The sequence below is a fragment of the Gigantopelta aegis genome, chromosome 6, assembly GCF_016097555.1.
Source record: "Gigantopelta aegis isolate Gae_Host chromosome 6, Gae_host_genome, whole genome shotgun sequence".
NCBI lineage: Eukaryota > Metazoa > Mollusca > Gastropoda > Neomphalida > Peltospiridae > Gigantopelta > Gigantopelta aegis.
This window is the reverse complement of record NC_054704.1, coordinates 14,767,913-14,840,001: the sequence shown is the minus strand read 5'-3', so window position 1 is coordinate 14,840,001 and position 72,089 is coordinate 14,767,913. Positions and strand designations below refer to the sequence as shown.

Below are 72,089 nucleotides of genomic sequence, written 5' to 3'. Positions count from 1 at the left end.
GGGTTCGAATCCCAGTCGAGGCATGGGATTTTTAATCCAGATACCGACTCCAAACCCTGAGTGAGTGCTCCGCAAAGCTCAATGGGTAGGTGTAAACTACTTGCACCGACCAGTGATCCATAACTGGTTCAACAAAGGCCATGGTTTGTGCTATCCTGCCTGTGGGAAGCGCAAATAAAAGATCCCTTGCTGCTAATCGGAAGAGTAGCCCATGTAGTGGCGACAGCGGGTTTCCTCTCAAAATCTGTGTGGTCCTTAACCATATGTCTGACGCCATATAACTGTAAATAAAATGTGTTGAGTGCGTCGTTAAGTAAAACATTTCTTTCTTTCAAAGACCATTTTTTTAAGTGAACACTGTGAAATGCTTAATAAAATGTGTCTCGTACCAATTAAGCAGTGCATAATCTGAAATACACTACAAATTGTTTTATGTCTGTAGTAAATAAACATTTTAAAATTGTGCATAAATATAGGCACCCCCTTGTATCCAAAACGATTTGCATGTCCGGTGATTCGTCGCAGTAGACGTGAATCGTTGACCCCACTATTTATAAAACGCCCCGTGACCTCACTTTGTAGCCCATAAACGCTACACTATTGACCCAGGATTGTTTTAGTACTTTTTTGTTTTGTCTTGTTAAAAATATTACTATGAAAATGAACGATCACACATGATCAGTTTCGGAATCGTTTTCTTGAGTGCAGATGCATACATGTTCATTATCAAGCATGGCTAAGATGCCTACATGAATCTTCTGGGTTTTTCTCGGGTAGACTGTGCTTACACGTGGGTCTTATTTCGCTTTTATTTGTTGTAACAATGTGACAAATGTGAACTGGAATGACTGTCAATTAAGGTGTAAAACGTTCGTTTTGTTTGCATTTGTCTGTGTTTGCCTTTTCAGTTTAATAAAAATAACCAAAAAAAATAATTATACCGTTTACTATAATTTAAAAAATGCGGGAAAGGTGTTTGTAGACTGGTTTTAACATTCTTAATATCAATAAGGCTGACCTACTTTGCGTTTATATAGGTGAATGATTTATTTTGAAATTATGATATAATTATTGACAATTCTAATAGTGTTTTTTTTAATTGCACCCTTAACAATAAATATGTTGATAGTTGATTAACCATTGAAAAAGGACACTGTTGTACATTTTCTGGAAGAATATTACTTGAACACACCCCCCCCCCCACACACACACACACACACCACCCCACCCCACATAAACTTTGATCACTACAGTCTAAACAGCCACTCCCCCATCCCACCTACACAAATTCCTGAAAACGCGCCTGCGTTAAATAAAGACCCATTGTATGTAATATCCGCACTCGGGACAATCCCTATAAATGTGTATGGTCAAAACAGACGTTAATTGGATAAGGTCGCCAGTATTTAGGGGATTTGGGGGGGGGGGGGGGGGGGGGGTCGTCCGAACCCTCCCGCAAAAGCCGAGGTCCATTATTTTTCTTTTCTTTTTTTAGGCTTTCAGAAATTTCAAATTTCCCGGGGAGCATGCCTGACATACTGGCTACGGGTCTTGTCACATTCAGTTCACATTCCATTGTGAAATCGACCAAAAGCCCGGGCTTGACAAAGCGTCGTTGCACGGCACTTGATTTCATTGTGCCACTGCAAAGGTTGTTTACGTGTATACACACATACGAGTCATTTGCTTGTTGGGCCCAATACAGTACTTGGGAGACCAAAAGTTATTAGACAAAAAACCCAGCAGGTAAGCAATATAATTAAGCCGGTTACATTATTATTAGTCGATAAAAGACAGTGACTACATTTTTGTTTTCAGTGTATGTCATCAGTGGAAATTACCGTGAATAAAACAATAAGTTGGCGTATCAGGTAATTATATCAAAGGATAAAAAGAAGGATGGGCGGGGGAGAAAGAGAGGGAGAGAGAATGAATGAGAATGCTGTTGGCTAGAGAGAGCGCATGCTGTTGGTTGAAGTAAAAGAATCAATACTTTTTCAACGATTTTCTCTCTGCTTCTGTTGCCGCTCCACAAACGCATTGCCGAAAATACCAGATTGCCGGCTGAGTTTGAACATTCTGAGTTGGAGATGGTGATATTCATCACGTAGCTGCTAAACGAATCCCATTACTTGGTATTTGGTATTTTGAGGGGCAGGATTCCGCTCGGTTGATAGAACGCTCGCCTGGGGTCCTTGGGGTTGTAGTGTCGAATCTCACCGGTTCTGTTGGGGGTTTGTCGGTCACAACCAGTATCCCAAAGGCCGTGGTATGTGGTGTCCTGTCTGTGGGAAAGTCTTAGCGCATATGAGTGATAGGAACTTGGCCAAAAATGTGCTTACTGCGCTACGTAAACAATTACCATTAAAAAGGGTTGTTATGAGAAGCTAGTAAAAGTATTTGTTGTAATGTGAGAACTGAATTTAGTTGCATATCTGTGTTTGACACATGCTCTCTAATACATAATACTCACTCGTAGGTCTGTATTATGCCACACTTTATTACCCGCATTGATGATTGACAAGTACGACAGGAGCTATCCACATCGGTGAAAATGTGTCTGACTGGGTTTATTGGCCAGTGACGTCGAAGTGCTGTGCGCGGCCATGTTTAGAATCACGTGATCGGTCCGCCATTAAGGGAGAGAAACTTGCACAATAATAACATGTGAAGGCATTGCATCTGGTTGCATTTTCAGTATTTATTACATTCTTGGTACATTTTTAAAAAGCAAAACCAGTATGTCGGATAATTCAACCTCATTTCAAGATTGTATGTTCATATCAAAGCTGGTGGAAGTGTGTTAATAATTAAAAACGTAAATAATAAAGCATGTATATATACACGTAAATACAAAAGCATAACGGATAATTTAAACTTATGCAAGCAAATATAATTTCCCTGGACACCTGTATAGCCTAATGTATTGAACTTTAAAACAGTATTTTAGCCTCAGCGGACGGGAGCATCAGATCACTCACCCCACCCCACCCCACCCCACCCCCAGCCTATGCTCCTGTTTTATTTATACTTGTCTTGGGCATCACCAGTAAGTGTCGGAGGGGTTCATTTTGTAATTAACTAGTATATAGAACATTTAATGACTAATCAGAGAAGCATTTTCAGGGTAATTTGGTGTTGAATATTGTGGATGATTAATTTAATTTAATTTGTTTTCCTGGAAACAAAAAAATTATTATTTAAAAAATGTTTACAATAATAAAATAATAAAAACATTTTTAAATTAATTAATTAATAATAAAAATATAAATATAAATAATAATATTTAAAAAATCAAATTTGACGAAGTGGGTGGGGGTGCGATGTTTGGTGTGGCCTGCATGCATATTACGTCAGTAAATTATTTATTTATCATATATAAAAAATAAATAATAATAATAATAAATTAAAAATAAAAGAGCAATATTTGGACGTGTGAACTGCGTTCCACTTCAACCCCATGTGATCACATCTGGAATATCCCAGAGCTAATAATAGTAACGGTTAAATATTGACGTCTGGATCTGGCCTCAGATTACAGTTATCTTCCCATTTGGTTGTGCCAAAAAGGTTAACATTTGGCTTGTAATACATATGGCAGAATAATCCATAATGCATATTCAGTGGTCATTACTACAAACATCCTTCCAATCAAGAAATACTACACTGAGGTATCCCAGACACTGGCACATGACTACACTTGTTAACAGTTATCACTGGAAACTGAAAAATATGGTGCAAGTACCTCTTGGTAGGATTTATATCAGCATTTTGTAACAAAATCTTCATTTTCAAAGTTGTCAACAACAAAAAATATTATGGTGTATACCTAAGTAATATCTGTAGGGCATATTCATATTAATATGCATTTATATGGACTGTTTTGCCTTTTACAAAGTGGCTACATGTCTAATACAGTAAATGATGTAGATTAAGTAAATACAGCAGGTCAAAATTGAATATGAGGCCTATCATGTCTAATTTTCCCTGAAATTAGTGTGTAAACATTTGTTGCAAATGGCCCCAATTTTGTGACTTTCACCATCCCTCTGACACATTTCTAATAATGTATCATGAATTCAGTCACCATATCTTTACTAAGCCTCCACTTATCATATCTAAAATGCAAAATTTTACAGTTTTAGATTTTTTTGTTTTTCAAAAATTTAAATTTAAGTTTAATATTTAATTAAAAATGAAGTAAAATCTAATGATTCATTTTTTTTCCTTTAAATATTTCAAAATCTTTCCAAGACAACACTGTGCAGATAGAACATATGTAGAAGAAAAAATAGCTGCTCATTGTATGAAGAAATTCCAAAATTTGATAAAGTTATTACATTTTGAAGTTGGTGTCCCTCAAGTTTCCATTGCTAAAATTGGCCATGGCAAGGCACTGTGGTAGGTGTTTTAACACAGCCTCTGTATACTCTCAGTTTAAAGGTGACATACCGATACTTACCGAGCATTGCTTTAATATGTATATCATTGGAATGCATTAGTGTGGGCCAGTTTTTAGGGGAAAAAATGGACTGATAGGCCTCAGATTACAGTTATCTTCCCATTTGGTTGTCCAAAATCCGGAAGTTTCACCGCGCAAGTAGTCTGCTGTTTGACTGTGATTATTTCATGGCAGACAGCTATGAAGTGGCAACTGTTTGACTGAAGTGACAGGGGATAGCATGTAGTTTGTAAACATGTGTAACTTGCTGACATTGAAGACTTGTTTGTGGTAATTCCGGCCCATGCAAAAGTAGTGCTTTTTGTGTAAAATGGGTGTACTCCGGCCTGGTTTAGAGGGTGTGTCTGTTTAAACCAATATGCTGGGAGAAAGAGCTGGACAACAGGGGTTGTCCTTTTCAGGGTATGTGTCCCCCATGCAGGCAAAGGTACATACAAAACTTCACGGGCCTGCTGATATTAATAAAAATGTTATAGCCACTAAGGCTATATAGAAACATATAGCGAAATTAATTGTGGTCTGAGGCCATCTAAGGTCAGTTTTTCTTTTTTAGAATGGTAAACCGTTTTCTACAAACGTACATAACTGAAATATTTTTTCTATATTTTAGGATGTATTCGGTAAAGTTTCACTTAATAACCATCAAACTTATTTACTTGCGCGTGTTTAATTTATTCGCTATACTTTTGTATTGGCGTGTATAGGTGCTTTATTATTTGTTTTTTTAATCATTCACAGATTTCCACCGACATTGATATGAATATACAATCTTTAAATCAGGTTGAATTATCCGAGAGACTAGTTTTGCTTTTACAAAACGTTCCTCAAAAGTCATAAATACTGAAATTGCGCCCAAATGCAATGCTGTCACATGTTATTGTTGCGTGAATTTCACTCCCTTAATGGCGGCCGTACGGTTACGCCATCTATCGACAACGTTATAAACTGCTGGGCGATAATCGGGGGAAAAACGTCTATAAAAAAAAAATATATATATATGACACGTGCTCTCCCTCCCCCCTCCAGATATCGTTTTGAATGCCTTTTGGGTATCAAGTTAGCCCCCTGTTGTTCTCCCCCTCCCCTCCCCCCCAAAAATACAACCTTGTTAGTTTAAAAGAAAGTGTCATTTTTGTCGCTATATCCATAGAAAATGCCTTGGTGCGTAGCCCAGTGGTTAAGTGCTCGCCTGATGCGCGGTCGGTCTAAGATAGATCCCCGTCCATGGGCCCATTGGGCTATTTCTCGTTCCAGCCAGTGCACCACAACTGATATATCAAAGGCCGTGGTATGTGCTATCCTGTCTGTGGGATAGTGCATATAAAAGATCCCTTGAAGTTGCTATATGTGGAAAAATGTAGCGGGTTTCCTCTGACAGTATGTCGAAATTACTAAATGTTTGACATCCAATAGCCGATGATTAATAATCAATGTGCTCTTGTGGTATCATTAAATTAAACAAAAACTTTTTTTTTGTTCCTGCCCTCATACCAGTCAGTTTAAGCACGGCACTGACCGCTAACATCATATGGGAGGTGTGAGCAAGTGTGTATGCTAGCCTGCCATAAGTTCAGCTAGCGAACGTTTCACTAACGTTCGCGAACTATTTGATTGGTTGTCTGTCAAACATTTGGTAATTCTGACAGTCGTCAGAGAAAACTACATATTTTCTAAGGCAGCAAAGGATCTTTTATATGCACTTTCCCACATACAGGAAAGCATACACCACGGTCTTTTACCAGTTGTGCACTGGTTGGAACGAGAAAATCCATTGAGTTGCATGAATCAACCCAGGAGGTTCGATCCTGCGACGCAATCACCTCAACCGACTGAGATAAATCTCTACCCCTTAGAAAGCAAATGCACTCATCGCAATTGTTAGATGCTTTTTCATCTGTAATTACTCTTACCCGATAAGCAGTTTGTTATCGACACCTCAGCACATTTGATAAACTACGACTATTTGATGTCTAATATGGCTATTTCGACACTTCGGGGGACAGAGGGAGAGAGGGAGAGGAAGGGGAAGTAAGAGGGACACGTTAAGGTCGCTTCACACAGTCTACTCCTTGCAAAAGTAAGCAAACAAGCGAGCTTTATATGCACTTTGCCATAGATAACAGTACATACAGCCTTTGACATATCATTGGTGGGGCACTGGTTGGGATGGGACTACGAGTCAGAATTACCAAATGTTTGACATCCAGTAGCCGATGATGAACAAATCAATGTGCTCTAATAGTGTCGTTAAACAAAACAAACTTCTTGTCAGACTACAGAAGACGCCACACGATACGAGTACCTCGTACGAGAATATCTGATTGACAAGACAAACTGTTTCACTGGTTACTAGCAATCGGTTGTTGTTATCGCTATTATCGTACGGGGGCGGGACGTAGCTCAGTGATAAAGCGCTCGCTTGATGCGCGGTCGGATCGATCCCCGTTGGTGGACCCATTTGGCTATTTCTCGTTCCAGCCAGTGCTCCACAACTGGTGTAACAAAGGCCTTGGTATGTACTATCCTGTCTGTGGGATGGTGCATATAAAAGATCCTTTGCTGGTAATCGAAAAGAGTAGCCCATGAAGTGGCGACAGCGTGTTTCCTCTCTATATCTGTGTGGTCCTTAACCATATGTCTGACGCCATATAACCGTAAATAAAATGTGTTGAGAGCGTCGTTAAACAAAACATTTCCTATTATCGTACAAGACACTCGTATCGTGTCGCATCGCCTTAACGGGACAGAATCCAGAGAGCCGATATGATTGTCCACGAAAACGTGCCTGGACTAGAATTCGATATCCGGTACATGCAAAAAATAAAACACTAATCGGATTTGACGTGAACAGTTGAGGGGTGATTAATTGCTGTCCTAACTTAGGTTATAGGGAGACATATTAGATACAATATAAATTCACTTGCTAAGGGGAAAGAGGCGGGACGCAGCCCCACGGTAAAGCGCTCTCTTGGTGTGCAGTCGGTCTAGGATCGATCCCCTACGGTGAACCTATTGGACTGTGTCTCTTTTCAACCAGTGTACTACGACTGGTATATCAAAGGCCGTGGTATGTGGTATCTTGTCTGTGGGATGATGCATATAAAAGATCCCTTGCTGTTAATGGAAAAAAAATGTAGCGGGTAGACTGTCAAAATTACTAAAATATGTTTGATATCCAATAGCCAATGATTAATACATCAATGTGCTCTAGCGGTGTCATTAAACAAAACAAACTTTAACTATAGGAGTAGTCTATGTGTAGCATCAGATCTTTTGTCAGACTACAGAAGACGCCATATGAGTCGAGTGCTTCGTACAAAAATAGCCGATTTACAAAACAAACTACTATTTCATTAGTTGCTGTGCAATCGGTTGTTTTCGTCGCTATTCTCATACGAGGTGTGGTCTGACCCACATACTTATACAACAGATGGCGGCAAACATAACAGATGGTGGTTCGTAAGAAAGAAACGACGCACTCGACACATTTTATTTACGGTTATATGGCGTCAGACACACAGATATTGAGAGAGGAAACCCGTTGTCGCCACTTCATGGGCTACTCTTTTCGATTAGCAGCAAGGGATCTTTTATATTCACCATCCCACAGACATGCGGTTCGAAGTCCCTTTTTCAGCTACTACAGATGTCGAATCCTATAACAGACAGCGGCAGCAACTGCAATGCTAAATGTAGTTACTGCAGATAGCGTTGTTACTGCAGATCGCTGTCGCTCGGGACAGAATCCAAACAGCAGATATTATCATTGTGCAAGAAAACGTGCTTGAACTTGGAATTTGATATACACCAGGAATGAATACTAATCCGATTTGACGTGAAAACAGTAAAGGGGGGGGGGGGGGGGGGGGGGGGGGGGGGGGGGGGGGGGGGGGGGGGGGGGGGGGGGGGGGGGGGGGGGGGGGGGGGGGGGGGGGTGGGGGGGGGGGGGGGGGGGGGGGGTTGCTCTTCTAACTTAGGTTATGGGGAGACATTTACGAAATTACCATATTACTACAGTATAGATTCACATGCTAATCGGCACTAAAATTACTTTCTTTGAATTAGTATCATAGAGTAATGGGGATCGAGAGTGATAGCTCCCCATAAATGGCGCTGTCTAATTTGTTATCATAACCTCCATAACCTACGTTGTATTTATGGATGTCACTGAAGGTACATATATACATATCCATGTTAGGATATTTGGTAGCATTTGCAGGGGAAAATATTTCGCAATCTGAGGTAACCGGAAATCGGTTCACGTGGGTTTTACCTAGGTAACCAATTGTTCGGTTACGTGAATTATATTTGCGTAACCTGTGGATTACCTGATCGGTTACCTCAAAGTTACGTTGAAATTATATTTTAAATACATAATTTTTAGCTCAAACATAAAGTTAAAACAAAATACAAAAGAAAACGTTTTATAAAACAGTTTCTTTAATGCTTGCAAATCGAAAGAAGTGACTTGTGGATGTTTCTTTTGTTTTCGTACGATCGTAGATCGTAGCGTTGTAGGTATATAAAAAAACATTTGTCACTGATAATATGTAAAACTATAGCTATTATTATTATTATATTATAGCTGATTAAAAAACCCCCACCAAAAACCCAAACAACAAATGTCCAGTTCCTTTCAACTGCAAAACAGGCTACTCATTGGTGCATGATTATATTAAATTAATAAAAATTAATCTTATAATAACATACAAAGAAAGACCACAATTTGACACTGATATTTTGCGGTGGCAGGTCAGGTCAGGTCCGAGGGTTTAACTTGCACATTCAGAGCAAGTTGTTGTAGCGCACACCTGCCCTGGGCACAGGTGCCGCCCTTGGCCGGCTCCTCCGTCCAGGACAGGAAAGGTGGGTGTGGTGGAAGGAAGGACCACCTGCACTAGAAGGTGCAAGGGAGCACCAGCAGTCCGGCCGGGGACGGTACCAGGTGGGGTGGGTGTATGGGTGCTATGGGTTTTTGAATTTGGAAGGAGCGGTCGGAATTTAGCCAAAGAGAATGGGTGCGCGTTTTGAATGAAGGAAATTTGGCGCATTTTTGAACGGTCGATCGAAAGATAAAGTCAGGAGCTACGTATAGATTTTGATATTAATCAGTCGAGAGTAGCTCGATACTTAGACCTATTGATGCTGGGGGGTGTATACTACCAAATCAAATCCCATAGACGACAATAGTAACATATGTGGCTAAAACTCCTACCTGCAACGTATCAACCGACATAAACGCCACGGATATATATACTACCACCCCTTACACTTAAAGTGAATCAGAAAAAAATGGGGGTCAAGCTGCTCGTTTGTGAGATAACGGGTAGCGTCTATGACTACCCTAGTTTCGCACAAAATTCGAGTACTTTTTTTTACAGGTACCCCATACATGTTTCAAGCACAAGGCTACTTGACACATTGGTACTAGATGAAATAAAATTGCACATTTTTTTTACCCAGATGAAACTATTATTTTTTACAACCAACACACTCACATTTATAACCAATCACAGGACTTGTGGTGTTCACTTCTCTATCAAAAGTTTGGTGCACCTCGAACTTTGACCCAGCCGGAAGTTATTTGGTTTAGTACTACCTATACTGATAACATACATTTTTCAAAAAGTGTCCAGCTATGTGTCTTTATGACAACCAGGATCTGGTGTATTCTGACATAAACTGACAACCTCACTGAAACTGTTGTTTCTACAGTGCAACCTAATATAATGTACACCTCAAAAAGCATATATATTGCATATAGTTTTGTACAAATGCAATATGTCATATTAAACAACAAAATGTTTTAAAATAAAACTCCTGAAGATATTTACTTTTAGTTGGGTGTGTGTACTCGGGTATATATGTAGAGACAACAAAGATAGTCAGAGTACCTCTACCCCTTTAAAGAATTCCATTAAAACACATGCACTTGATTGACCCCTAGATTATGAAGACCTTAACAGGCACATCAAAGAAATATCAGTATTAAAAAAATACACTGTCTGAGGAAGGAAACACTAACATGACTGTACCTGTATGAAGTAATGACTTAATGTCCTGAACATTAGTGTTGGGAGGAAATCCTGTATGCTGGGTGTGGGTGTCTTCAAGTTACCAGGTGTGAGAATTTCAAATCCATCGGCCATGCTGATTTTCATAATGAACCATCAAAACTATTGGCAGCCACCAATATTCCTGACTATATTTTATTTATAGCCTACTGTAGTTGGAGGTTTTAATAGTTGTGATATCTGGAATAATCATACAGCTTTAACACATTTATTTTTGATTAATTACTGAAAAAAACTATTTTTAAATGAGAAAATTACCCGAACATCTATTTTCTTGCATTATTTTCTAATCCAGATGAATACAATATGTACATTAGATGTATTCCTACAATCTGTAATCCAGCATTTTATTTAGCTAGTAGCATTGGGTAATACAGCTTTAACAATAAAATAAATTATCAACTTAATCCAAGGCAGATAATCAAATCTGAAAAAAATTGGTTCTGAATCTAGTATAAACTCAAAATGCTTTTCATGAGAGCTAACTAAGTGATTATTAAGAAAAAAAATTTATCTGGAGATCTAAGTATATGTTTAACAACCTTATTGCTATGTACAAATAAGAACAGAAGGCACAATAGTGACAACAAATTTAATTATGTTTTTGGTAAAGTTTTTCTTCAAATTTACTTTAAATTTTGCATAAAACTACAAATTTGTCTAAAATATAACTTAGCACCCTATAAATATGTCAAAATGACAATAAAAATCAACTTCTTTACAAATTTGAGTTTTCAGAATTTCATACATAAAAAATTAACAATGTTAATGGAAACTAAAGACATTAACCCACTATTGGCACATGCTATTTTTAATATAAAAATAAATTGCTATTAAAATCTTAGTTCAGGTTGCCTATATATAATACCATATATACCATTCAGAGCCATGTACAGAGATTATTGTCACGGTCAAGGTCATTGTGAACTTGCATGATCGAGTGATGGCTAATTAATCAACCAGTATAGTTTAATTAAATAAAATGACAAAATCATAATATTTTTTATTATGCACTGAATATGTGCTATAGGGTGTATACTACCAAATCAAATCCCATAGACAACAATAGTAACATATGTGGCTAAAACTCCTACCTGCAACGTATCAACCGACATAAACGCCACGGATATATATACTACCACCCCTTACACTTAAAGTGAATCAGAAAAAAATGGGGGTCAAGCTGCTCGTTTGTGAGATAACGGGTAGCGTCTATGACTACCCTAGTTTCGCACAAAATTTGAGTACTTTTTTTTACAGGTACCCCATACATGTTTCAAGCACAAGGCTACTTGACACATTGGTACTAGATGAAATAAAATTGCACATTTTTTTTACCCAGATGAAACTATTATTTTTTTACAACCAACACACTCACATTTATAACTAATCACAGGACTTGTGGTGTTCACTTCACTATCAAAAGTTCGGTGCACCTCCAACTTTGACCCAGCCGGAAGTTATTTGGTTTAGTACTACCTGGGGTGTCTCCCTAGGTTGCCCGTAAGGCCCTTAGAAAGGGCCTGACCGCTTCTGATCGTGGCACGACAACCCAGGGGAGACTTGAGCAATTGTGCATGCCGGCAGGCTGTTGTCCTTGAGTTCCGGGGTTTCCTTTTGCTATCCTGCTATCGGTCCTCTTCGCTCAATCCTCCAGTACCAAGTGTCACACCAGCAGCAAGTATTTGGGATTGGTGGGAGAGAGCCTGTATTCTTTTGTCCAGCTCTCTCTCTCTCTTAGTGCAGTGAATTGTGTACTCGGAGGCGGTTTTCTTTTGTCCGACTTCTTATTACATACGTGCTGGGCCATCAAATGGGTGCGGATGCATTGCTATTATTAGCCAATGCATCCTGTGTACTGTTGCGGTAGTGCGTGCTATTTTGTATGTTAACCCTAGTTTGTTGTTTAGGTTGTTCCTGTTTTTGCGGTGGCTATGCTACTTTCACTTTATGGATAGTACTTCTATACTACAGGACCGGCCTCGGTGGCGTCGTGATTAGGACATCGGTCTACACGCTGGTAGGTACTGGGTTTGGATCCCAGTCGAGGCATGGTATTTTTAATCCAGATACCCTGAGTGAGTGCTCCGCAAGGCTCAATGGGTAGGTGTAAACCACTTGCACCGATCAGTGATTCATAACTGGTTCAACAAATGCCATGGTTTGTGCTGTCCTGCCTGAGGGAAGCGCAAATAAAAGATCCCTTGCTGCTAATCGGAAAGAGTAGCCCATGTAGTGGTGACAGCGGGTTTCCTCTCAAAATCTGTGTGGTCCTTAACCATATGTCTGACGCCATATAACTGTAAATAAAATGTGTTGAGTACGTCGTTAAATAAAACATTTCTTTCTTTCTTTCTATACTACAGTGCCGTTATGCGATGTTAGTATTTTTCAGCTTTTGCGACATTTTTGGATTTTTTCAACCTTTGTAAAATTATAGGCAATCCAATATTATGTCTACATATATTCCTTTATATATAAAATAGCAGCAGATAATTTAGGCGCCTTAGCGGTTGGTGCACATTTCTTTGAAACGTTTGGATCGTCTCTATTCTGAGCCTTCGGTCGCAAGTCACAACCGTGCAATATACCGTTGTGTACTGGTTTGCTGTGCATCAAGTATCTAAAAAATCAGTCTAAAACATTGGCCAGAATACTAGTAGTATGTCTGCATGAAAAACCTTCCTGTAATCGTGAAGTCTGTAAGTTTTAATTTCTGAACGTCTACAGGTCACGACGTAACCGATTTGCGGTTCGCGTAAATTTAATTTTGCGTAACCGACACGCGAACAGAACGGCGGTTCGCGTGAAATATTGTGATCTGATTTGTAAACGGCATCAAAACACGCTAACAGACGTAAAACACTAGTTATTCTGTTAATTGGTAGTGGTAGTTGGACCTATGGCATCATTCTTAAATGTTAACTACTTGAGCAAGCATCTCTAAAGGTTGTCTGACTGGATATGGATTTTTTACGTTCTAAAAATAAATCACTTGGGAATCACACCTTTTTTCCCTTGACACCTTTTTACTGAACCCTCATGACACGACTCGTAGACAGTGTGGGCCATCTACTGCTGATGCCTCCACATAAAATGCCGACTACACCAATGTTGGGAATAGGATTATTTTGCTACTCACCATCTGTCATTTTACCTGAGCCGTGGCATGACAAAATTGCAACAAACAGTTTACTAATGGTGTTTTTCTGACTTCTGGACTTCTGAAGGCTGCACATAGTGGTAATGATTTACGACTGAATGTCTGGCCTTTTATGGTGAACACTGGACAGCATTTCTTCCTAATATTCCACGTTTCTTGCACAAAGCATGCAATCGCTGCAACAACTGCTTGGTTGAATTTCTTTGCACATTTTCTCTGGTTTACATCCATAAATCCATTCACAAATTTATTACTCCAAACAATCCATGTCACAAGAACTTTTGCCTTTGAGTATATGTGTACTTAAAACTATAATAGTATTAAACATGGTTTAGCCATATATTTACGTTTATGTTTTGTGAAACTGGGACCTGGTGCATGTAATGTAAATCGGCTCCCAATACTGGCAAACATTGGCTAAGTTACTCGCGTTAAAACCAGTTTCTCAGCTTACAAAACTGTTTAGCTTGGAGGGGAAAAAACCGGATACAAATACAAAATGGTACCTTCATTTGTTATTTTTATAATATATATTTTGTAGCATAATCATTAAAAACTGGTTTTATTTTTTTCAGATCTATCAAGAAGGGACATGTCAAAGCTGGTCGTGTTGGTCTGTGGCGGGGGTAATGGCGCCCACACGACGGCTGGTCTCGCGGCCTATCGCGAGAATATGGAGTCACGTGTCCTGACTTTATTCAAGGACGAAGCCGAGAGGTGGACAAACTTGATGAAGGAGAATGATTTCACTGTGCAAGTGTCTGACGCAAATACTAATACATCTACCGACCTCAAAGCTAAACCAACTATTGTGTCCAAAGATCCAGCAACAGTGGTGCCAGGAGCGCATTTGATTATTTTCACGATGCCAGCTTTTGCTCACCCAACGTACTTCGAAGCTATTAGGCCTCACCTGGATGACGGTGCCATAATCATTGGAATGCCAGGACAACCTGGGTTCGAGTTTCAGTGCTTTGACATCCTAAAGGACAAGGCTAAATCCTGCACGATCATGTCATTCGAGTCTCTCCCATGGGCAGCACGTATTTTGGAATTTGGCAAGACTGTCCAGATTTTAGGAACAAAGGCATCGCTTATGGGAAGTATAATAAATGCTAAAACTAAGCCACCACATGATCCGCTGCAGAGTATGCAGAAGGTACTTGGATCTAACCCAGTCTTGAAGCAGACCAGCAACTATTTAGAACCCTACTTGTTAACAAAAGCAATAGTCCACCCGCCGATTATGTATGCAAGATGGAAGGATTGGGATGGAAAACCCCTTGACAAAGTGCCACTGTTTTATCAAGGCGTGGATGAGATGGCAGCAAAATACCTGAGTGGCGTGGCAGATGAATTAATGGCAACGGCTAAGGCTTTCCAAAGCCAAAACCCAAAACTGGACATGTCTCACGTGATCCACCTAACAGATTGGTACCGACAGGACTATGCAAAGGACATCACGGATAAAACGAACCTGATGACATGCCTGCAAACAAATGCTGCCTACGATGGACTTGTTCACCCTATGATAGAGAAAGATGGGAAATTTATGCCGAACTTTGGATACCGATATCTGGTGGAAGACGTGCCCAATGGATTAGTCGTCACAAAAGGTCTGGCCCTCATTGCTGGAGTGAAAACTCCCTATACTGACGAGGTTCTGCTGTGGTGCCAGAAGACAATGGAAAAAGAATACATGGTGGATGGAAAGCTGACGGGCAAGGACATCCAAGAGACAAGATGTCCTCAACGTTACGGTTACAGTACAATTGATGACTTGGTCAGTATTCTTTAAGCTGACGTATGACATACGACACCACGTGCAGTACTGGGCTAATACATTGGAAACGGCTTGTAAATATTTCCAAGTAACTATATTCAGTTCCAAGTGGTGTCAAAGACTTTTATTTCAAAGTAACGTTTGTATAGTCTAGTTAATAAGCTATACATGTGTGTCATAGAAAGTTTGAATTTATTGCTTCTCTCGTTATGTTTGAAAATAAAATATGTGACGATATGCAGTTGCTCGTAAAAAAAGATAGAATTGCTTCAAAACATTCTGCCTCGATTAATATTGTTATATAATTGTTTTCAGTAATTTTGTTCAATGTACGTCCAACATTTTACTCTTAAAGGAGGGGACAATTAAAGCATTTGGCCTGGTATGCATATTCAACGATATATAATGCACATTATTGCTTAATACCAACAAGTATAATCGTATAGTTAATTAATAAAACGGTTAAATGTGACGGCTATTATATATAACGGGCGCAGCCATTTTGTACCATCCCAGTGAATATGCCCTCTGGCGAGCTGGTGGTTACTTAATACCTAACGTGTCATGTCAGGAATTAGTCTTCGATAACTGAAGAAACAAAACATACCTGATTTTTGCGGATGCATCGCAGTGTTCTGTAATAATAGCCATCCCAGTAAGCCAACAACAATTATATATTATTTTTTAATAAAAAATAAACCACCATTGTGAAAGTGTTGAAATAACTATTATGTTTTGTACATAAATTAACCCATGTACTGAAATAATAATCGGAGTGTTTTCTTGGTTAATTGGTATTTTCTTTCAGTGGCCTGTACCTGTGGTTCCTGATTGGCAGGTGTATATTTAGACGGTCCCCAGACACTGTGTCTAAACACTAAAACGACGTGCTTCTTTTAATAAGATCACAGGGTATTGTGTGAAAACCGCACGGATACTCTTCAAATCGTCCCGCTTTATTACTGTAAGTAATTCTGTAAAACCCTGGATTATGTAGACTTTCCCATCTAAAATCACAAAGAAAAGAAGAGTCACTTTGGTATCGTGAGTGGTCGTTTTTGCTCGAATGTACCAATATGCCTAATAATTTGCATTTTTTCTTTGGTTTTAAAAAAAAAGAAATATACTGTTAACTCCATTTCGATCTATTGATGCAAATTGAAATATATTTAGTTAAATAGTTTATTATACTATCAAGTCATTTATGTTGTTTTACAAGTCAGGTTGTTGAAAGCAACGCGCCTTGTCGTAAATTAGAGCGTTTGTTTACACTGTGCATAGAGGAGATGGACGGAGCTGACGTCACTTCGCCCCAAGCTATACCACCGGACGTCACAAAAACGAAACAAAATGGCTGCCCCCAGTTAGCAGGAATAATCATGGGGTTTTTTATTAACTCTAAAATTACGCGTTTTTCATTTGTTAAAGTGTCAGTATGTGTTGGTGGTCCGGGTATTCATCTTTCCAACACACAAGCTCTTGTTTGAATTGACCCTACCTTTAATGATAGTAAAGAATGATTTTCATTGTTTGGTTTTATTTATAATTCTTCCTTTTCTTTAATCTAATAATAAAAAGAAAAGTCTGCATGCTTTATTTTTTGCTTGAATTTGTTTTAAAATCTAATTATCTGAATGATACTTGCACTTTGAACCGCATTCTGCATCCATTACAGTAACTACGGCTGTTTAGTAGGTATCTTATGTATGATAATAGTTTGTTTTTGTTTAACGACACCATTAGAGCACATTGATTAATTAATCATTGGCTATTGTATTTCAAACATTTGGTAATTCTGACATAGTCATCAGAGGAAACCCGCTATAGTTTCCCTAATGCAGCAAGGGATCTTTTGTGTGCACTTTCCCACAGACAGAAAAACTCACAAACCACGACCTATGACCAGTTGTAGTGCACTGGTGAACCCAATCTGTTAAACGAATACTTCGACGCAAGCACCTCAGGCGAGCACTCAACCGACTGAGCTAAATCCCGTCCCTGTATAATAATAGCGGCACTAGTTTAAAAGTAAGAGGAGAAACTCGGTGCTGCTACATAGGTTACCGAATGACATTAAACATAGTCCGGCAGCAGAGGGGCATAAATCGAAATTCTGTGTTAATATTTTTATTTCTTGTTTATTTATATTTGGTATGTATGTAGTGATATCGAGGAGTGAGTAGAGTTGTCGTCCTTGATAATGTAAAATATTCAATGCCTTCTTCATGGGTCGTAGCCACAAGTACACCACTATGGATTTTTACAGGTACTGGTACTACCAGTAACTCATTTGAGAAGCCTGTGCATAAGGAATTATTATCCTGCAACCAAAATATGATGAAAAATAAAGCAGTCATATGACGTTTGATGTCACACGCATAGCTGCATTACAAAATTGCTCATTTGACATCTAGGTCTCCGTACATTGTGAGTGAGTGAAAGCTTTTACACGTGCGTATATACCACGAAGGTTTCACGTACGCCTGTCACGGGCTTAATCTCTAACTTTCGCCAGTGACTAAGTCCGGGCCAGGAGGGGGGGGAGGGGTAAGTTTAAGGTGGGCAGAATTTGGAATAAAAAATTTAGTGGTCGGTCAAAAGACCAAAGTCCTAAAATCCTAACGACATTCTACACTTCTACACATGTCTGGACTAAGAATTTAAATCCAAAGATTTTTTGACTGCTCGGCCTAAAAGGTTTTAAGGTGATTTGAGCAATTGACCCCTCCGTACGGCGTGATTGACAACCGCTCTGGACCAATCATGTTTCGCGGTTCAAAAACCGCGGGCCCAAATTTGCTTGGACGCCATTAGGTTAGACAACATACTTTTTTTCGATGTGTAATGTTTTTGTATAGTTAGCATTAAAATTAGTTAAAATAATTGTCTCCTCCAACTGAATTATAATCATAGTAAACATATACTTCTGCTGACAAGTGTTAATAGCGATGACAACTATGCGGAGCCTACGATTGACGTAAAATCAGTGTTTTCCTGCGAAACCGTCACATGGTATTGAAAGTGAAGTTTTGCCGAATCCATCAAAATTCAACTGATATATAAATTCTACGAAGGTAAGAGTTTAAGAATCACCTTCCCTCCAATGTAATGGAATTTACTGACTCATTTAATCAGTCTTCGATATATATATATTGTCGTTAACAATCCGTCGTTAAACAATACACAGTCAGACAATGGCAAAAATAAAAGTTTTGGCAAGACTTCCGATCGTTCCTGCATTCAGTTAATTTAGGCTCAAGTTAGGTTTAGGGTTAGTGATAGTATTAACAAGCATGCTGGAACGTTTGAAAGTCTTAGCATTTTTTCTTTTTCTTTTTGTTTGCATGTGTGTAGGCGTGAGTCTGTGTATGTTCTTTTGTGTGAGGGGGAAGGGGAGTGAGGGAGTAACCTATATGGTTGTGAGCTTTAGGGGGATACGGAAGTATTGTCTGGAAAGTTATAAATTAGGCAAATTTTATGTAGGGACCCTGAAATATTTTGAAGCCAAAAAATAATAATAATAATAAAAAAATCTTGGAAATTAATAGATATATTTTTTAATGTTCAGATAAATGATAGTAAAAGAACTGCTGTTTATAAATGGTCATGTGTTTGAAATATGTTCTAACCCTAATTTCAAAACATTTCAAACCCATAACCACCTAGATGAGGCACTTACATCTCTTTTGTTTTTATTACCTACCCTAAATATGATTTTCTTTTGGAGACAGTAGTTTTGTTTTTCATCATTATTTTATACCCCAAATTTTAGCAAAGCATAGGCATTTTCCTTCTTCCACATGCCATATTATATGTAGCTTTGTGCAACTTTCTAATAGAAATCAAATAACATCATCAACGTTAAATACATTTTTCACTACTTTTCTTAATTTACTGCTATACTTTTTAATTTTATACTTTGTTTAGTCACATTGATTTTGTTTCCTGTTAATAAAATGTTTTCCTAAAATTAAATTAAACTTTAAATTAATACAATGATATGTAATTAAGTTACAGACTAATGTACTTCTTCAAATGGATGTGAAATACTTAACATGTTTGTTTTTATATATTTCAGCAACTGGACCAATGGATGTGGAGTCATTGCTTAGATGTCGAAAATGAGATTCTGAAGACAAAACTATTAAACAAATTACATTGCATCTTGATATTGAGAACAGAATGATAGAAATAATAGAACAGTTTCAACTGATATGTGAAAGAAAAACTGGGGCAGGGGGTGAAATTGCTGCTGAAAATGAAACACTTTCAACAATTTCTTTTAATACAATATTAAAAAAAAAAAATGGTGTTTAACATATTGCTGCTAAGGAGTAATTCAGACTTCCAAGACTTGGGATTCAGTTTGACACCACCCATCAAATGGTAATCCTTAATTGCTCAGTTTCGAGGATAATGATTTGGAGATGGATGCCACAGAAAGATACATTTTTGAATAGATATATTTACCTGTACCAGATTGCATGGGGATTAATACGCAAAGACCTTCTCTTTGAGAAAAAAGAAAATGTTAGGAAGTATTCTTATAATAAATATTAAACAAATTGTGCGAACTGCAATCTGTGGTTTAGTTTTATGTTATATATATATACAGTGTTTGTGCCAGAAATAATTTTTTTGTTATTGAATGCAACAACAGTCAACAGGGGCTATGGGGGGTCTCCTCCACAAATAAAATGGGTTACATTTAGGGTTCTGCTTAAGAAAATCATACAATAATGATAAAGAGTCATTAATTTTGTCAAAATGTTAACTTAAAAAAATAAATAATAATTTAGGTATGGCGCCATACCCATTTTACCCTCTGGCAGAAACCCTGCTCTCGCTCTCTCTCTCTCTCTCTCTCTCTCTCTCTCTCTCTCTCTCAACAATATAATTTTGCCTCTTTTTTTATATATATATATGTAAATGTTTTTAATTAAATTTTTATTTTGTATTATTATTATTGTTCTGTAGGCATGGGTTGTCTTATAATATTTATTACTATTTTTTATCTGCCTATGCCTCTAGAACAGATAAAGCTTTTTGAGTACATTTTGTGTGAAAGTAGGATAACTAATGGGCGGGTTGTGTGAGATGGGGGAGGGGGGGAGGTGCAGAAGCTTCAAGTTTGATTCCCAACAGTTGTTGCCACAACACATGAGTTTATAATTTATTTAAGCACTGTTGTACTGGCTTAATTGACAAATATGATACAGACTGTCCAGCTACTTTTTCTTACTTTTTGGTTTTTGTCCTATTTTTCCTACTTTTTCTTCAGAATACTTAGTTTTTCCTACTTTTTGGTTTGAAAATGTCACGAATTGCTGTTAAAGTGTCCATATTCCTTGTAATATTATAAAAGTCATCAGTTACGGGAATTATTTAAATTTTTCTTGGTAGCATTCCTATGCATGTAAATATGTATATTGATTAATATAGTGTACAGTAATTTGAAATAACTATAACGTGACCGTTACATAAGATACACATTATTTTTGATAGAACACAAAATACATGTACAAACTAAGCACTACATAAAACGGTGTTTCGAGCATGAATAATGTCGCAACGTACTGTTTCAGTGCTACTTTTGTTCTACGTTTTCCTACTTTTGTCCTACATTTTCTATATTTTCATTCCTAATTGTGTCCAACTTTTTCAAAAGGGTATGCTGGACAGCCTGATTTTATAAAGAAGGGATGGGGCACCCAAACGTAAACAGCCCTAATATATCTTGTCAGAACGGAGACGGGCCAATATGTCAGTATACATAACTGGAGGGCCAAAGATGTGGTCCCCACCAACCCACCCCCTGGCTACCCCAGTTGTGAATTTAAATTATTATTATTATTTTTTTTTTTTTTCGTGTATAGCTTTGGTTTCATAAATAGGGTAAGTGCCGTATATCGGTTGATTCAAGCAGTGCAGCTATGTAAGAATACACCCCCATAAATATCGCAATCCCACAATCTAAACCACTGCCTGCATAATTTTGGCACAGGCGACTGAATCCTGCTATAGTTTTGTAACCTTTCGTGCATAAAATTTTGGTACACTGATAGCATTCCCACACGCCTTGTATTTTAATGTTACTGCTCACGTCCCTCCCTTTTGTTTTTTTAAACAAAACATTTAACGCAACCCGACCAAAAATAAAGACGCCACGGTTTTAAACGGGTCGTCGCCGCGCATTCTTTTCTCTTGTTCCTTGGCATATTGGGATTCCATTAATATAAAAGTCGAACAACAACAAAAATTAAGATGAAAAAGAAGAAAAAAGACAAACAAGACATTTTAATTTATCAGTTCTGACAAGAAAAACGAGCATAGGATGTTTTAAATGTTCTTTTGGTTCGACGTTCACTTCCGGGTTCTTGTACTTCGATAAAATTTACTGACGTAAAAATGGTTTCGTCGATTTAAATCACGTTGTCATCGTAAATGTACCCTGTAGTGAAATACTTGAATGTCTCCTCTTGTCGGCTTTTTATTTAAACAACGATATTTGTAAATAAATTAAGGCAAAAACGTAATCGGCAGATCGGTTGATTTTGCTATCGACCTATGCGAATTGGCAGCCATTATTGAATGTTTGTCTAACCTTGCGTCACGGGGGGCGTTGGTTAACTCGTCATACGGTCAATTGATTGGGCACCAAAGTAAAGTGCGTTGGACTATTTATAAAAAAAATACGGTAATACGAAAAATTTTAAAGTCCAACTAAGCCCAAAAAAGGAAGACTCATGGCGAAGTGATGGACTGTTCAGGCCTGAAGTTGGGGGGTCCTTCAGTCAACATGGCGATGTTTCTGTTGATGGCTCCTGGATAGATGTCCCGCAGTACCATCTTCAAGATGCGGTGGATGGTTGCGTTGGGCATCGATGACATCAGGAGTCCCTGCCTGTACAGTCCGTCCTGCTGTGCCGTCACGTAGAGTTGGTCCGAGTGAAGGGCTCCTTGTAGCTGGTACTTCCCTTGTCCAGTTGGAAGTTGGCGCCAATGATCTTCTCTCCAAGGGCCCTTGATTAGAGCGCTATCGGTGAAGTCGCCGTAGACTGCTCCTCGGTATTTAGCTGGCAGCTTGTCGCAGACGAGAGTCCAATCGGGTTGGTCGGATGTCTTTGGTATGGTGGCCGCAGACACCTTCCTCCTCTTGGACTCCCGCTGGACCGCCACTGGAACCGCAACAACTTCCGGAGGCGCTGATGAGCTGGCTGGGGGTCACTAATGACCACATGCCCCGTCTCCATCTGCGTTGGTACGTCTACAGGAGGTACCGCCACTGTCAGTGGAGCTGACAGCTTTGCCCCCCCCCCCCCCCCCGGGCCGCTCCTGGCGAGTGCTTCGGTCGAGTAGCTGGGGGCGACAACGCAGAATGAACCGCTGCACCCTGGATCACCCTGCACCGCCCCTGTCGGTCTCGTCCTCCGTTTCGGAAAAGGAGGGGCCGCCAAGTTAGGTCCCCCCCCCCTGGGTAGTCTTAGGTCGCCTCCTCCGTCTTCTGCTAGGTGAGCGTCGCTTCTTGTCCACGCCGTAGATTAGCGTGACAGTCGCTGAGTCGCCGTCGTGTTCTATGCGATACTTGGACAAAGGCCCAAGCGTACGCAACACAGCCCCTAGGGTGTGTGTGTGTGTGGGGGGGGGGGGGGGATAGAAATCACCACGTTCTCGGAATACAACCGCATCATTCGAGAGTCAGACGAAAAAGCCCGTACATTGTGACTGAAATAATAGAAATAATAGCTTTTCCCCTTAATTTTTATAGTCTGCAGGATAAAAATAATAATTAGTTAATGAAAGTAAAGTAAAGTTTGTTTTATTTAACGACGCCGCTAGAGCACATTGATTTTTTATCTTATCATCGGCTATTGGACGTCAAACATATGGTCATTCTGACACTGTTTTTAGAGGAAACCCGATGTCGCCACATAGGCTACTCTTTTACGACAGGCAGCAAGGGATCTTTTATTTGCGCTTCCCACAGGCAGGATAGCACAAACCATGGCCTTTGTTGAACCAGTTATGGATCACTGGTCGGTGCAAGTGGTTTACACCTACCCATTGAGCCTTGCGGAGCACTCACTCAGGGTTTGGAGTCGGTATCTGGATTAAAAATCCCATGCCTCGACTGGGATCCGAACCCAGTACCTACCAGCCTGTAGACCGATGGCCTGCCACGACGCCACCGATTAATGACGTCGGATATCTGCTTTATCCTGTTCTTGCCTTCACAGGATAAAGCAGATATCCGACGTCGTTAACAAGTTAATTCTCCATATCCTTGTATGTTATAACATCTTCATTGTTGCATCGTCATGCAAACAAACACATACACATGGGCCTATCATAATAGTTAACTTTTTTTTTACGAGCAACTGCATATCGTCACATATTTTATTTTCAAACATAAAGAGGGAAGCAATAAGGACTCAACGAGTCGAGGCAGTTCTAACCAAATGAGGTAGCCAGATTTATATATATATATATATATATATATATATATATATATATATATATATATCTACAGAAACCATAAAAGTGATATCCGCTAAAAAGTCATATTTTCACTGTATTTTAGCTACAGTACTACAGAAATCATATTTACTTTTTGTTGTAAAAGTTCATGATTAAATTATCTCCCTTTGTGTTGTTTCTTCATATTTATGATGATTACCAATGCATCTGATCGTATTTGAAAAATAAAAGAATGTAATTTAAACAACTGTACCAATAAAAACGGGATGTGAAGTGCAATTACGATAAAATATCAAAAAGGAATTGAATACGAAGCAAAATAATGACACAATATCCTGACACTGAGTGTAAGTTAAAATTTAACGGTGTTCGATTCGTTTTGTTTTTATGGGTTTTGGAGGAACAGCAGTATTACTAAATAAATGTTAATTTAAAAATTAAATAAAGATAATTTTTATTGAATTTGTTTTTTTTATGGTCAAGTAAATTTTCTGGAAAAGTTCCATCTGAAGAAATATATCATGGCGTTATGTGTTTTCGATAGGATAAGCTAAAAATATTAACAAAAAAGCAGTTCTAAAATTAGGAAAGATGTATATAATAAATATACCATTTCACTCACTGCTTCGCATTTTGTTAAAATATGGTTTTCACACATCATTAGTTGACATAAAAATCGTATTCGAAAAAAACCCCATGAAATCGCCTCTATTTATACACTATAAAAGAACGGAAAGCCTGATACCACAAAGATTTGAAATGTTCTAGAAAATGATATCACTCAGTAAGCGTAGTATGGTCGACTTGTTTCCATCATGCGTGAAGCACACTTATGGTTGCAGATGATTCGATTATCCTTGTTCGTTTTCATCGTTTGGACATTTGTTATCTTGGTCATATTGCACGCGGTGTCGAGATAGTTTCTACAATCAACGACCGAACAATCACTGATATAAATGCAATTGTAGAAAAAACATTAATCCTTCATTCCTAATTTGCTGGCAGCTCATGGATTTATTGGGTGTTGTATTGTGGCATCATTGGTTGGCATTAGAAAAGGCGTGTAATCAACGTCGTACGGTCTGGTTTGGATACCCGCAATTATTTAGGCGATAATCTTTGTTATATGTTACAAATCAATCCAAGTTGTTTACTTTAGCATGTAATGATCAGCCACACTGTTAGACTGACAGGAGCCCATCATAAATAGTGGTCGTCAAATGTTGGTGGGAGCATAACATCAAAGCTTGCCTATCTTCCTACTGATGACGCCTTCGGAACAACGGTTCCACTTATTGAAGTTGGATGGTGGGGAAAAGTATGCAATACAGAACAGTGAACCTTTTTACACAAAACCAGTGCATTGTGTTGTGTACTGATAGTACAATGGTACAAAAAGAAATTTTGAAACGCTGTCTATCGCCAAGGAACCCTTTTTAAAGAAATGGACAACACCACCATCCACAGGCATCCATTACGTTGGCTTGGCGAAGAACTTGTTTGAGCACAAGTGGAGAAGACTCCTACCACTGTTCCATGCTAGACAGTTCATCATCTGTCCTTAGGCGTCAACCTTTCAACGAACCTTCGCCTCCAGGTAAGGGCTTATTCGGACTTTAAAATGTTCAGCACCTGTTCAAAAAGTTATGCTTATTAATTTATTTTTTATAAATAGTTCGACGCACTTTATTTTGACAGCCCGTCAAAATTGCTCAAATCACCTTAACCTTTGTCGGCCGAGCACTCAAAGTTTATTTTTGGACTTAAGTTTTTTTGTTCCAGACATGAATTGAATATTCTTCAGTTCTCCATTTTTGCTTTAGGTCTCTGACCTAACTACTAAATTCTTATTCCAAATTCCGTACTCCTCAAACTTACTCTCCCTCCTGTCCCGTACTTAGTCACTGGCGATGTCACAGGCTAAGCCCGTGATGGGCGTGCTTGAAACCGCCGTGGTACATAAGCAGCAGGACGTAGCCTAGCGGTAAAGCGCTCGCTTGATGCGCGGTCGGTCTGGTATCGATCCCCGTCAGTGGGCCCATTGGACTATTTCTCGTCACAGCCAGTGCACCACAACTGGTATATCAAAGGCCGTGGTATGTGCTATCCTGTTTGTGGGATGGTGCATATAAAAGATCCCTTGCTACTAATGGAAAAAAATGTAGCGGGTTTCCTCTCTATGCCTGTCAAAATTACCATATGTTTAACATCCTATAGCCGATGATTAATAATCAATGAGCTCAACGGACTTTGATATACCAGTCGTGGTGAATTAGCTGGAACGAGAAGTAGCGCAATGTGCCATTTGACGCGGATTGATCCCAGAGCGACTGGGCGTCAGGCGAGCGCTTTACCACTGGGCTACGACCTGCCCCCGTCCCCACCCCAATGATGTAATAAAGAAATGACCGAGAATTAATTATATTCAACTTCCAAGCTATATTGTCATCAATGGAAGCGCAATTTTATAGTCTATAACATTTCGGCAATAATAATGGCATATGTTTATATGCACCATCCCACAGACAGGATAGTACATATCAAGGCCTTTGTTACACCAGTTGTGGAGCACTGGTTGGAACGAGAAATAGCCCAATGGGCCCACCGACGGGAATGGATCCTAGATCGATCGCGCATCAGGCAAGCGCTATACCACTGAGCTACGTCCCGCCCCATCCGTTTATTTAAAGCATACCTTTCAGAACATTTTGTACTTTATAAGACGAGTTGTGGCCCTTTTTCCGGATATAAAAAAAGTCAAGTAAAGTGTGTTTTATTTAACGACGCCACTAGAGCACATTGATTTTTTTTATCTTATTGGCTATTGGACGTCAAACATATGGTCATTCTGACACTGTTTTTTAGAGGAAACCCGCTGTCTCCACATAGGCTACTCTTTTTACGACAGGCAGCGAGGGATCTTTTATTTGCACTTCCCACAGGCAGGATAGCACAAACCATGGAATTTGTTGAACCAGTTATTTTTCCTGATATAAATTCGCCTAAATTATTTTAAAATTTAAAAAAAGAAGAAGAAAGAAATATTTTATTTAACGACGCACTCAACACATTTTATTTACGGTTATATGGCGTCAGACATATGGTTAAGGACCACACAGATTTTGACAGGAAACCCGCTGTCGCCACTACATTGGCTACTCTTTCCGATTAGCAGCAAGGGATCTTTTATTTGCACTTCCCACAGGCAGGATAGCACAAAGCATGGCCTTTGATGAACCAGTTATGGATCACAGGTCTGTGCAAGTGGTTTACACCTACCCATTGAGCCTTGCGGAGCACTCACTCAGGGTTTGGAGTCGGTATCTGGATTAAAAATCCCATGCCTCGACTGGGATCCGAACCCAGTACCTACCAGCCTGTAGACCGATGGCCTAACCACTACGCCACTGAGGCCGGTAAAATGTTTAACAACACCCCAGCACAAAAATACACATCGGCTATTGGGTGTCACATGAAATCAAGAAGTGTATTGACCCTGCAACAAAAGATTATGGGATATATGAAAAGAAAATGGTAGGCTAGAGCATTTTTTGACATCATGTTTGTATCGCGCGCCATTTTAAAAGTAATATATGTAAGGAAATTAAAATAAAATTGTATCATCAGTACTCAACACAATGTACTGGTTTTGTGAAAAATATCACTGTTCTGCATTGTATACCTTTCCCAATATCCAAGTTTAAAAAGTAGAATTTGTTTCTAAAATTATCCAATATAGATGAGAAAGTTGATGCAAAAGGTGTCTTCAACTCCATTCGGTAAGCGTAACCTACGTGGCGGTACCGGGTTTCTCTTCTCACTCTTTTAAACTAGTGCTGCTATTATGATATTAGACACTCACTGAATAGCCGTAATTACTCTAATGGTTGCAGTATGCGGTTCAAATTGCTGGTAAAATTCTAATTTTTTTTTTTTTTTTTCATTCAAGCTGAAAATAAACCATGAAGACACTTTTTTTATTTGACTGAAAAATGGTATAATTATATATTAAGCCAAACAATGAAACCATTCTTTATAATCATTAAAGTACAATGTTGGACGTACACTGAACAAAATGACTGAAAACAATAACAATATTAATCGAGACAGAATGTTTTAAAGCAATTCCATCTAAGTTCAACTTTCCTTGACGTAAATGTATAGCTTATTAACTAAACTATACAAACGTTACGATCGAAAGTGTTTGTCACCACTTGAAACTGAATATAGTTACATGTAAATATCTACAGGCAGTTTTGCAATATCATCCCATAACATCGCACCATTTATCGTGGTGTTGAATGGCATGCGTCAGCTTAAAGAATACTGACCAAGTCATCAATTGTGTTGTAACCATAACGTTGAGGACATCTCGAGTCCTTGATGTCCTTTCCCTTGAGCTGACCATCCACCATGTATTCCTTTCCCATCGTCTTCTGGCACCACAGTAGAACCTCGTCAGTATAGGGAGTTTTCACTCCAGCAATGAGGGCCAGACCCTTTGTGACGACTAATCCATTGGGCACGTCTTCCACCAGATATCGGTATTTAAAGTTCGGCATAAACTTCCCATCTTTCTCTATCATAGGGTGAACAAGTCCATCGTAGGCAGCATTTGTATGCAGGCATGTCTTCAGATTCGTCTTATCCTTGATGTCCTTTGCATAGTCCTGTCGGTACCAATCTGTTAGGTGGATCACGTGAGACATATCCAGTTTTGGGTTTTTCTTTTGGAAAGCCTTAGCGGTTTCCATTAATTCATCTGCCACGCCACTCAGGTATTTTGCTCCCATCTCATCCACGCCTTGATAAAACAGCGGCTCTTTGTCAAGGGGTTTTCCATCCCAATCCTTCCATCTTGCATACATAATCGGCGGGTGGACTATTGCTTTTGTTAACAAGTAGGGCTCTATATAATTGCTCGTCTGCTTTAAGACTGGGCGAAGTCCAACGATCTTTTGCATACTCTGCAGTGGATCATGGGATGGCTTAGTTTTCCCTTTTATTATACTTCCCATAAGTGATTCCTTTGCACCTAGTATCTCGACAGTCTTACCAAATTCCAAAATACGTGTTGCCCATGGGAGAGACTCGAATGACATGATCGTGCAGGATTTAGCCTTGTCCTTTAAGATGTCGAAGCACTGAAACTCGAACCCAGGTTGTCCTGGCATTCCAACGACTGTGGCACCGGCCTCCAGGTGAGGCCTAATAGCTTCGAAGTAGGTTGGATGAGCAAAAGCTGGCATCGTGAAAATAATCAAATGCGCTCCTGGCACCACCTTCGCTGGATCTTTGGACACAATTTTTGGTTTAGCTTTGATGTATGTGCATTTATTAGTATTTGGGTCATTCACCTGCACAGTGAAATCATTCTCCTTCATCATGTTAGTCCACCTCTCGGCTTCGTCCTTGAATAAAGTCAGGACACGTGACTCCGTATTCTCGCGAGAGGCTGAGAGACCAGCCGCCGTGTGGGCGCCATTACCCCCGCCACAGACCAGCACCACCAGCTTTGACATGTCCTTTCTTCTTGAGAGATCTGAAAAATAAAATATTTATTTACTTACTTATTTATTTATTTATTTATTATTGATTATGTTACAATATGTATGACATACATAACACAATATTAATAATAAAGGAATGTTTATTGTGTATAAGGGTTTTCGTTTCAAACCTATATACAAGGTTTTTTGGTTTAGTTGGGTTTTGTTAATTAAAGCTTATTATCTAAGTACAGTCACGAATTCATCAAATGCACCTTGTAATATTCAACTCAACAGCCGGACTTAGTTTCCGGTTCCAACGCGACTATTTATAGCACAAGGTTACAGGGAATGCCCTTAACAATACATAAAACAAAGTTGGTGCTTGTTTTGGATTGCCTATTAAAGACATTCCCGGTCACTGAATAATATCCATTAATTCACACTTTACAACACAACACCACAGAAAACATCGTCTCGAACCGAACTAAATGTAGATGACGTGATACCTGGATTATTCAGTGGTACGATGATTTTTGGTGGCACGTTTAATATAAACTTAAAACTTTTCGGCAACTAGTACTTCCATGAAGATCAATAAAAGAAAACAAAACGACGACGACACAGACATTGACTGACTAATTCTTCAAATTCTGATTCTTTTCTCTTCCAATTTCTTCAATGAAAAATCTGACGTGCATAAAGGTTTTGTGACGTATTTCGAATTAAATATAACGCAGGTTACAGTTAGCTGATAGTAAGAAGAAGGTTTGTTTTGTTTAACGACACCACTGGATCACATTGACTAATTAATCATCGGCTATTGGATGTCAAACATTTGGTAATTCTGACACGTAGTCATCAGAGGAAACTCGCTACATTTTTTTCTAATGCAACAAGGGATCTTTTATATGCACCATCCCACAGACAGGATAGCACATACCACGGCCTTTGATATACCAGTCGTGGTGAAAGAGAAATACATCTAATATGTTAAGTTTTGAAACTTTTGGTAAAATGTTCGTTCCCTGCATTGTAATGGATATTTACGAAAGTGAATAGATCGACTCCTTAGTCTGGATTAATTTCAAACAATGTCCGTGAACAACCACAACACCATCCATGGTGGTGTCATGATAGCCACAGTCAGGAAATTACACACCGCGGCCTTTGCATTATAGTATACCAGTCGTAGGGCACTTGTTGGACAAACTTTGAAAGACTAAATTCACGTCCAATTCCTGTTTAATGTGATGGACTAGTCCAAAATCCAGTCTGTTGCTGTGAGAAACAAGCCCCACTACTACTGTAGTCCCTGTGGACGACTTGTCCCACTGTAATCCCACGTCCAGTCCCTGATTACTGTGAGATACCAATCCCACTGTAGTCCCACGTCCAGTCCCCCATTACAGTGAGATGCTAATCCCACTGTAGCCCCACGTCCAGTTCCTGATTACTGTAAGATGCTAATCCCACTGTAGTCCCACGTCCAGTCCCTGATTACTGTGAGATGCTAATCCCACTGTAGCCTCACTGTAGTCCCACGCTCAATCCCTGATTACTGTGAGATACTAATCCAACTGTAGTCCCACTCTCAGTCCCTAATTGCTGTGAGATAATAATCCCACTGTAGTCCCACTCTCAGTCCCTAATTGCTGTGAGATACTAATCCCACTGTAGTCCCACGCTCAGTCCCTGATTACTGTGAGATACTAATCCCACTGTAGTCCCACGCTCAGTCCATAATTTTGTGAGATACTAATCCCACTGTAGCCCCATGTCCAGTCCATGATTACTGTAAGATACTATCCCACTGTAGCCACACGTCCAGTCCCTGATTACTACGATATACTAATATCACTTTAGTCCCACGTCCAGTCCCTGATTACTGTGAGATACTAGTCCCACTGTAGTCCCACGTCCAGCCCCTGATTACTGTGAGATACTAGTCCCACTGTAGCCCCACGCTCAGTCCCTGATTACTGTGATATACTAATCCCGCTGTAGTCCCACGCTCAATCCCTGATTACTGTGAGATACTAATCCCACTGTAGTCCCACGCTCAGTCCATAATTTTGTGAGATACTAATCCCACTGTAGCCCCATGTCCAGTCCATGATTACTGTAAGATACTATCCCACTGTAGCCACACGTCCAGTCCCTGATTACTACGATATACTAATATCACTTTAGTCCCACGTCCAGTCCCTGATTACTGTGAGATACTAGTCCCACTGTAGTCCCACGTCCAGCCCCTGATTACTGTGAGATACTAGTCCCACTGTAGCCCCACGCTCAGTCCCTGATTACTGTGATATACTAATCCCGCTGTAGTCCCACGCTCAATCCCTGATTACTGTGAGATACTAATCCCACTGTAGTCCCACGCTCAGTTCCTGATTACTGTGATATACTAATCCCACTGTAGTCCCACGCTCAGTCCCTAATTACTGTGAGATACTAATCCCACTGTAGTCCCACGTCCAGCCCCTGATTACTGTGAGATACTATTCCCACTGTAGTCCCACGCTCAGTCCCTGATTACTGTGAGATACTAATCCCACTGTAGCCCCATGTCCAGTCCCTGATTACTGTGAGAAACTAACCCCACTGTAGCCCTACGTCCAGTCCCTGATTGCTGTGAGATACTATCTCACTCTAGTCTCACGTCCAGTCCCTGATTGCTGTGAAATGCTAATCCCACTGTAGTCCCACGTCCAGCCCCTGATTACTGTGATATACTAGTTCCACTGTAGTCCCACGCTCAGTCCCTGATTACTGTTAGATACTAATCCCACTCTAGTCCCACGCTCAGTCCTTGATTACTGTGAGATACTAATCCCACTGTAGTACCACGCTCAGTCCCTAATTTTGTGAGGTACTAATCCCACTGTAGCCCCATGTCCAGTCCCTTATTACTGTGAGATACTATCCCACTGTAGCCCCACGACCAGTCCCTGATTACTGTGAGATACTAGTTCCACTGTAGTCCCACGTCCAGCCCCTGATTACTGTGAGATACTAGTCCCACTGTAGTCCCACGTCCAGCCCCTGATTACTGTGAGATACTAGTCCCACTGTAGTCCCACGTCCAGCCCCTGATTACTGTGAGATACTAGTCCCACTGTATTCCCACGCTCAGTCCCTGATTACTGTGAGATACTAATCCCGCTGTAGTTCCACGCTCAATGTCTGATTACTGTGAGATACTAATTTCACTGTAGTCCCACGCTCAGTTCCTGATTACTGTGATATACTAATCCCACTGTAGTCCCACGCTCAGTCCCTAATTACTGTGAGATACTAATCCCACTGTAGTCCCACGTCCAGCCCATGATTACTGAGATACTAGTCCCACTGTAGTCCCACGCTCAGTCCCTGATTACTGTGAGATACTAATCCCACTGTAGCCCCATGTCCAGTCCGTGATTACTGGTAGAAACTAACCCCACTGTAGTCCCACGTCCAGTCCCTGATTACTGTGGAAGACTAGTCCCACTGTAGCCCCACGTCCAGTCCCTGATTGCTGTGAGATACTATCCCACTCTAGTCCCACGTCCAGTCCCTGATTGCTGTGAAATGCTAATCCCACTGTAGTCCCACCTCCAGTCCCTGATTAGTGAGATACTAATCCCACTGTAGTTCCACGTCCAGTCCCTGATTACTGTGATATACTAATCCCACAATAGTCCCACGCTCAGTCCCTGATTACTGTGAGATAGGACTACATGGGACTACAGTGGGATTACTATCTCACAGTAATCAGGGACTGAGCGTGGGACTATTGTGGGATTAGTATATCACAGTAATCAGGGACTGGACGTGGAACTACAGTGGGATTAGTATCTCACAGTAATCAGGGACTGGAGGTGGGACTACAGTGGGATTAGCATTTCACAGCAATCAGGGACTGGACGTGGGACTAGAGTGGGATAGTATCTCACAGCAATCAGGGACTGGACGTGGGGCTACAGTGGGACTAGTCTTCCACAGTAATCAGGGACTGGACGTGGGACTACAGTGGGGTTAGTTTCTACTAGTAATCACGGACTGGACATGGGGCTACAGTGGGATTAGTATCTCACAGTAATCAGGGACTGAGCGTGGAACTACAGTGGGACTAGTATCTCAGTAATCATGGGCTGGACGTGGGACTACAGTGGGATTACTAAGTCCAGTCCCTGATTACTGTGATATACCAGTCTCACTGTAGCTTCACGTCCAGTCCCTGGTTACTGTAAGATTCCATCACTATTGTAGTCGCACGTCCAGTCCCCGATTACTGTGGAAGACCTGTCCCACCATAATCTCACGTCCAGTCCCTGATTACTGTGAGACTAGCTCGACAGTAGTCCCACGTCGTCTCTGATTGCTGTGAGATACTAATTCCACTGTAGCCCCACGTCCAGTCACTGATTACTCCGAGACTAGCTCCACAGTAGTCCCACGTCCGGTCCCTAACAGCTGTGAGAGACTAAACCCACTGTAGCTACACATCAAGTCCCTGTTTGCTGTAAGAGACTAGACTCACTGTAGTCCCACATCCAGTCCCTGACTACTATGAGAGAATATCCTCACTGTATAAATCCCCACGTCCAGTCCCTGATTACTATTAGAAACTAGTCCCACTGTAGTCCCACGTCGAGTCACCGATTGCTGTGAGACTCTAGCCCCATCCCTTTGTCTAGTCCCTAATTTCTGTGTGAGACTATAGTTCCACTGTCTAAGCCGACTTAATGAACAAATACTGTTTAACAATACCCCAGCACTAGTAACAGGATTTTATTACATACCCATTAAATCTTACTTTATAAATACAATCCTGGATACAAAAATGAAATACACTTTTCCGTATTCAACTCAACTGCCGGAACTATTCAACGCTACTATTTATAGCACATGGTTACCGGGAATGCCATTAGCAATATGAAAACAAAGTTGGTGCTTGGTTTGAATTGCCTATTGAAGCAATTAACTGTTATGCATGTTTAAAATGCTAGTTTGTGGAACATTTGAATTAAAAACAGACGAAAACGGTGACGAATATTTACAACTTAAAGGCGCTCAATCACGGATTTAGAGGGCCTTATTTCTCTAAATATGGATTATAAATGGAAATTACATTCATTTGGAATACCAAACCTAGTTATTGTATGATCCAAAACATTTTAATTGAATTACGATCGAGGGAATTCCATGACACGCTTCATTTTTAAAATTTGGAAGTCTTCTTGTGAAAAGTCATAAAAATACGGCAAAACAGACTCGTAGTGATGAGGCTGTATTAATATATTTTAGAATTTTATATAAACGACCGTCGAGACTTGGCAAATGAGGGCGTGCTGTATAATAAAATAATTTTTTAAAATATATTATTTCATGACGAAAATAACTGCGAATACGCTGAAATAAAAGTAAAGTTTGTTTTATTTAACGACGCCGCTAGAGCACATTGATTTTTTATCTTATCATCGGATATTGGACGTCAAACATATGGTCATTCTGACACTGTTTTTAGAGGAAACCCGCTGTCGCCACATAGGCTACTCTTTTTACGACAGGCAGCAAGGGATCTTTTATTTGCGCTTCCCACAGGCAGGATAGCACAAACCATGGCCTTTGTTGAACCAGTTATGGATCACTGGTCGGTGCAAGTGGTTTACACCTACCCATTGAGCCTTGCGGAGCACTCACTCAGGGTTTGGAGTCGGTATCTCGATTAAAAATCCCATGCCTCGACTGGGATCCGAACCCAGTACCTACCAGCCTGTAGACCGATGGCCTGCCACGACGCCACCGAGGCCGGTGTATACGCTGAAATATAATAATAAACAGTCGGAACATGAACTCAATATTTATTATTATTATTATTATTATTATTATTATTATTATTATCATCAGGCGCGTGTGCATGGAATTTAGCAGGGGAGAGAGTCTAGACGGTTTACAACGCTATAGTGCTTGGTTCGAAAACGATAACATGTTTTCTAGCGTCACAAATGTGGCATACGACCAGCCAGTCGTTTTTCGATAAACGTTTGCAAATTATTTTGACTGATTTGCAAAGTGGTCATTCGGTTTAATGTACAGCGTAAACCCCCCCCCCCCCCCCAAAAAAAAAAAAAAAAAAAAAAAACCACACACAAAAAAAAAAAAAAACCCAACAACAACAACAAACAAAACAAAACAACCCAACTGTCGCATGTTTTGCCGTCCAAAGGTTGGCTTAATTATTACTTAACCCAGCTGAATCCAGTTCTACGTGCAGGGACAAGTTCAGCCTGCCGTTTGTGCGTGTGTGCATGCACGTTAATCGTGCATTTTTATAGACCCCCCCCCCCCCCCCCCCCCCCCCGATAAAACACCGCCTCATCCACCCCAAAAAGGTAGTTGTAGACTACTACTACTACTACTACTAATAATAATAATAATAAATAATAATAATAATATATTGTTGTTGTTGTTATTATATGTATTATAATGGTGGTAAAATCACGTCGCGGTGGGATGGGTGGGGTCGGTTGTTACAGAAACATTACATAAATTTAGAGTGGACTCAGCGTTACTGGTATAAAAATATGTATTTTGAGTTTTATTGCCCCTTGCAATTTTGCGCTTTTGAAATATGACTAAATACAGCAAAATAACCTTTTAGTCATATTTATTTGAGGTAAAATTAATTTTAAATGTTTTTACGTAAGGAGCCTCAAAATTGCAATCGGAGAAAAATTATTAAGTTCAAGCCCTGTTGTTAGTTTGTGTACTGTCCGAAGTTAGTTTCTCTTTCAGATAATCTACCTCAGCAGCTGATAATTTGTAATTTTTATATATTTATTTAATTATTTATTCATTTATTATTATTAATTTTTTATTAGTACTGTAGAGGAAATATTACGTTATTCATAGATTCATATACCCCCCCCCCCCCCCCCCACCCCCCGGTCTCCTCTGTTCAGAAAACGCACTGTTCGTACAGTACTTGGTATGTATTCCTCCTGTTCCAGGTGGTTCGGTAATATGGATCAATCAAATACTTATTTATCGCCTATATACATTTTTGCTGTGAATATAGCCAGCCCTCGTTAGCGGAGGCTATATACACGACCGTCGTATATATAGTCACATCGTATATAAACACCGTCTAGTTCAGAGTATTCTTTTAAAATGTAACAATTCCTATCCCAAGTCAGCTGTTATGGCACATTTTGCATAAATACATTTGACAAGGTGGAAAATCAAGGTGTTTGTGATCCAGATGTTTAGAGTTTTTGGCGTACGACTAACGATAAAGTGGTATCTAGGGGATAACGAATTGGAAATAGTAAATGAATTCAATTATCTGGGATTGGTATTAAAATTCAATGGAAAGTTTGCTGAGACACAAAAATGCATTGCTAATCAAGGTCGCAAAGCTTTATTTGGTTTGCTGAGAAAATTTAATGATTGTAACCTTAATGTAGAAACTAAGTTATATTTGTTTGATACTTATGTTAGCAGCATATTAAGCTATTGCTGCGAGATTTGGGGATACCATAGCGCTACAGATATTGAAAAGGTACACATCGATTTCTGCAAAAGAATACTTGGTGTAAGTAAAAAATGTACTAATATGATGGTATTCGCAGAACTTGGTCGCTTTCCTTTAACCACTTCTCGAAAATTCAGAATTATTAAATATTGGCTGAAAATATTAAATACTAACAACTGTATTTTAAAGAGCTGCTACGAATTATTATTAGATGATATCAATCTCCCTAGATTTAATTGGGCAAATTCTGTGAAAAATATTCTACTAGAAGTAGGCCTTCCTCACATATGGGATAGCCAACAGGTCGAAAATAAAACTTCTTTCTTATTCACAGTTAAACAACGTTTAGAGGATCACTTCATCCAGGATTGTAACAGAATAATTGATTCGTCATCTAAAGGATTCTTATATCAACATCTAAATCCTACTCATAATGTCAAGAACTATCTAAAAAAACGCCTTGAATTTGTATACAGCAAACTGATTACCAAAATACGATTATCTGACCATTGCCTTTGTATTGAAGTCGGGAGACGCCAAAATACCCCAAGAGAAAACAGATTATGTACACTATGTGATAATGAAACAATCGAAGACGAATTCCATTTTATTCTGAGTTGTCCTTTTTACCATGATCTAAGAATAAATTACATAAAGAAATACTTCTACGTCAGACCTTCCGTGTTTAAGTTAATCAAACTATTGAACTCGGAAAATATAAAAACTTTAAACAATCTTGGAAAATATTTATACAAGGCTTTTCTAAGAAGGGAAATGTTCATTAAAAATTAATATATTATGTTTACCCTCCTATTGACATTTTATATACTCTATTCATGTAATTTTGATTGTTAAATATCACACTATGTATATATGCACAACTGTTACTATGATAATAATATTGATGTTTATGTCGCGCCTATAGCCAGGATGGCTTTGGATAATAAAGAATCACCTGTAGACACAAAGGCCTAACCAGTCGGGATTGTCGACGTTTAGCATGATTCTGTTACTAAAATAAATTAATGTATAAGCTTATTATCATTCAGTACATGTTTTTATTAATTTTTAATAACTTATTTTCATTATTATTTATTTTATTTTTTCTGTTTACCCTACGTCGCAGAGGACGGTAAAGCGTTCTCGTTATACGAGCATGGTAAATAGTTTTGACACTGTGGTTATTCGGGGGATTCCCGTCACGTGACTCAAAATACGTCACACATCTGCTCTCCAAATAGCTGTTATTTTTCTCCGAATTATGGACCGTTGACATAATTCAATTCGTTTTACAAAATATCAGTAATAAGTGAGTTATGGTAATTATGTAGATGGTTAAATAAAGTACTTTTAGCGACAAATCAAATGTATATATTTTCAGATAATATTTTGTTAGGTCATTAATTAGGTCAACAATCCGTGACAGAGCGCCTTTAATGAGCACGATACCAAAACGAGACGGCAACACTAGGCCCTACTCACCAACGATCTTTTAATCCACGATTAAGGTCGACGACAGTCACTTTTTGGACCTTTGTTTTGGCTTCGTACACAATAAATAAAACATATCCAACGGTAATTTTGTGATATGATATATTTGACAAAAGGTACTTTTTATTTCTTTCATCTTTTAAAACTTAAAATTAATATTTTGTCCAGAATTATGAAAAATAAACAAATACCGACCTGTAAACAGTGTTATCTGCTGTTATAGGAATTGACCCCTCCGTATGACGAGTTAAGCACGCCCCCCGTCACACGTGATGCAAGGTTAGACAAACTTTCAATAATGGCTGCCGATTAACATAGGTCGATAGCAAAATCAACCGATTAAGTTTTCTCCTTAATGCATTTAGAAATATCATTGTTTAATTAAAAAGCCGACAAGAGGACAGGGCCGTACCCTCCGGGGGGGGGGGGGGGGGCAGGGGGGGCAGGTCCCCCCCCCTGAGAATCTTGTCCTTTTTTTTTTTTTTTATATATCTCCAGTAATAGCATAGAAATGTTTAATCTTTATAGTATGTTAAAAATTATTTATAAAATTTAGTGCCCCCCCATGGATTTTGGTCAGGGTACGGCCCTGGAGGAGACATTCAAGTGTTTCACTACAGGGTACATTTACGTTGACAACGTGATTTAAATCAGGCTGTTCTGCATACCCTTATGAAAAAGTAGGACACCATTACATTATAGTCATTAGGAATGAAAATAAAGAAAATGTAGGACAAAAGTAGGAAAACGTAGGACAAAAGTAGGACTGGAACAGTACGTAGCGACATTATTCATACTCATATTGGGAAAACTCTTTTTTATGTGGTGCTCATTTTGTACATGTATTTTGTGTTCTATCAAAAATAATATGAATCTTATGTAACGGTCACGTTATACAGTTATTTCAAATTACTGTATACTATATTAATCAATATACATATTTACATGCATAGGAAAAGAAAGAAAGAAATGTTTTATTTAACGACGCACTCAACACATTTTATTTACGGTTATATGGCGTCAGACATATGGTTAAGGACCACACAGATTTTGAGAGGAAACCAGCTGTCGCCACTACATGGGCTACTCTTCCGATTAGCAGCAAGGGATCTTTTATTTGCGCTTCCCACAGGCAGGATAGCACAAACCATGGCCTTTGTTGAACCAGTTATGGATCACTGGTCGGTGCAAGTGGTTTACACCTACCCATTGAGCCTTGCGGAGCACTCACTCAGGGTTTGGAGTCGGTATCTGAATTAAAAATCCCATGCCTCGACTGGGATCCGAACCCAGTACCTACCAGCCTGTAACATGCATAGGAATGCTAATTCACAGTAAAACAGAGTTAACATGATTAATTTAAGTTTTCCATAATGTAGTATGGATTCTGAATGAATGAATGAATGTTTAACGACACCCCAGCACGAAAAATACATCGGCTATTGGGTGTCAAACTATGGTAATGCAAATAAATAAAGTGATGATCAACATCAATATAAAAATTCAAGGTTTAAACAAAAACAGTGTAAAGAACTGTGCAAAAATACAAATACAAATATCACAGAATTTTACGGACACCGAATTTTACTCTAAACTTCAATTTGTGCTGTATTGGCCATTCTCAAAGAGAATGTTACACCCCTGCACCACGGTGAGATTACAGCACGCGCAGGGGAATATGGATTCTGAAGTCATATATACACATTGTACATTATAATCATGTTAATCATCGGAAAATATGTTGGCTTTAAGGGTGTAATTTTGTAATGCTGGGATTATATGGTGCCACAAATTGGGAGATATATTTTGCTGCTAAGAAAAATATAAATAATTCCCATAAGTGTTGACTTTTATAATAACACAAGGAATATGCACACTTTAAAAGCAATTCGTGGCATTTTCAAACAAAAAAGTAAGAAAAACTAAGTATTTTGAAGAAAAAGCAGGAAAAATAGAACAAAGATCAAAAAGTAGGATCGCTGGACAGCCTGTAAAATATTTGCCAATTAAGCCAGTACAATACAGTGTTTAAATCAATTATAAACTCATGTGTTGTGGTAACAACTGTTGGGAATCAAACTTGAAGCTTCTGGAACCCACAACCCACAACCCAACCCCCCCCCCCCCCCCCCCTCCGTACAGCGTGATTGACAACCGCGCTGGACCAATCATGGTCTGCCGAGGTCCGTCCGTGGATGTGTAAAAAAAATTAAAAAAATAGTCCGACGATGTAACAAATTTACTTCCCAGAATGCAGGAAAATGCATCTCCTGCATTTAGGATTTAAAAAAAATTCGGGTGAGCATGCCCCCGGACCCCCCCCCCCCCCCCCCTCCAGCAACACCGGCCCTTTGGTACGTCGATTACGCACCCCCATATAAATTTCTGCGTACGGGCCTGATGTGTGTATGTAAAAAAAGAAGAAAAAAAAAGTTTGATTGGGGAATATGGTCCTGCGAACATTAGTGAACTACATAAGCATACGAAACGGGGAGAGCGTTGATCAAGATTGTCCACGTGCTGTAGCAAAACTTCAGATTTGGGCAAAAATGATATACATATTCGGCAAAAATGTGCTAACCTGAGACCTTTTTACCATGTATTTTTGTCATTTTACTGTCAAAATTAGTTGTAATTCATGTAAAAATGCATAGTGATTCGTTTGCAACACAATATGGCTGTTTGGTAGTAATGCTAATATGAATAAATGTTGTTATAATGCAGATTCGGGCATTTTCGTTTAATTCGTGCAAAAGCCATCCTGTCCCACTAGAAAAATAGGAGCCCGTACGCCTATGGTGAACTAAACAGTACTGGAAGTATCAAGAAACAAATAGGTTTAAATATGGTTTTAAATACACAGTTTGCTAGCTTAATATTCTGTAACATTTATTACAAAACCAAATAAGAATTTTATATTCACCCTTAAAATCTTCTATTTCCCCCAAAATGTATTTCTGTGGTGGATTTTCGATGTAGGCCTATGTAAGGACGTATGTATTTTACAAAGAAAGCTATCTTAGATTGTATATGACGTCATAATTTAGGAAACGTCACAATGCTAATATCTCACTGCATGATATTGAATATATAGAGAGGATAATTACGTTGTATGCTTTTGGTTTTGAGAGATACTTATCAATTATTAACAGTCACTGAGGGCAATATCATGTTTTATGGACCAAAGAAATTGATATTGACCTTGGTCCATAAAACATGATATTACCCCAAATGTGGTCAATAATTGTTTTATTACACAATATTATCCATAAGACTCGTACATTCCTGCTTTGTTTATCAGAATCGAAATGCTTATAATTTCCCCGCGATGCGTTAATACTGATGGGATTTAGTGACGTCATATGACGTTGCATGACAAGCAAAGGAATGCGGAAATATACAGTTGAAATATTACCAAGACAAAAATCAAATTCGAGACATTATAACCAGCAAAAGTGTCAAAATCATATTAATAGCAAAATAAAAGACAATATGTGATAAATCTGAACATACATTTATACTAAACAGTTACCGATTACCTCCAAACGCATTTTTTATTTGTAACATAAAATCCAGAGAATGCCAATTCCAAATGCATTTTGATGTATCATGCACGTTTCTAAATATGCCAGATATTACTTACACAATTTGACGATTACTGACCTTGTCTTTGTCGTATTTGCGGAATTAAACTCAGTATGAATAAAAATGTTATCTTTTTGTTGAAGAACAGCAAAGCGTTTTGTCACAAGTTTGTGGTTGTTTACATTAGAATTAGCAGTTGATAGAATTTTGTCTCATCTTTATTTTTATTGGTTAAATCTCCTAGGCCAATATCACTTTTGATCGGACTGGTGGGACCGTCTCAGGGCAATATCACTATTTACGGACTGGGTGACTGGTTTTGGGGTGGGGTTTTTTACCAATAAGAATACAGATATATTGTTATGTAAGAATGAGTTTTAACTATGTAAAACAGATTATGTGTGTCTGTCAGCGTCTACAAAACGATCATTAACGATCGCAAAAGTTCAAACACAACAGATTTTTAAATGCTATTAAATGCAACACAGGCATGGGGGGGGGGGGGGGGGGGGGGTTGACTGATATCAAAGGCGCAAAGCAAAGTTTCTATGTTTCGGGGGTATGCTCCCTCGTAAAATTTTGAAAACTACATGTCCTGAAATGCAATTTCCTGCATTCTACAAGTAAAATTCATCTCTGCCTTAAAGGGACATTCCCGAGTTTGCTGCATTGTAAAATGTTTTCGACTAATAAAATAGTTCTACGATTAAACATACATATTAAATATATTTTCTTGTTTAGAATATCAGTGTCTGTATATTCAATGTGTTTTTGGTCGTCTTAATATTTGTAAGAAGCCCAAACTGGAGTTTGTCTTAAAATAATTTCGTACGTACGAAAAAAAATCGTTTTTAGGAAATAAAATGAAATTTAACCTACTACAAATATTAGGACGATCAGAAACACGTTTAATATACAGCCACTAATATTTTATGAAGAAAAATATATTTGATATGTAATTACAGTCGTCAAAAAGTCTCTGTTAGTCGATAACATCTTAAACATTGCAGCAAACTCAGGAATGTCCCTTTAAGATTTACTACCAATAATATTTTTGATTCACCCCTCTCCCCTCCTGCTCCGCCGTGCATTACTATGGGACTATATGCGTATAATCTATGGATCTGTTTTGCATTATCTCACAATTTGGCGGTGGAAGGATGACACCAGATGCACTATAAACAATATTAGAACTTGAATGGTTAAGTTGACAGAATCGACATTAATTATGCTAATTATGATACATTCACGAATGTGTACACGTTATAACTAGAGATTTTTTATTTAAGTGACAACGTTTTACACATTTAGGCCCATATTTATAAAGGAGTTTTAATGGTAAAACATGTTTTAAAAGAATAAAATGATGTTCTAAAAAACCCATTTATATTTATAAACCTGTTTTAAAGGTAGGGCCAACTCCAGCAAGAGCCTTATGTGTTGGAAAGATGCATACCCGGACCACCAACACATACTGACACTTTAGCAAATGAAAAACGCGTAATTTTAGAGTTAATAAAAAAAACATGATTATTCCTGCTAACTGGGGGCAGCCATTTTGTTTCGTTTTTGTGACGTCCGGTGGGATAGCTTGGGGCGAAGTGACGTCAGCTCCTGACCATCTCCTGTATGTACAGTGTAAACAAAAGCAGTAATTTTCGACAAGGCGCTTCTCTTTGATCAACCTGACTTGTAAAACAGCATAAATGACGTAATAATATAATAAACTATTTAACTAAATATATTTTAAGTTGCATTAACGGAAAAAAATGGGGTTATAGTGTTTTTCTCTGTTTAATAATCCAAAGGAAAAATTTACACTATTACGCCTATTGATATGCTACGTTGGAGCAAAAACGACAACCCACAATACCCAAGTGATAATTTTCTTTTCTTTGGGACTACGTAATTGGTCAGTTCTGTGTTTTTAGATGGAAAAATCTACTTAATCAATAGTTTTACAGAACTATTTACAGTAATAAACCATGTCCATTACAATTTTAGGGGCGACAGGTAATATTCCCCAATACCGGTATGTATTTTTGTGTCTAGACAGCGTCAATTAATTGGCTCGTCTGGTTACCAATCAAATACACACCTGCCAATCAGGAATCAAAGGTAGAAGCAACTAACAGCTTAGACCAATTAACTAAGAAAACACTCCGTGTATCATTTCAGTACGTAGGTTAATCTTTTTTTCTCCATCAGCTCTCGATGAAGGTAGACGTGTCAACGTGCGCTCTCGAGTGATTGGTGACGTCTCGGATCCCTACAAACTGCCAGGCGGGATCCAAGAGGAAGAGTTTAAGACTTCCCGGACGGCAACCAGATCGCCATCCATCCTGGAGATCTACGGGGAATCGGGCAGGTCCTGGTCATCACCTCGCGCCGGGATGGCTTGTACAGACAGGGGATCCTCTACAAAGAGATGGACAACCACACCGTCCACAGGATCATCAAGATCATCGCCGGCGCCCAGTACCTCCCACTGGCTCAATGCCTATGGGGCCACAACTTCAGAAAGTTGGTGCCCCACTTCAACGAAGAGTACATCATCTCCTCCCCGTAGACGCCAACCTTATCTAGGACAGGTAACCTCCTTTTTTGGCTTAGTTGGACTTTAAACGTTTTCGATCGAGCTTCAAAATTCTTATGTTTATTTTTTTTATAAATAGTCCAACGCATTTTACTTTGGCGCCCGTTCAATTGCTCAAATCACCTTAAAACCTTTTCGGCCGAGCAGTCAAACTTATTTTTGGGTTTAAATTCTTAGTCCGGACATGATGATAGGTGCAGTTATTCTCCGTAGATTTAGGTTTTTCTAGTTAGACCCGAAGGAATCGAAATTCAGCCAGTCAGAACACGGCCCATTTTCGGTGTCTACTAGTCGGTCCGCGCAGTCCCTGGACACAACTAAATACTTATTCAAAATTCTGCCCACTTCAAACTCACCCCCCCCCCCCCACCCCCTTGTCCTGGACTTAGTCACTGGCAAAGGCCAGAGATTAAGCCCAGGACAGGCGTGTGTGAAACCTTCGTGGTATATACGCACATTAAACCTTTTACCTGACCTGGCGTAGGTTAATGCATGGGCAAAACATTGTTAATTATTTCGACTTGTTGTGTAGCCACTTTGACAATGGTATTTTATTTTGTATTGAAAAATAATATATATAGTGCTGGATATACTTACTGTTGGCTTACTGAGATGTGTATTATTACAGAACATTGCAATGTATGACTATTTATCATCCCGCAAAAACCAGGTAGATCGTGTTTCTCTAGTTCTAAGGCTCATTCCTGACGTGACGCGTTAAGTATTACGTAACCACCAGCTCGCCAGAGGGCGTACTGACTGAGATGGTACAAAATGGCTGCGCCCGTTATATATAATAGTCGTCACATTTAACCGTTTTATTAATTAACTATACGATTATACGTGTTGATATTAAGCAATAATGTGCATTATGTATCGTTGAATATGCATACCAGGCCAAATGCCTTAATTGTCCTCTCCTTTAACTTAAACACGCTGATACTATAACGTGTTTTACATCCATATTTATAAAATCGTTTTAATGCTAAAACACGTTTTAATATACCCCCGGCGAAGGGTCATGTCTAACTTGTGTGTATTATGTATTGTATATTGTATATGACTATCTGCTGCGCTGATAAGTTTGTAGAGTAAAGCAATAACAGAATTGATGAACGAGTAAGTAGAATAGGTTTACTTGATTGTAAACTTTCAGTTCTGTAAAATAATAAACGGTATATATCAGTGATTCACAATATGTGTTAATCTCCTCAGGAAGTAAAATTACTGTCATAACAGCAAACCCCCTCCCCCCAAAAAACAACAACAAAAAAAACAACACCCTTTTGGCGCTGCAACAGCTACAAACAGGCGTACGGGTTCCTATTTTTGTAAGAGGGCAAATCGATTTTTTTCTCGAATTAAACGAAAGTGTCTGAATCTGGATTACAGTGTTTATTCATTTTAGCATATAGGGTTGCAAACGAATCGCCACGCATTTTTACATGGATTACAACTAATACTGTGGGTAGAAAGATGGAAATACATGGTGAAAAGTGTTCAGGCCAGCTCATTTCGCTCTAATGTTTCTATTGTTTTTGCCCGAATTTGAGGATTTTTTTTCCAGGACGCTTATGGCTACAAAGTCTTAATCATGATCAAGATGCTAACTTGATGCCGTCCATTGACAAAAGTTAGTAAATAACTTGTTTATAACTTGATTTGAGAAAACAATTAGATATATTGTGCTTGATCAAGAACCGATCGCCCGCACTAACTAGATTATTACTTAAACACCAATGACTATCACAGGTGATTTTAAGCCAACTTTTAAATGTATGCTAAAGGGACATTCCCGAATTTTCTGCAATTTTAAAGATGTTGTCGACTAACAGAAACTTTTTAACGACTGTAATTACATATCAAATATATTTTTCTGCATAAACTATTAGTGGCTGTATATTAAACGTGTTTCTGATCGTTCTAATATTTGTACTAGGTTAAATTTTATTTTATTTCCTATAATATATTTTTTTCGTATGTTCAAAATTATTTGAAGACAAAATTCAGTTTGAGCTTCTTACAAATATTAAGACGACCAGAAACACATTGAATATACAGACTCTAATATTCGAAACAAGAAAATATATTTAATATGTAAGTTTAATCGTACAAATATTTTATTAGTCGGAAACATTTTTCAATGCAGCAAACTCAGGAATGTCCTTTTAATTTTTGTCACAGGAGGTGCTAGATTCTGACGATGAAGATACCACCGGTAAATGATATAATACAGTAATCTATAAAAGTACACACGCGGCTCCTATGGAGTTATGAGAGACTTTAGGATTTAAGTCCTGATAGGACAGCATGATCTCTGTATGTCAGTTATTTTCTATCTTTGCTCACCAAGTCAGCTAAAATGAGAACAGTATTTTTGTGAAGGCGAAAGTGTAATCTGAAACACTCGTCTGTCGAACCGTAGCCCAGAGGTAAAACGCTTGCCTGGTGCGCGGTAGGTCTGGAATCGATCCCCTTGGGCTATTTCTCGTTCCAGCCAATGCACTACGACTGATATATCAAAGGCCGAGGTATGTGATATCCTGTCTGTTGGTTGGTGCATATAAAAGATCCCTTGCTACTAATGGAAAAATGTATCGGGTTTCTTCTCTAAGACTACATGAAAAATTACCAAATGTTTGACATCCAATAACCAATGATTAATAAATCAGTGTGCTCTAGTGGTGTCGTTAAACAAAACAAACTTTAACTTTCGTCACGTGGATAATCTTGCTCTACTCTACGTTATCGTAGTATTGCACTATCGTAGTTCTGCTGTCCAGTGATAAAACAATAACCAACGTTTTGGTCAGATTTGAGATAATTAGGCTACTCAAGTTCATAGGTTATAGTTTGCATAAACCTGAACATAGGGCGACCTCCTATAATAAAGCGATGAAGGCAAGTAACTATGCGGAAACTAGCCAATTCACCGAAACTGAAGAACGCGTGTTCGTCCCTAGTTCACACGTGATAGTCACTGTGGCTGTTGAGCCCGTGTGAACAATCAACTTCCCCCAGGGCTGGGGGGCAATACTTGTCGAGTGCTGGGAGTCAGAATGCTTCACAGTGGGTTGGTTGCTTCTCTTTAGAATACCTTTTATTTCTTAATTCTCACTGCTCCCCTATTATTCGAAACGAGACTGGTTTTTTATGTTTTTTTCAGTAATCTCGATTAGGGTAATGAAGGAAGGAAGGAATGTTTTATTTAACGACGCACCACGCAACACATTTTAATTAGATTATATAGCGTCGGACATATGGTTAGAACCACTCAAATGAGAGAGGTAACCAGCTGCCGTTGCGCAATGGGCCCCTCTTTCCGATCAGGAGCAAAGGATCTTTTACATGCAGCATCCCACAGACAGGATAGAACATATCATAGCCTTTGTTACACCAGTTATGGAGCACCGGTTGGAACAAGAAATAGCCCAGTGGGTTCACGGATAGAGCCCGACCCCAGAGCGACCACGCATCAGGCGAGCGCTAAAATACCACTGGGATACGTCCCACCCCTTTAGCCCTTTAGCTTAATGTAGTCCTTACAATAACCGATTCGAGTAAGAATGGCCTAGAACGATGTAAAAACGTATTGGGCTATCAATATTTACACTAATTTATACGATTTCAAACTGATTTAGAGAAACCATTTGATTGGCTTGATTTTGTAAAGGTATCATTACACTGTTCATTCCCGGGTGGTCCATTATAGTTCCTAACTGCAACATTCGGCGGGTCAATATACCACCTAACCTAAAAAAAATTGCAACAAAATGTTTTATGATCGTTTATTGTATTATTCGATGTGGAGAACAACATATCAAAAGTTGGACAATTTTGACACATGGGAAAGTAAAGTCTTTAAAAAAATAACATAAAAAAACAAGATGGCCGCCAGCATAAAAACGTCAAAAATCTTATTGATAATCATCAAATTGCAAGTGTTTTTAAACCTGATGTTATAATTAATGCTATTTTCATTTATGTTTTTCAAATAACAGTAGTTCCTGGAATGAACATTGCATTTGCACTGGCGTCATGACGTCATCAATGAAGTAATCAAGGCACAACTCTGGGAATAAGCACTGATGTCATGACACATAATATCCTATCTTATTGCTTCTCAGACTCAGTCGTGTTCATCATCCTAATCTATCATGGCTCATTTGTCATATTGTCACAGAACTTTGCCAACTTGGCAATGCCCACATACCGGCCTCGGTGGCGCAGTGGTTAAGCCATCAGACAACAGGCTGGTAGGTACATGGTTCGCAGTCCGGTACCGGCTCCAACCCAGAGCGAGTTCTTAAGGGCTCAGTGGGTAGGTGTAAGGCCACTACACCTTCTTCTCTCTCACAAGCCACTAACCAACTAACAACTAACCCACTGTCCTGGACAGACAGCCCAGATAGCTTAGGTGTGTGCCCAGGACAGTGTGCTTGAATCTCAACTGGATATAAGCAAAAAAATAAGTAGAAATGCCCACATGCACTGGTGCATTCCATCTTATGCTTTTGGCAGGTACACTTTTGAGTAGTGCACCCTCTCGGACAGTTGCAGTGAATCATCTGAATAAGTGCCTCCGGATTGAGTTTTTCACCTTCTAATCTCCATCCCCACTCAGACAGCTCCATTTCATTATTACAGCCCATCCACTCCATAATTTGATAGTGAGTCTGCAGGGAGTGAAATCTACAGCCCTAGGTGGTTGGTGGCACTATTTCAGGCGTGACGAAAGACTTAACTCTTGCAACTGTTTTGCACAGCATATCGTCGCTGAACTAAGAAAACCGTATATGTGCATTTTTGGCAGTTTTCACTTTTTTTATTCTTACAGAAGCATATATCTATTATCTTTTTGTTGTCAAAACCTCGTACATGTCCAGGCAATGGAAAGTATGGAAAATGTCAAAAAAGTAAAACACATATTTGAAAACCACTGTTTATCTGTTATGAAAACCTCGTATCTACCAACTGATTATGTTTATTCCTTTCATATTTCGACCTTTTCTATCAGGTAAAGGTAAACTGTTAGTGCCAAAGTGTCTATATTGTATATATGTACATGTTATGTATTCAACTGGCGGTCAAGGAAAAGCTATTATACCAGAAAAGAAGTGTAGGCCCACCAGGAATTTCCGTATTTAAGGTCCAAGCATAAATACAAAAAATACCATCTTGGAGAAGATAAAGGTTTATGTAAAATTAAGCCTGGGACTTACATTAAAAAGCAAAAAGAAAGAAAGAAGTATTTTATTTAACGACGCACTCAACACATTTTATTTACGGTTATATGGCGTCAGACATATGGTTAAGGACCACACAGATTTTGAGAGGTCGGTGCAAGTGGTTTACATCTTCCCATTGAGCCTTGCGGAGCACCCACTCAGGGTTTGGAGTCGGTATCTGGATTAAAAATCCCATACCTCGACTGGGATACGAACCCAGTACCTACCAGCTTATAGACCGATGGCCCATTAAGAAGCAGAACAAAATGTATGCTATACATGGACATATACCGCAAAAGAAATGCGAGATTTTTAAATGTCATTTCTATATGGTAAATTATAACAATTTATTTCGGGGATGTAACTGTCAATATTACAAGACATGCTGGTTTATGACTGAGACCCAAATTGCAGGTACCCTTTCAACTTTCCATGAAACGACATGCCAAAACGCACCTGTCTCGAAGGCCGTGGGTGGCAGTCGCAAACAATTGTCATGAAAACCGAAATGCACGTGCATCTCGTGGAGGTTATGGGTATAAAAACCAACTTGAACCGCGTTCCTGGCATTCGTAATTTGCACGCATCAAGTATGACCGTTTGTTAGCAGCGCAGAGAGAACAAGCTATCGGCCGATTGCAAGCCGGGCAGCGTGCCCTGGTTGTTGCTAACGCTTACAATGTCCATGTCAGCACCATCCATCGTCTACAGCAGCGGTACATCAACACCAACAGCACTGCAGACAGTCACCGCAGCGGCGCCCCCGGGTGACCACGCCCAGGCAGGACCGCTACATCAACCGGCAACACCTCCATGATCGCTTCAGAACGGCCAGCATGACAGCTCGCGCGACCATTGGCACTGGACAGCGACCCATCAGTGACGACACGGTACGACGTCGACTGGCCGCCAACAACCTGTTTTGCCGACGTCCCGCTCGAGGACCTGTCCTCACCGCCCGCCACCGTCAGACACGACTACAGTGGGCTACACAGCACCAACATTGGCGGCATCAACAATGGAGGTTGATAGTCTTCTCTGACGAGAGCCGGTACTGCGTTTCCAACTCGGATGGCAGAGTGAGGGTGTGGCGTAGGAGGGGTGAACGCTACAGAGACGCATGTGTCCTGGAGAGAGACCCGTGGGGTGGCCAAAGCATCATGGTTTGGGGTGCTATAGGCCTGAATCAGAGAATTGGGCCCCATTTGTTCCAAAATGTTGGTGCAGGCAGAGGGAATGGCATCACAGCGCAGCGCTACGTTGACCAGAGTCTAACACCTCACATAGTGCCCTTCTTCACGCGTCACCATAACCACGTTTTCCAGCAGGATAATGCTCGCCCCCACACGGCCAGGATCACCATGGACTTCCTGCGTCAGCACAACATCAGAACCATGCCGTGGCCGGCTCTCAGCCCTGATTTGAACCCGATTGAACACCTGTGGGATGAAATCCAGAGACGGCTTAATCAGGTGGTCCCACGGCCGACAACTCGTGTGCAACTGGAGGCAGCTTTCCTGAGGGTGTGGGAACAGGTGCCAATGGCTTTTGTGAACCGCCTCGTGCACTCCATGTACCGACGGTGTATGGCCGTTTTGAACACCCAGGGAGGACATACACGGTATTGAACATGTCACGCCCTACAATCTCGATGTGCTGGATCCCCCCACTACCTGAACACAGGCAAACGACCCAGAGACTGTGGTCAAAGTGCATCCAATAAATTGACTTTATCAGATTTTTCAAAATTTATCTTTGATATTAATAAATTGAAACATTTTCTCAGCCACACATGTGTCGCGTTTCTTTTGCGGTTCAGTATATAATAAACGGGGAAGTCCAAGTCACGGTAGTAGCAGACAACATACATGTAATATCATTCAATGACCAGGAACACATGTTTCAATACCATTATGTAGGACAGAAGGAACAGTTATTAATTTTATTCATCTGATGAAGGGTAGTGCTTATATATATACTACTCAAAAGAATTTAAGGGTCAGACGATATTTTCGACATTATTTTCTGAATGTCAATTATATTAGCTAGACCATAATGTCACGCATGGTATTGTTCCATTTTGACGAAAGTGGGTCTAAGCAACCCATAAATGAATTAAAATCCACTCTCATTGACACTGTCGACTAGTTCTAATGGCGAAAACATGCTTACATTTGCACGTAAATTAGGGCGAAAGGGAAAGGTCTGCTAAGTGCCCATAACTTGCTTTTTCACAAAGCGCTTCATTTGCACGCTTTGCATGTGTATTCCATGTTCCCAGTGCTGAATTTCCGTATAATTGGAGCTTGCGTTCGTGTACAGTGCACACTCCAAATTCGACAATGGTACGACGTCAACTGACTATCGAAGATCGAGGAAGGGCTATTGCTTGGCTTCAGGATGTCAATACGCAAAGAAATGTTGCTCTGAGACTTGGTGTCAGTCAGTGTCGTTGGCCGACTGTGGCAACGGTACCAAGCAACGAATTCTGTTCGAAATCGTCCACGTTCGGGAAGACCCCGAAGCACTACAAATAGAGAGGACCGCTACATCACCAATATGGCTCTACGTCAACGCACAACCACTGCACGCCGATTACGTGACAATCTGCAGACTGCGACTGGAACTCGAGTGTCTGATCAAACCATACGCAATCGTCTGAGAGCCAATAATCTACGCTGCCGTCGCCAGGCTGTTCGACCACCACTCCTACCACGTCACAGAACGGCCAGACGTCACTGGTGCACACTTCATCTGCGGTTGCAACGTGTTCAGTGGGGTCGAGTGATGTTCACTGACGAGTCCAGGTTTAGTCTCCAGTTCAACGACGGTCGGGTTCGTGTCTACAGACGTCCTGGGGAGCGCTTCGCTGACGTTAACGTTAGACAACGTCACCGGTTCGGTGGTGGCAGCGTCATGGTGTGGGGCGGCATCTCTATCCACCACAGGACCCCCCTCTATGTGGTGGATGGCAATCTGAGTGAAATCCGCTATCTGAATGAGATTATCCGGCCGTTGGTTCTCCCAGGCCTTCAGCAGATTGGCGGCGGGGCAGTTCTGCAGGATGACAATGCCAGACCCCACCGCGCCAGGGTGGTAACGGACTTTCTCAGACAACAAGGTATCGCCAGGATGGATTGGCCAGCATATTCGCCTGACTTGGCCCCAATAGAGAACGCCTGGGACGAATTAGGCAGGAGAGTTCGGGATAGCCATGCCCCTCCGGCTAACCTTCATGATCTGGGTCAACTTCTTATGGCAGAGTGGCAGGCCATTCCCCAAGAGTTCTTCAGACGTCTGTTCAACAGCATGAGGCAACGATGTGTCGAGTGTATTCGCGCCAGGGGTGGATTCACACACCATTAAACGAATGTTCTAATGTGTAAAATCCATGTTTGACAACCTTCAACTTTGACAGCATGTCATGTGACTTTCTTGAATACAGTGACGTTTATTTGTGGTTTTTTGTAAATATGGAACAATAAATTAAATGTTTGGTGTAGTTTACATCATCAATCTAATACACTCTGAAACTTATTTGGTTATAAATTTTTGACCCTTAAATTCTTTTGAGTAGTATATTCTAGACACCTGGCTGTTTGATAGTTGAGGAAAGAGGAGGTACACCCGACACCTATAGATAAAACTGTCTGCTTTGGGTTATTTTTATTAATTAAGCAAAAATGATGTATGGTATCGATTAATATGTAAGTGTATTTGTTTATTTTATTTTATTTTATTTCATTGTTATTGTTATTTATGTAATGAGAGTAAACATGATGATGCATCTTTACTTAAATTTCTTTAAAAATCTCTCGTTATAAAATTTCCTCCAGATACACAGTAAATCAGATGTCATTTGTTAGCCCAGGGAATATTTCTATTAAGATATTATCCGCATGTCAGTAGTCTTAAATGCGGCGAATATTCCTGCTTTTAAACCTATGGGCTTCATTTAACGTGAATCCCAGTAATCTTGGGATGAATTAAATGTTGCTGAACCTATGAATCATGTCCCAGATTTTAAACATTTTAGTTTTTTCCTAAAAACGTGAGACAAATATGTTCAACTAAAACTAACTGTATTACTTTGAAAATATTTGTGGATAATCTTTTAAAAGACACATTTTCTAAACCATTGATGAACATTCTTGTTAGTTAACTTAAATGGACAATGAACAATTCATATACACATTATATTGTTAGACACCCTAAAAAGTGGCAGACAGCCACCCTATCGGAAACCTACCATTTAACGTTTGAGGTCTAATATACAAGTTTTATTAAAACGTTGATACACCTAATCTATTGGTGATCCGAGGCCAGTTTCACAAAGGCATTTACTGTAATCATATGTTAAGCAGTCGCTAGTGAAAATGTTTTCTTTGGTAATTTTTTTGTAAATTCATCGTAGCTCCACATTCTGGAATGTAGCAGACAATACTAAAGAACATTACAAATTTGTAGAAAATACAGTTTTAAAATTTGGCCTTTACATGTTGCAGCCTGGTCAAGAATGTTTGTGGGTAGGGTGGAGAGGAGGGTTCATTGAACTACCCCTGATTTAAGCGATTTAAAAACAAAATATTGTCTGGAGAACTTCTATAAACATCGCTTAGCACAGTCTAGGCCTTCGCCACTGTACAATGTCCTGCATATGTACCTGCAGGTCACTTTCATTTTTTTTTTTTACATTTTTTTATTACCAACAGCAGATTAACAGTCAGTTAAACTAAACAACCTCTAAATTGTTGGCCCCTGACTGATTGGGCAAGACATTTATGGTTTAGATGGTTTAGATGATCAGTTCCTATGCATTCGAAGTATTTTTGGTCATCCTGGTGTTTTTAATATCACAAAATCTCATATCTTTAAAAATGCACGTGTGTCTGAGACGTTACAGTTGTGGAGTAGAGTTTTAGTCTATTTTTAGAGGGTATTTCACCATTTCAAAGTCACAGACTCATGTTTTACTCAATTGTAACTTTATCAAATATGTTACAGGTTTGTAGAATAACTAAACTTAGTGTTACTTTTCATGAGTTGAAACTAGGGTCTGTCCCTTTAACTGTTGAAAATGAGGTCAAGTACACATGGCAAGTACGCTAACTGGAAAGAAATGTTTTATTTAACGACGCACTCAACACATTTTATCTACGGTTATATGGCATCAGACATATGGTTAAGGACCACACAGATATTGAGAGAGGAAACCCACTGTCGCCACTTCATGTGCTACTCTTTTCGATTAGCAGCAAGGGAACTTTTATATGCATCATCCCACAGACAGGGTAGTACGTACCACGGCCTTTGATATACCAGTCGTGGTGCACTGGCTGGAACGAGAAATAGCCCAATGGGTCCACCAACGGGGATCGATCCCAGACAGAATGCGCATCAAGCGAGCGCTTTACCACTGGACTACATCCCGCCCCGTACGCTAACTGATTCAGGGCCTCGTTCCATGAAGCGATCTTAGCGTACATAATACATAATGTTACTTTTAAAACCTCAAGGTAACGCGTTGGAAACAGTGAAATATAGCAAAATAAGGCATTGGCGGCTCTTTTTTTAACGTCAGATTTTTTTTTTCCCGCGCTCCATTTCTGTTTTGTTGCAATTTTTTTGATGTTAGAGTATTTTGGCGCTATATTGACCCGCCTAGTAGATATGTTGTGATTCACATGTTCAGTTGTAGTAATTGGGGGGAAATTAAACGATTTGTATTTATGTGAAATTATATGCATACCTAACTTTCCATAATTACCTATTTAAAAGTATGAGTATGCAAGAAAAATGTATATATATTATGTAAAACCAAAATCCAGCCTGTGCTGGTGCGGTATGCAAATTTGTTCACGATTATACATGTATTGCCCATAATTAGTCCTTATTTGGTCATTTTGTTTGTTTCTTGTTTATGCATATGTTTTGCATCCAGTTCCGTATGTGGAATGTTTATATGCAATAAAAAAATTATCTCTTTTTATCTCTTTTTATCTCTCTGGTTGGATTTTGCCCATCCTATTTTGTAATACCGCCTGTTTCAATCGATACTACAGCCAGATGCGGCAAACTAGCTAAAAACTGTTTAGTACAGGCATGGTGGAGCGCGGGAAGGGGGGGGGGGGGGGGGGGGCACCCAATAATTATAAATAAAAAATATTATTGGTAGTAAATCTTAAGGCAGAGTAGAATTTTACTTGTAGAATGTAGGAAATTGCATTCCAGGACATCTCGTATTCAACATTTTACGGAAGAGCGTATCTCCGAACCCCCTAGAAACTTTGCTTTTTGCCCTCGATCTTGGTCAACTCTCTCTCCCCTGGGGGCAATGTCTACCTGCTTCACCCGTGCCTGTACAGGCTGTAGTAGACCAAATAAAAGACAGAACCTTTCGGAAATAAGCAAAATAGTGACGTCACTAGTATGATATGACGTCATCTTATAATTTCTAGTTAAACTATTTTTAACACATTTATTAATGGATTATGGGGACTTTGCCGTCTGTGCTCTGTAAGGACACGCAGATTGAGCCCAGTAAAATACCGGAAACTATAGAAGGTGACGTTTTTTGTATTAACATTAATGTAAGGTCTCACTACACAATTCACTTCCGGGTGAAAGTTCATTGGCCGTGGACCACGATAGTTCCTGCTCACAAGCACACGTGGTTACACATTAAGATCTTTGGGAAGGAATTAAAAATCATGGGCATAGGAAGGTGCAAAAAAGTGGGGGAGCGCGCGCGCACAGAGATCCATGTTTGAAGGCTAATAATTTGGAATAGGAACTAAGGAAGTAAATTCTTAAGCTTAGTAAGTTAAGGAATTATTTTTAGAATGCATACTACGGGGACACCACTAGAGCACATTGGTGTATTAATCATCAGCAACTGATGTCAAACCCCTGCGCGTGCTGTAACCTCACCGTGGTGCAGGGGTGTAACATCCTCTTTGAGAATGGCCAATACAGCACACAATTTAAATTTTGAGTAAAAGTCAGTATCTATCTGTGATATTTGTGTTTTTGCACAGTTCTTTACACTGTGTTTTTATTTAAATCTTGAATTTTTGTACTGATGTTGATCATCACCTTATTTGTTGTCTGCATTACCATAGTTTGACACCCAATAGCCGATGTATTTTTCGTGCTGGGGTGTCGTTAAACATTCATTCATTCATTCATTCATTCATTGGATATACCAGTCGTGGGGCATTGGTTGAAATGGAAAACGCCAACCAGAGAACGAGTGTACCGGAAATGTTCGGCCCTGTGAAGAAAGCACACGAAGCGAGCGCTCTATCGACTAGGCTAGATCCCGCCCTCTGGGCTATTAGATGTCATACATTTGGTAACGCCGATACGAAGTCTTGAGAACAAATTGCTATGTAGTTTACCATTATCGGCAAGGGATATTTTATAATTGTATGTATTTTCCCCACAGAAGACAGTACATACTACGGTCTTTCATATGCCAGTCATGGGAAACTGGTTGGGATTGTAAAAGAATTTTTTTAATTTTTTTCTTTTAATTTTAAAAATGAAAACGTCCCTTATTTGGGTTGTCTTTGCATTACACACACTCGCACGCACACACGCACACATACTCACACGCGCGCACAGACTGACAAACACATATACACACACATAGGCCCCCCCCCCCCACACACACACACACACATACAGTGACACACAATACACATACACAACACAATATACATATACACACGCATACACACACACACGCATGGTCAAATATTGTTAAAATGACAACAGATTCAAAATTGTAACACAAAAAATGTACATTGAGCGTCGCATTAAACAAAGAAAAAAAGCTGAAACGATCTCGCCTATTTTTTTTAAACCATCAAATGGTATGTGGACCAACCCAAGCATTGATAACAAAATGTGATTTAAAGACTGGAATTAGTGCTATAATGACATAATTATGTATATTAAGAATGAAACAATAGTTAAAGAGACTGTCCTGTGTTTACAGCCACTGTCAGCAGGACTGGTATATCAAAGCACGACTGATATATGAAAGGTTGTGGTATATGCTGTCCGGTCTTTGGGAAAGTGCATATAAAAATCCCTTAACTACTAATGAAAAAATTAAGCGGGTTTCCTTTAAGACTATATGTCAAAATTACCAAATATTTGACATCCAATAGCCGATGATTAATAAATCAATGTGCTCTAGTGGTGTTGTGAAACAAAACAAACAGTATTTTTAATCAGTAATTGGTGGTATTATTTTCAGGTCCAAGATTAGTAGTGCTGGTGTGTGGTGGAAGCCATGGCGCTCATACGGCTTCCGGTCTCGCGGCATCTCGCAACGACACGGAGGCGCGTGTTTTGACATTGTACAAGGACGAAGCAAAACGATGGACAAAAGCAATGAGAAGACATAATTTTACTGTGGAAGTGACTGAAAATAATGGAAAATCCACCAAAATCATTGCTAAACCAACAATCGTTTCCAATGACCCAGAAGCAGTGGTACCAGGCGCCCATGTAATTATTTTCAGCATGCCCGCTTTCGCCCATCCAGTATATCTCGAGGCCATTGAACCTCACTTAAAGCCAGGTACAGTTATTGTTGGAATGCCGGGTAAACCGGGATTCGAGTTTCAATGTTTAGACATTCTGAAGGACAAAGCCAGATCCTGCGTGATCATGTCTTTAGAAACGCTCCCGTGGGCAACGCATATTTTGGAATATGGTTGTAAAGTTAAGATTTTTGCAACAAAGGCATCAGTTCAGACAAGTATAATTTCTGGCAAAAGTCATCCGGAAGCAGATCCTTTAGGAAGCATGCAAAGAGTGTTAGGCAATAAACCTTTCTTGAAGCAGACGAACAGCTATTTAGAGATCTACTTGTCGTCAAAATCAGTAGTTCACCCGCCGATTATGTACGGAACGTGGAAGGATTGGGACGGACAACCTGTTGACGTAGTGCCGCTATTTTATCAAGGTGTGAATGAGGTGGCGATCAAATACCTGTTTGGAGTGGCTGGTGAACTGGTTGCCACAGCTCTAGCCTTTAAACAGCAACATCCAGGACTAATTATGTCTAGAGTTATTCCCCTTTTAGACTGGTATCGCCATACCTACGCAGATGACATCAAGGACAACAGAGACCTCTGGAGTTGCTTGCTGACGAACACAGCCTACGATGGACTTTACCACCCTATGATTGAGAAAGGTAGGCAATTTATGCCGGACTTTGAGCACAGATATCTGGTGGAAGACGTGCCCAATGGATTAGTCGTCACCAAAGGTCTGGCCCTTATTGCTGGAGTGAAGACTCCCCATACTGACGAGGTTCTACTGTGGTGCCAGAAGACAATGGGAAAAGAATATCTGGTGGACGGAAAGCTGACGGGAAAGGACATCCAGGAGACCAGATGTCCTCAACGTTACGGTTATAATACAATTGATGACTTGGTCAGTTTTCTGTGAAATGAAATATCTGAAAAACAGCTTGCTAATATTTTCATGATAAAAACAAAAATAAAATATAACTTGTTAAAAATAAAAATAAAAATGACACGTTAAGACAGCAGAATTTAGGACAATACTTGTTTTTGGTTTTTTTAATATTGCAATAAAATGTATATTTATATCTTTAAGATAAAGCTAATGGGTCCCTTTTAAATTATATATTCTGGCCTTGTGTATATAAAACTTTTAAAAGTCTAACCTCAAACCTTTAACATGTCGAAAGTTTTTAATATAAGGTGTTTCGGAGTCACTTCCTGCTTGAAAGCGAATTTTCTTCTTTTTAAAAATATATTCTTCGAGGAAGAATGACAGAACTACCTTAGAAACTTCGCTCTCCAGTCTGACCCCCCCCCCCCCCCCCCCCACACACACACACACACAAGCATGCTTTCCTGCACATGTGCCCGATTACCGACCGTAGGTGTAAGCGATAGCGCTTTACGAGAGGGAGGGTGTCGGATATATTTCTTAAAGTTAACTTAGGTCTTAGCCCACATGGCTTAGAATTTTGTTATTGTTTGCTTTTGTATTATGTTTTGCCTTGACTAAGCTTAATTCAGTAGTCGTGACGAGGGACGGCAGCCTCCACCCCCTTGGCGGCATGGGCATAACTACATATACGCAGTTTACTCAACTGAGCCGTGACGAGGGACGGCAGCCTCCACCCCCTTGGCGTCATGGGCATAACTACATGTACGCAGTTTACTCAACTGAGTCGTGACGAGGGACGGCAGCCTCCACCCCCTTGGCGTCATGGGCATAACTACATGTACGCAGTTTACTCAACTAAGCCGTGACGAGGGACGGCAGCCTCCACCCCCTTGGCGTCATGGGCATAACTACATGTACGCTGTGTACTCAACTGAGTCGTGACGAGGGACGGCAGCCTCCACCCCCTTGGCGTCATGGGCATAACTACATGTACGCAATTTACTCAACTGAGTCGTGACGAGGGACGGCAGCCTCCACCCCATTGGCGTCATGGGCATAACTACATATACGCAGTTTACTCAACTGAGTACACTATTTTTTGTTTGTACGCAATGTTCCCGTAGCGAGTCAAAATACAGTTTCGACGGATTTCAGTTTGTTACGGTATACTGATGAAAATATAAGAAGTGGGGGCGGAATTTAGCTCAGTCGGTTGAGTACTCGCTTAAGGTGCTTGCGTCGCAGGATCGAACCACCTCGGTGGATGCATTCAACTGATTGGCTTTTTTTTCGTTCCAACCAGTGCACCACAACTGGTCAAAGGCCGTGGTATGTGGTTTCCTTGCTGCATTAAGACAAATGTAGTGGGTTTGTTCTGATGACTACGAGTCAGAAATACCAACTGTTTGAATTCCAACAGCCGATGATTAATAAATCAATATGTTCGAGTGATGTCGTTAAACAAAACAAACTTCTCATATAAGAAGTCTATAGAAATCAACCAACCGGAAAGCTGTAAAACTAGGTCAAATCCAAAATGGGTCAGTTTCCTCCACTATCAAAGTTGTCGACTGGAATTTTTATGAATCTGTTGCTGATTTGCTGACCAGTAGCATTAATTACTGTTTGAGTTCACTGTTACCCCAACCCAACCTGAAACCTGAAACACCTTTAGATCTATAACATCTTCTCTCCGTCATATATCATTGTTTACCCCCCCCCCCCAAAAAAAAAAGTTTTATTTAACGACGCACTCAACACATTTTATTTACGGTTATATGGCGTCAGACATATGGTTAAGGACCACAGATTTTGAGAGGAAACCCGCTGTTGCCACTACATGGGCTACTCTTCCGATTAGCAGCAAGGGATCTTTTATTTGCGCTTCCCACAGGCAGGATAGCACAAACCATGGCCTTTGTTGAACCAGTTATGGATCACTGGTCGGTTCAAGTGGTTTACACCTACCCATTGAGTCGGTATCTGGATTAAAAATCCCATGCCTCGACTGGGATCCAAACCCAGTACCTACCAGCCTGTAGATCGATGGCCTACCACAACGCCACCGAGGCCGGCTCATTGTTTACCAATGCAAAATACAAATATAATTACGTTTCAAAAAATAAATTTGAGTACTTTCACTGTTTGAGCATTTCCATAAATAGGAATAGCGAGTTTAAAGGGCCTATTTATAATACAAGTAGCATGCGGCAAAGCAGACGAAATATGACATATTGCCATCAAATCATATTAGGATATATAGGATGACCATACCAGATAGACAGCGTGGGTAGATTGTGAAATTCAAACTGACGCATAAAATCAATGCATTTTCCAAAATGTACATGAATCCATTGTTCTTTTGTTGTTGTTGTGTGTGTATGGTTTCATGTCGTAAAGTCCAATGGCAGTATTGGGTGTTCTCTCCTGTTCATCCTGCAGTGTGGAGCTTATCAAATGTTTGGTATGCCGTTGACGTTTTCGTCACTCGGTGATATCCCATAAAGGGAAAATATTATTTTTCCTTATTGTTTGACATTTTAAAGACATTTTCAGGTCATCGAGGTCAAAGGCTCAAGTGACATATTGCAATCCGGAGTAGGACGTAACCCAGTGTTAAAGCCCTCGCCAGATGCGCGGTTGGTCGAGGATCGATTCCCGTCGGTGGGCCCATTGGGATATTTCTGGTTCTAGCCAGTGCACCACGACTGGTATATCAAAAGTCATAGTATGTGCTATTTTGTCTGTGGGATGGTGCACATAAAAGATCCCTTGCTACTAATGAATGTTTTAGGGGGTTTCATCTCTAAGATTATATGTCAACAATACTAAATGTTTGACATCCAATAGCCGATGATTTATAGATCAGTGTACTCTAGTGGTGTCGTTAAACAAAACAAACTTGAATTTGTATTGTATTCCGTGTTCGTCGTGTTTTCGTCCATCGTGTGTCATGTCTAAACTTGTCACATTTTTTACTTATTCTCCAAAACTGCTTGACCAATTCTAATCAAATTTTGTGGCAAGTTTCCTTGACGCACGGAGAAAAAAACTTGTGAACTTGGTCATTCCGACAATCATGGTGTCTGTGGGTCGGGGCCAAAAATGCGAAAAATAAGCCAATTTAAAAGGTTATAACAAGGTGGATTTATCTAATTTGTTAATGTCATTAATATTGCCTCCCACCCACCCCACCCTGTTTGTCTCCAGGGATGGGGTGAAATGTACTACAGTTATGTAATGATATACATTTAAACATTATACATTATAACCTAATCTTCCTTGCACTTGGAGAAACTAATTTTTGAATTTGATTATTCTTGAATGCCAAGGGCCTGAGAGGTTGGGCCCGAAAGCGGGGAAATTAAGTTGTTATGGAAACAGAATTGGGGTCTTTTAAAAACATTATATTGATATATTTTTTTGAATAGTTATATATTTTATAATGGACATTTTTATAACTATTTATTAATTTAGTGACTACAGTAATTTAACAGCATATTTTAAATTGGTATTTGATAACTTTGGTATTAATTATATATTTGGAATTAATTAATAAATAGAAGCTGTGATTAAAATATGCAGGACATCATGTTGAGAAGTAATTAAAAATAAGTTTAACTGTTTTAACTGAACTATTAACTGATTGAAACTGTATATTAACTGAAGTTCATTATACAGCTATGTACATAAAAAATTGTGTTTTTTTGTTTTGTTTAACGACATCACTAGAGCACATTGATTAATTAATCATCGGCTGTTGGATGTCAAATATTTGGTACTTCTGACACGTAGTCATCAGAAGAAACACGCTACGTTTTTTAATGCAGCAGGGGATCTTTTATATACACTTTCCCACAGACAGTATAGCACATACCACGGCATTTAATATACCAGTCGTTGTACACTGGTGCAATAGTTCAGTGTGCCCACCGACGGGGATCGATCCCAAACAGAATACGCATCAAGCGAGTGCTTTACCACTGGGCTACGTCCCGCCCCTGATGAACAGAAATGCATTGGAACAGCAATTTGTTAGACTTCTCCAAAACTTATTTATCAATTCAAACACAATTTGGTTATTCTGACCCACCCACACCCACCCAAGGGCTTTAGGGGCAGGCCCAGGGGGCACTAAGCCAAAACTAAATTCTTTTCTTCCACAAATATCAAGCCTTGGCACATGGACAAATAAATTTGTGTAACTACCCTTTTGATAATCCTATCCATTTCCACCAAGTAATATTTCAAAGGAAATGTTAACAGAATAAAACGTTTTAAAATATTTATTAAAATGGACAGGGCGAAACTAAGAGTAAACGAGCTTTGTGGGATACAGATTTGAGAAATAGATGCAAAAGTGTCATCCCTTGTTGGTTAGGGTCTCACATAACACTTTTTTCTGACGTTACACAATGCAACTGCCCTAATTTTATGACAGTTAAAATTCAGTTATACCAGTCTAAAAGATGCTGCCTAGAATCTACTTCTTCTGTTTCCTTTTTCCAGTCTAGACCAACGGTGTTTGGTGTTAATAGGCCATGCTTTACATCGCAACCTGGTTGATTGCATATTGTGTATATCAAACAGTACCTGCATAGTTACACTTTCGGTGACTTTCGATACCGCCTTTCTTTGCACAGTCCACATGCAACAATGATTGCGCCGGTTTTAGTACCACATTGTGAGAGTAGTGAGATTCCAGGAATATCATGGAAATGCCAAGCACCAAATAAATAGTGTTTCTTGAACTATGGGCACCTTACTAGTATCCCTAAGTTGGATGCAACAGCAAGCATTATTGAAACTGTATATTAACCTTGGATATTATTTTAATATCTGTTGTTAATTGTAACAAACAATGTCTTGCCTTAGACTAGGCAAGTGATGGAATTGGTTTTATTGTTGACCTGACACAACAAGGTCAATTATTGTACAATATATATACTACTCAAAAGAATTTAAGGGTCAGACGATATTTTCGACATTATTTTCTGAATGTCAATTATATTAGCTAGACCATAATGTCACGCATGGTATTGTTCCATTTTGACGAAAGTGGGTCTAAGCAACCCATAAATGAATTAAAATCCACTCTCATTGACACTGTCGACTAGTTCTAATGGCGAAAACATGCTTACATTTGCACTTAAATTAGGGCGAAAGCGAAAGGTCTGCTAAGTGCCCATAACTTGCTTTTTCAAAAAGCGCTTCATTTGCACGCTTTGCAGTGTATTCCATGTTCTCAATGCTGAATTTCCGTATAATTGGAGCTTGCGTTCGTGTACAGTGCACACTCCAAATTCGACAATGGTACGACGTCAACTGACTATCGAAGATCGAGGAAGGGCTATTGCTCTGAGACTTGGTGTCAGTCAGAGTGTCGTTGGCCGACTGGTACCAAGCAACGAATTCTGTTCGAAATCGTCCACGTTCGGGAAGACCCCGAAGCACTACAAATAGAGAGGACCGCTACATCACCAATATGGCTCTACGTCAACACACAACCACTGCACGCCGATTACGTGACAATCTGCGGACTGCGACTGGAACTCGAGTGTCTGATCAAACCATACGCAATCGTCTGAGAGCCAATAATCTACGCTGCCGTCGCCAGGCTGTTCGACCACCACTCCTACCACGTCACAGAACGGCCAGACGTCACTGGTGCACGCTTCATCTGCGGTGGCAACGTGTTCAGTGGGGTCGAGTGATATTCACTGATGAGTCCAGGTTTAGTCTCCAGTTCAACGACGGTCGGGTTCGTGTCTACAGACGTCCTGGGGAGCGCTTCGCTGACGTTAACGTTAGACAACGTCACCGGTTCGGTGGTGGCAGCGTGATGGTGTGGGGTGGCATCTCTATCCACCACAGGACCCCCCCCCCCCCCCCCCCCTCTATGTGGTGGATGGCAATCTGAATGGAATCCGCTATCTGAATGAGATTATCCGGCCGTTGGTTCTCCCAGGCCTTCAGCAGATTGGCGGCGGGGCAGTTCTGCAGGATGACAATGCCAGACCCCACCGCGCCAGGGTGGTAACGGACTTTCTCAGACAACAAGGTATCGCCAGGATGGATTGGCCAGCATATTCGCCTGACTTGGCCCCAATAGAGCACGCCTGGGACGAATTAGGCAGGAGAGTTCGGGATAATGATGCCCCTCCGGCCAACCTTGATGATCTGGGTCAACTTCTTATGGCAGAGTGACAGGCCATTCCCCAAGAGTTCTTCAGACGTCTGATCAACAGCATGAGGCAACGATGTGTCGAGTGTATTCGCGCCAGGGGTGGATTCACACACTATTAAACGAATGTTCTAATGTGTAAAATCCATGTTTGACAACCTTCAACTTTGACAGCATGTCATGTGACTTTCTTGTATACAGTGACGTTTATTTGTGGGTTTTTGTAAATATGGAACAATAAATAAAAAATTTGGTGTAGTTTACATCATCAATCTAATACAGTCTGAAACTTATTTGGTTATAAATTTTTGACCCTTAAATTATTTTGAGTAGTATATCATTCTGTGATACTATATAACGTCAGCCTAGGCTCTGCGTTACTTGATCTTTAGTTGCTCTTAGTGGAAGTATCATCGTATGTGTTTCCCACAATATCAACCCATTGAATGTGGCTTCCACCTTATAGTGTAGCCCAGTGGTAAAGCGTTCGCTTAATGTGCGATCTGTCTGGGATCGATCCCCATCGGTGGGCCTATTGGGATATGTTTTGTTCCAGACAGTGTACCATGACTGGTATACCAAGGTCCGTGGTATGTGCTATCCAGTCTGTGGGATGATGCATATAAAAGATCCCTTGCTACTAATGGGAAAGTGTAGCGGGTTTTCTGTCTAAGACTAAGTTAAAATTACCAAATGTTTGACATCCAATAGACGATAATTAATACATCAATGTGGTTTCGTTAAACAACATAAACTTAAATTTTCCTCCTCATAAAGCATTATGCAGTATTAGAAAATTTGTTTCTAATTTTCATTATTATTCATACTTACCTAGTGCTAGCACAACAAATATGCTATTCAACCTGAGTCATACCTACACACTGCAGAATTCTCTCCCTTGCCGGATATGCGCAATGCTATCCTTGCACGGGCTACCTGTAACTTCATTCTCGGTTCAAAGTCCACCCACCGAGGGAAAGCCTCATAGGGGTGGGTGGGAGGTATAGTTTGTTGTGCTAGCACTAGGTAAGTATGAATAATAATGAAAATTAGAAACAAATTTTCTAATAGTCTTATTCAACTTACTGTGCTAGCACAACAAATATGCTATAACGGACGTGCAATGACACCGTTAGAGCACGTGAATTCAACATTAATGGGAGGAGGTAAGAAAATAGAGGACTTACCCGTACCCAAAAAGCTCCTTTGAAGTAATGACATGGAGATAGGACGAACCACGACATACGGTAACAAGGAGTCAAAAAACTTTTGGGAATAAAAAGGGGCTTCCCAAAAGAAAAACTCATCCCCATGAAAGGGAGGAAAAACATCTCCCCAGGGAGAGGAAATGGTAGACAACACTACAAAAAACCCCATCCCTCAGAAAAGGGTGGAGTGTTAAACATGTCCGAAGCGTGAATCGATGGCAGTCGGACGGAAAAGAGGTCGACCCCTTTCCGTTGCCCTGCGGACAGACACGACGTGTTGAGCCGCAATGACTGTCTGGATCCTACGCGTACCGTCAGGACCAACCGCCATATCCCGGAAATAGAAACGGTCAAAAGTGTGCCGTCCTTTCCAAACCCCTGCATTCATGACCTTTATAATATCTAAAGAGTCATGAAAATTCAGGGAAGCAGAAATGGCTCGGATCTCATGTGGTTTAACAGAGAAATTCCGTAACACATGATCACCCGCCATCTCATATGCTAGCTTGATGGTAGCTGCTATCCATCGAGACAAAGCATTTTTTTTGTGACATCACCCGGCCTAATGGTATAAGAAATAAACAATCTCTTTTTACCCTGCCGCCGGTTTTTCGTACGCTGCAAATAATACTTCAATGCTCTCACCGGGCAAAGAAGTCTATCCGAGTTATCAGATAACAGTGTACGAGATAAACTGTGAATGACAGTAGGTGGAAACTCTTCCCCTGGAGACTGGTTTTTAGCAACAAAGATAGGGTCGGTACGTAAAGTGACAGACCCGTCCGAATTGTAATCAACCAAATCATGCAAAAAAGCATGTATCTCACTGATCCGACGACAAGCTGCCAGTGAAACCAGAAACAGAGTCTTCCATGTCAAGGCACAAAGACTAGCAAACCTCAACGGCTCATAAGGCGCACCCTTAAGAGCATGCAACACCAGAAAGACATTCCATTTCGGAATAATGGAAGGTCGTTCAACCGTGGATTGTAATGATTTAAGTAAATCATGCAACACCAAGTTGGTAGAAAAGTCACGACATCCACACTGTTTAAGAGTAGTGAAAATCGCAGCTCTGTGACTTTTCACTGTCATGACTTTAAGTTTCCTTTCTTGGACCAACGCCAGAAAGTACTCCGCTAAATCGTTGACAGTAGGCGATAAGGGATCGAAATCCCGTGCGTTCGCCCAACGAACCCACATACGCCAGTGACACTGATAAACCGACTCGGTAGATTTGCGCTTTGCTGAAGAGACGAGATGCGCAATTCTTGTCGAAAAACCTCTGCGTCGCAAGGAAGCCCTGATAACCTCCACGCGTGAAACCGGAAGACCTCCGGCTTCGGATGCCACACCGTCTGACTCAGTCGCTGGCTGAGTAGATCGGACAACACTGGTAATCGGAATGGGACTGCCACTAACAGTGACAGGAGCTGTGGAAACCAGGGCTGCGCCACCCACAGAGGAGCTATCAACGTCACGTGACAAGTTTCCTGGACCACTTTGGTCAACACCTTGCCGAGTAAGACAGGAGGAGGGAAGGCATAAAAATCCAGTCCCGTCCAATCCATACTTAACGCGTCGTACTCCAACGCCAATGTGTCCGGTACCGGGGACACGAACACCGGCAATTGGTTGTTCAACCGTGTGGCAAACATGTCCACCTGTGGACTGCCCCACACCCGAAGAACCGCTGCGACCACCCCTTTGTTCAACATCCACTCCGTCTGAACAGGGGTATGTCGACTGAGGGCATCTGCTAACACATTCACCGATGAAGGAATGTGTTTCGCCCACAGAGTGGTCCCTAGTTGGTCGCAGAATTCCAAAATCGCAAGAGCTTTGCGACCCAAAGTCTCCGATTTGGTTCCACCCCAACGATTGAGATAAGCCACTACCGACGTATTGTCGCATCTCAACAGAATTCGACGGTGTCGAAGAACACACCGGAAATGAAGACAGGCACGATGCACTGCCTCCATCTCCAAACAGTTGATATGAAGCTTCCTCTCGGAGAGATTCCATACCCCTGAAATGTGTTGATCCAACAGATGCGCCCCGTACCCGTGCAGCGACGCATCCGTGAACAGGATCAGATCCGGAGCAGGGGGGTGCAACGGAACCGATAGGGACATGCACTTGTCCGACAGGCACTCCTGTATCGGATGAGTGAACCATGGGCCCAGAGGCACTATCGTGTCCCAATTGTGACCGTCCCACCGTGGGGACAAATGCCACTGGAGTGGTCGTTTGAATCGTCTGAACCGCACGATCAATGAGGCCAGAGATTCGAGGTGGCCCAACACCACGTGGAGAGATCGTACCGTAGTACTTTGCTCCCCCATCAAACGTCGCGCCGACGTTTGGAAATTGTGGATACGCGCATCGGTGGGACGAACCGACGCTACCACAAGATCGAAGACCACTCCGAGATATGTGAAAATCTGAGCCGGCGTTAACTCCGATTTCACCCAATTGGGAATAAAACCCAATTGGAGGATCGTGTCCAAAACCAACCCGACATTGGTCTGACACTCCTGTTGCGACGAAGCTGGGATCAACCAATCGTCCAGATAGGTATGCATTCGAACCCCTAACAAATGAACATGACCTACCACCGCTTTTACCACACGTGTAAAAGCATGGGGACTCGTCGCCAAACCGAACGGAAGCACACGAAACTCGTACGCTTTCCCGTCGAACAGGAAGCGCAGAAACTTCCAAAACGCCTTGTGCACCGGGACATGGAGGTATGCGTCTTTCAGATCGATCGACACAGCCCACTCCCCAATTTGAAGCAGGTTCCGGACCGAATGAACCGTTTCCATTTTCATGGAAGGAACATCGACGTAGATGTTCAGTGGCTTCAAATTTAGGATTGGTCTCCATTCCCCATTTTTCTTCCGGGCGAAGAAAAGATGAGAATAAAATCCCGGAGTGTCCAGACTGACTCTCTGGATGGCCCCTTTGTCGAGAAACTCGGCAATCATACTCTCCACTAAAATGCGCCGATCCGCGGACGGCAACGGCGGCATTCTCGGAGTGGAAGTAAGAGGGGGGCTCGAAGAAAAGGGTATTTTGTAACCGTGTCGAACGACCGACAGAACCCAGGGGTCGAGACCAGGCAGCTTGCACCAATTTCGAAGGAAATGGCGGAGCCTGCCCCCCACGGGTATGTTTGCTAACGGTACCTCCGAAAGCAACTGCCGATCGTTCACGTACCCTCACCCCAACCGCTTACCACCCGTAGGCGCAACGCCTTTGGTGGACTGAGAACGGAACGCAGTACGACGTTTGCGTCCTCGCTTAGCGGAAGACGGGTTGTTACCTGGTTGCCTCCTAGTGTCAGGAACCCTAGGGATCTGAGCCGACTGTAAAAAAGCAGCCTTTTTTACAGGAGGAGGCTTGAACCCCGAAAACGTGGACCGACGTTTACCAGAGGTTGAGGGTCGAGTGTTAGGGACTGGTCGCGACAAATCCTTGTCTAGGACAATATTAAAATCGGGACCGAAAAGTAAATTTTCCCGTACCGAACGTGTACGAAAAAACGTCTTCGCAACGTTTGACGCACTCAAACCCACCAGGTAATGGTCACGCCGTAACAAAAGACTGTTCGCAAACAATCGGCCAGATAACTGAGCGATATGCTTAGAGGCTTTTGACGCAGCCTCCAAACAGCCTTTCGCCATCGCGGGAAGGCTCTCGACAGCCTTATCCAAGCCAAATAGGAACGTACCTAAATGGTTATTAATCTGGAACATCGACTTAGCCAGCCGTTCGAACGATTCCAGATCCGCGATTGGCAATGACACATGCGGCGATGGGGAACAAGCGGCTCGGACACTAGCGGGAACGACCGCCGGATGTTCGAGAAAATCCGCCCCCAACGTCTCATAGGAGTCGGCACGAAAAATGCGCGCTCCCCGTTAGGATTTTCCCCGTAGGCAGTGCCGTTGGGTACTCATCAACACCCACTCCCAGGATACGATCACTGCCAGTGATCAACACATCAATGTCACAAAGTGAACTGTGCGCCTCCTGTGCAAGTGGTAAACCCGACTCCTCACGAGGAGTGACCAAATTCAAAGAACGGTTCCCGAAGGAGACACCCTTGAATGTAGGCTGGGCCTCAACCTGAGGTATAGCGTCCCCGCATACCTGTCGGACCTGGTCCCTGACAAAAGCCAGAACCGCCGGATAATCGCACTCCTCCTCTACTTCCGAACCGAAGTGAGAGAGAGCTGGGTCAGCGACAGAATCCGGTCCAACCGACGCTTCCTCTGAAGCCAGGTCACTGTCCACTGGATCCCGAAGATCGATATGGACTCCTCCCCCTAATCGAGACGCCCCTGGGGCAGCGTCTCCCGAGACAGAAACAATAGGAACCGAACGACAATCCCTAACTGCATCGTCAAACTGCTGTCGAGACGCAGTTTCTGCTGGTTTTGGCGGAAAACCAGGGGGGAGGGGAATGGGAGCCGCACCCGTCGGTCCCGTCTGCGAAAGCAATGATCCCAACTGAGGCGAAGCGTTCAAAAATTCCACAAAAACTCCGAAACAACGTTTCCTGAAAGCCTAACGGTCGTTCCTGCGCCAAGTGCGGAACGGTCGGAGTTTGCGGCCACAGAGTACCCCCAACCGAGGGGTATCTGCGCGAACCTCGTCCTCTATCGAGTAAAGTCGAAGAGGTAGGGACCAAAGACGGTGCAAACTGTGAGGAGATGTCCGTTGCTACCGAAGTCACCGGACCCTTGGGGTAAACATATGCAAACGGAGGACCCAAACGGGATGAGTCCTCCACCTAACGGTAAACATCGGTCGGGATGCCATCAGAGACGGATCCCGGCATCGGAACAACTGGCTCAGTTCGAAGCAAACTGGCAGAACTCTCCTCGGGCCTTGAGAATGCTGAGGTGCCGAAGCGACTGTCAGCAATCGAAGGCAAAGTCGGGGCCACCTGCTCTGCGGACGAAGCAGTGGACCTATGCACAACGGAGTGCATGTGCTCGGTAACCGATGAAGTCGTCAAAACCGGTGCCGCGACGACTCCACCCTGCCCCCCTTCTGTTTGTAAAGGTAACCGTAACGACGATGGCGACGCCCGCGACGAAGCCACACAAACAGAAGAAGGCGCCGTCACTAACGAAGACGGCTCACGTACCACGGTCACAATAGGAGCCCGGGGGGGGGGGGGGGGGCGCTCCCGAAGTATCTGTAACTGTACTCGTAACACGGACCGAAGAAGAAACACCCTTGTGTTTCCCCCCTTTCCGGACACTTTTAGAAGTGTCTACAGACTTATGGGACCTACCCACTAAGTCCGACTTGCCGACTACTGCCGAAGCAGACGACAAGATTTTGCTGGTACCCGAAACCTGA

General features: G+C 40.7%; 3 protein-coding genes across 6 annotated transcripts in view; 2 read left to right on the top strand and 1 right to left on the bottom strand.

Moving 5' to 3' along the window:
• Positions 1-15,719, top strand: part of LOC121375148 (opine dehydrogenase-like) — a 19,024-nt gene extending 3,305 nt beyond the window's left edge. For 2 of the 4 annotated variants that reach the window (XM_041502412.1, XM_041502415.1), the window contains exon 2: positions 14,275-15,719. In XM_041502412.1, the coding sequence (XP_041358346.1) occupies positions 14,292-15,497 (1,206 nt within the window). In that variant the 5' untranslated portion in view covers positions 14,275-14,291 and the 3' untranslated portion in view covers positions 15,498-15,719. Of the gene's footprint in view, positions 1-1,518; positions 1,747-1,818; positions 1,872-14,274 lie in introns of those variants that run through there. The other 2 variants (XM_041502414.1, XM_041502413.1) reach the window with 2 other exon arrangements.
• A 12,202-nt stretch (positions 15,720-27,921) lies between these two features.
• Positions 27,922-41,540, bottom strand: LOC121375879 (opine dehydrogenase-like). Its single transcript, XM_041503563.1, has 2 exons — positions 41,392-41,540; positions 27,922-29,502 (listed from the first exon to the last, which is right to left on the bottom strand). The coding sequence occupies exon 2, from the start codon at positions 29,480-29,482 to the stop codon at positions 28,277-28,279; it is 1,206 nt and encodes a 401-aa protein (XP_041359497.1). The 5' UTR covers positions 29,483-29,502; positions 41,392-41,540; the 3' UTR covers positions 27,922-28,276.
• A 14,770-nt stretch (positions 41,541-56,310) lies between these two features.
• LOC121375569 (opine dehydrogenase-like) lies at positions 56,311-59,451 on the top strand. The gene is made up of 2 exons (XM_041503085.1): positions 56,311-56,441; positions 58,144-59,451. The coding sequence occupies exons 1-2, from the start codon at positions 56,369-56,371 to the stop codon at positions 59,343-59,345; spliced, it is 1,275 nt and encodes a 424-aa protein (XP_041359019.1). The 5' UTR covers positions 56,311-56,368; the 3' UTR covers positions 59,346-59,451.
• Positions 59,452-72,089: the final 12,638 nt, after the last annotated feature.

Excerpts from the sequence above, each read along its gene's own strand:
- LOC121375879 (XM_041503563.1), bottom strand. The coding sequence starts at position 29,482 with ATGTCAAAGCTGGTGGTGCTGGTCTGTGGCGGGGGTAATGGCGCCCAC.
- LOC121375569 (XM_041503085.1), top strand. The coding sequence starts at position 56,369 with ATGGGGACTTTGCCGTCTGTGCTCTGTAAGGACACGCAGATTGAGCCC. Across the intron at positions 56,442-58,143 it reads AATACCGGAAACTATAGAAG|GTCCAAGATTAGTAGTGCTG; the intron begins GTGACGTTTTTT and ends TATTATTTTCAG.